Source organism: Dermacentor silvarum, chromosome 9 (genome assembly GCF_013339745.2).
Source record: "Dermacentor silvarum isolate Dsil-2018 chromosome 9, BIME_Dsil_1.4, whole genome shotgun sequence".
In the NCBI taxonomy this organism is placed as follows: Eukaryota; Metazoa; Arthropoda; class Arachnida; order Ixodida; family Ixodidae; genus Dermacentor; species Dermacentor silvarum.
Window position 1 is genome coordinate 161,599,922 of NC_051162.1, and position 72,089 is coordinate 161,672,010.

A 72,089-nucleotide genomic window follows, 5' to 3' on the forward strand; every position below is an offset into this window, starting at 1 on the left:
CACCTAGCAGATTTCCGCTGAACTATTACGTCATACACTTGCTTTTGCTTCGAGTTGTCGACAAATTCGACTTCGCCCTGCCATCTGCTAGCCGCCTGGTTAGCTCAGATGGTAGAGCGGCTGCCCCGGAAAGGCGGTGGTCCCGGGTTCGAGTCATGGACCAGGACGAATTTTTCTTCAACTACGAGGCTTTCTTTCAAGGAACCCGGTTGGGTTTCCATTGCAGCAAAGTGCTACATTTGGGTGGATGTCTCAGTTTCCCTTTAATTATCTCCACCTAGCGGATTTCCGCTGAACTATTACGTCATACACTTGCCTTTGCTTCGAGTTGTCGACAAATTCGACTTCGCCCTGCCATCTGCTAGCCGCCTGGTTAGCTCAGATGGTAGAGCGGCTGCCCCGGAAAGGCGGTGGTCCCGGTTCGAGTCCCGGACGAGGACGAATTTTTCTTCAACTGCGAGGCTTTCTTTCGAGGAACCCGGTTGGGTTTAAATTGTAGCAAATTGCTACATTTGGGTGGATGTCTCAGTTTCCTTTAGTAATTTGACACTTACGCGTAATTGTGCGTGGCGCGTTTCTTTTTCAGAGAGTTCACCGCTGTACGCCCTTGAAGACACTTTTTTTGTCACTACAATCACTCCCCGGCAAAAAAGGAGCCGTCCTTGTGACCTATCTGGAACAGGTAGCACTGGTGGGTCGTAGTGTGGCTTCAGTCGTTCGACATGAACAGTTTCGCGTCCGCGACGCCGTTGGTGCGTAGATGACTGAGTAGACTCAATGACGTAAGTGATCGGGGACGTCTGTCGTAGAACGGGGTAAGTGTTGTCATACTTTGAGCTGAACTTTGTGGAAAGGCTGGGAGTAGAGGAGGGAACTCGCCGCCATACCAGCGTTCCAGGTGATTATGATGGAAAAGACAAGCGGGCGTCACGACTATGTTTCTGGCTGGCATGGTCCTGTGCGGTAAGAGAGCGTGCGATCTGACGACATTCTTCGGCATAAGTGGTGGCTTCGAATAGAGTCATAGATTCTGAAGATTCGGGGTGATACAAAACAATCGTGGCCATAAACGAGGAAGGTTCGCGACCATAAAGAAAAAAGAAGGGAGATAATCCTGTGGCGCTATTGTAAGCATACGCAACAAAGGGAAGGAAGCGGTCCCACTTAATGTGGTCAGCGGTAACGTACATGGCGAGCATGTCGCCGACAGTGCATATAAATCGTTCAGTCGTACCATTCGTTTGCGCATGATAGGCGCTTGCAGTTCTATCGACAATGTTGTAATCGCGGAGGAGGGCTTCTACAGCTTTGGAGAAGAATGAACGACCACGGTCACTCAGCAGCTCGCGAGGCGCACCGTGTCGAAGAACAAGGTTGCGAAAGATGAACAAGCGGACTTCACGGGCTGTGGCTGCCGTAAGTGCGGGAGTTTCGGCGTAGCGCGTGAGGTGGTTCCCGGCGGCGATGACCCAGCAGTTGCCCTCTGGGGTGTACGGTACATGGCCGTACAAATCAATGCGGATATGGTCGAAAGGCCCGGAGGGTAATGGTTGGAGCGGTCCGGTTTCATTGCGAGGTGGGCTCTTGCGGCGTTGGCACTTGGAGTACGAGTGAACATACTGCCGCACGAAGTGGTACATTCCCCGCCAGTAGTATCGAAGCCGTAGGCGTGCAGGCGTCTTTAGTACACCGGCATGTCCGCATTGTGGACCCGCATGAAAAGAGGCACATATGCTGGAACGTGGATGGCAAAGGATCACTAGCAACCATTTACAGCCATCACATAGGTAGTTGCGGCGGTACAGGAGCCCTTAGTGGATGGCAAAGTGGCGAGGAGTGCGCCGAAGTAGGCGGTCGGTGGTGCGTGGTGACGGCTAGGATTAAATGCTCTATAAGAGAGGCTATCCAGGGATCTCGGTGTTGATCAGCAGGCATGTCGGCAAATGTAAGAGACGAAGAATCGTAGCTGGAGACAGACGCAGCACCATGCTCATCGGGCAGTGGTGAGCGCGAAAGAGCGTCGGCATCCGAATGCTTACGGCCTGACCGATAGACAACACGGATGCCATAGTCCTGTAGACGAAGCGCTCAACAAGCTATAGGCGACGAGATGGGTCTTTTATTGACGACAACCAGCACAAGGCGTGGTGATCAGTCATGACATCAAATGAACGGCCATACACGTAAGGTCGAAATTTGGTGATTGCCCAAAGGATTGCAAGACATTCTTTTTAGGTGACCGAATAGTTCGTTTCCGCTTTGGTGAGAGTGCGGCTGGCATAAGAGGTGGCGTACTCTTCGAAGCCAGACTTACGCTGGCAAGAATAGGTGGGAATATCGAAAGATGGCGTAATGTGGCGAAAGCGTCTTCACAAGCTGTAGACCATACCGAGATGACGAGATTAAGGGGGCGATTATGGACCCAAAATTACGCACGAATCGGCAAAAGTATGAACACAGGCCTGTAAAGCTGCGGAGTTCTTTCAGAGTAGACGGCCTGGGGAGCTCGGCGACGGCGCGAAGCTTTCCAAGGTTGGGAAGGACAATGTACTTGCTGACAACATGGCCTAAGATGGTAAGCCGGCTGGTGGAAAAGGGCCACTTCATCAAATTAAGTTGCAGCCCAGCGTCTGAGAAGCAAGTCAGGACGCTTGCGAGGCGGTTCAGATGGGAGTGAAAGTCCGTCGGAAAGACTGCGGCGTCGACCAGGTAGCAAAGACACGTGTGCCATTTGAGGCCTCTAAGAACGTTGTCCATGGGACGTTCGAAGCTGGCAGATGCATTACAAAGACAGAACGGCATCACGTTAAACTCACATCAACCTTCTGAGGTTACAAACGCAGTCTTGGGCCGGTATGTTTCATTCATAGGGACCTGAGAGTACCCAGATCGAAGGTCAAAAGAGGAAAAGAACTCCCTGCTTGGAAGCAGTCGAGAGCGTCGTTGATTCTGGGCAGCGGATAAAAATCTTTTCGCGTGATCTTGTTAAGGCACCTATAATCAACCCGAAATCAGATGCTACATATATGAACACTTATAAATGCTTATAAACCTATGGAAACGTTTGTAGTGACAACTCAAGTTCGGCACGCGCACAGTCAACAACGGCATGGTTAGCAGCAAGAAAGTCCCAACCCAAAATAACGTCGTGTGAACACGGTGAAAAAACGACGAATTCGACTACGTACAAAACGTCCTGAATGACAAGGCGAGCTGTGCATGCCACTGAAGGGTGAATGTGGTGCGCGGTTGCGGTACGCAGGGAGACATCGGAAAGCGGAATCGTAATTTTTTTGAGCTTGCGGCAGAGTTCTCCACTAAGAATAGACACAGCGGCTCCAGTATCGACAAGCGCTTGCACAGAAACACCTTCGATATTCACGGTGATTTCGTTCGCAGGTAGAAATCGAGGCCTTGAAGTTGTCGACACGAGCGCAGTTCTTGCCTCCGGAACTGCGAGGGCTAGTTTTCCGCTTGTACTGGTGGGGGGCGACGAACCATTGGGGAAAGTGAACGGCGACGTGGTGAGGGCGACCGACGTGGGCCGTAGTCACGTCGATTCGGTGAGCAGCTGTTCATCGTTGAGTGGGAGGAGATCGGGTGTGGTGGCTCAGAAGGAAAGTAGCCTTGATTTACTTCGCCCGCACTAGTACGGATGTCACGACGACGACAGAAACGTGCGACATGGCCAGGTAGACAACAGAAGTAGCAAATAGGCCTGTTGTCCTGGGTGCGCCAAGGAATAGTGGACGGCGGTGCGGGACGGCGAAGAGGAGGCGGGTTCGGGTGGACAGGCGCACTTTCAGCGTAGAAGGTATTTGCTGGTCGAACAGGATCCGTGCGGAGTGGCATTGCTGGTGACTGGCGGCGTGCGACCTCAGCATAGGTGAGTGGAGCGGAAACAGGCGGATGCTGGTAGGTGGTTGGGAGAGCCTCAGAAATTTGCTCCTCTATGGCCTGTCGTAGCGTCGGAGCAAGCACCTGCGCAGAGTCCGGGACGCAGGAAACAAGCGACAATTGTCGCGCCACTTCTTCTCGGACAAACTGCTGTATCTGCCGCATGAGCATTGTGGTGTCAGCAGAAACGGAGCCTACAGTTAACGCTGACATGTTGGCTGTGTCAGAGCTCGGGAGGCGTGTAGCAATGCGCTGTTTCCGCAACTCGTCGTAGCTCTGACAGTACTGAACCACGTCCGTGACAGTTTGGGGATTTTTGGTTATGAGCATGTGGAAGGCGTCGTCCTCGATCCCCTTCATGATGTGTCTGATTTTATCGGCTTCGGACATCGCAGGGTTGATGCGACGGCAGAGGTCCACAATATCCTCGATGTAGGACGTGAAGTTCTCGCCGGATTGTTGGGCGCGACCGCGTAAGCGCTGTTCTGCGCGGAGCTTGCGAACAGCGGGTCGGCCGAAGACTTCCGCGAAGCTAGCTTTAAAGGCGTACCAGTTGGCAATATCAGCTTCGTGGTTGTGGAACCACAGCTGTGCTACACCCGCCAGGTAGAAGTTGACGTAGCTGAGCTTGTCGCCGTCATTCCATTTATTGTGGGCGCTTACCCGCTCATATGAAGTCAGCCAGTCCTCGACGTCGTGCTCGTCGGTGCCGTTGAAAATTACAGGGTCTCGCTGTCGTGGTACGCCGGAGCAGGCGACCACCGGTGGTGCGGGAGCACCCTGCTGTGGCGCGTCGTCAGGCATTGCTGAGGCGGGGGGTAGAGTCCGGGTACGGAGTTCCAGGATGAAGAGGGAACCAGCACGCTCCACCAAATGATAAGACGCGTTCTAGGTTAGATGCGCTTGGCGTTTTTATGAAGGCCAGAAACGGGCAACGGCCAAGCGGAGCGAGAGCGAGCACCAACAACAAGAAACGTCTTCTTCTTCGTCCTCTGCTGGCGCCGGTATTTGTCACTACACGTTTATATATTCATAGAAGCGTCGAGCGCATCTAACCTTAAACGCGTACTATCAATTTGTGGTGGTTCTGGTTCCGTTTTTGATCCGGAACTCCGTACCCGTCATTTCTTCGTCTTCTGCTGGTGCCCTTTTTTGTCACTACAGTATATATATATATATATATATATATATATATATATATATATAGATATATAACGTGCCTGGTGTTCAATACCATGCGTGCCGCTTCATTGGCAAGAAGCTCAGCTTCAGTTAGCGGGGCTTGGCTAACGTAGTGTTTATGTTGAGCAAGCTTGCAGTATATCTTCTCACCTGACTCACACACACGCACGCAGACATTATAAAAATGGTTTGATAATGTTGCTTACGTGCCTTATTATTTTATTTTCAAGCTGCTCTTATTTTTATAAATATGACTAACACTCAACAAGATCGCATGTGTGTCAAGAGAACACGAACAGTAAACGTAGGGTGCACTCGCAGCTTCTGGAGGTTGACAAATGTATTGCACCGAATGTTGTAGGCTAAAGTTTTGTCCAAACTAGGTTTTAATTTAAAAGGATATTCGATCAGAAGAGGATGAGTATAAGGAATTCTGCATGTGCGCAGTGCGACACGTGGAAAAAATAGTAACTTTAACCAAAGCTTTGCGAGCTGGTGCTGAACAGCTGTGTGCAGTGTGCGGCCTGGAAAGTGAAAGCAGTCCGAGAGCGACGCAGCTCTACCGGTAGCGACCATATTTTTCTAGTAAAAACAAGCATTTATCAAAAAGTATTCCACATCCGATCGTGTGAATCAGGGTTCCTCCAACAACAGGCTGCTCAAGTGCCGCGAGTAATCAGTATTGCTGTTCAAAGTTGCCCGAGGGAGCCATCTATGCTGTGCTGTGAAAGGCCATTTCGTGAAGTGGAAAGATGACCAGTGTGCTACAGGTACGAAGCAATTTACCACCCTCTAAATACCATTTGTTCCGATCTCTTAGATATGCTAGACATCACTTGAGAAATTGCTGCTTCATTTGACTCATTTCGGTTGCCACAATCTCAAGTCAAGTGGCGGGAAGTGTCGCAAAGGCGGTATGAAATGCCATTGTTGCAAATCAGTACTACGGAAGACCCCAAGGTGGCGGGTGTACCTGAACCTGCTTTGCCTATTATGTGTTTCTGTGCTGGGAGTTGTTGAATACTTCGGCCTTGCTCTGGCGATCTGCGATGCGTGTGGTTAGCTGTGATGATAAAGAGACCGCCCCAGTAATGTGTTGGTTCAGGATTCGATGTGGTGCTATAACAAACTTGTCTTCGACTACGAAGCGCTTTAACAGCAGAGCTGTTTAAGCCGAGCGTTAGTCCGTAACGTCCAAACAGAAAATGTGGGCCGATCCTAGCGGTACTGAATAAAGGGTCCAAGCTCAATGGCACATACCCCTGTGAACTAGCGAAGCTGAGCCTACATACCCCTGTGAACTAGCGAAGCTGAGCCTACATAGTCAAGCTAAGCATGGTTGGGACTACTTAAGCTTGGTCAGTCATCGATAGCCAACCAATAGCCAATCAATAGTTAATCGATAATCGACCAATTTTCAATAAGTTCCAGAAAATGCTGTGGATGACTTGGTAGTGCTTAGCCTAGCCCAAATACGTGGCCAATACCTCGCGATAGCCAATAAATAGCTAATCGATAATCGATCAATTAACAAATAATTCTGGAAAATGCTAGGGATGACTTGGTCGTGCTTAGCCTAGCTCAAAAGCCAGGACTAGCTAGGTGCCCATCAGCTCCGCTGTCTCTTTAGCACTGAATGGTCGCCTCCAGTGCAAGCTACGCATTTTCTTGTGGGAAGCCATCATGGCTTTACGTTGTATATTTGTGCGACAGTCGGGTGTGCGGCAATTTTTCCTTTCAAAAGGCAATCTTGTTCTGTGCGTTGAGCTTGGGCGAGGGTAGGTACCGTTGAATTGAAAACATCACTTCTCAGAACAGCGTTGTTCTCCTTAATATCTTACGGATGGGGGCCACAAAACAACTCACTAAGAAGCAATGGCTTTGTTACAGGCACTGATGTCATAAACATCTCAAATTGTAAGGAAGTTTTGAGCTACCACGAAAGTTTTCGTGTCAGGAGACTTTCATGAGCATGATGACTCCAAGTAACAGAGGTAAGTTTCTTTTTTTTTAATCGCTTCCTGTGGGCGCTTTAATTGCTATCGATGCTGCGACTCTAAATCATGCGCGCACATGTTTCCAATAGCGTCTATAGGCACAGCTGCCATAGAACTCCTCGTCTGAATTGTGCAAGCCCGCTGCGGTTTTGTAGCGAGAGCTACATTATGCCAGGTTTTAGCCTCTTCGCCGTCACCGCACTATGAGCCGTGGCCGCACTGTGACGTCACACCATGGCCCTCGATTCTCCGGCAACTCGGCTCGTCGCGGTCGCCGCGCGGCCACCGCTTCTACAGGCGCGCGTCCACCGTTGCCTGGCAACCGCCACAGCTGGCGTGCTCACCGCGTACTCTCTCTGTGACGTCACACCATGGCCCTCGATTCTCCTGCAACTCGCCTCGTCGCGGTTGACGCGCGGCCACCGCTCAACTTGAGGTAAATAAGTTGGAGCCTATTACCACTACGCAGTAAGAGTTTGGACCTGGTTCTTCAGCGGAGCTTTGATGAGTCTAACTACGCCATTGACGATGTCACCACAAAAGCCCATTACCTTATGGATCATAGAAGCGTATTCATTGGTTTGAAAAAATAGTTTCACCCGTTGGTTGACCACAAAGTCTCTCCTTTGTTAGTCTAGTGGGAAACCGCTTAATAACAACATGTCTAACTAGAAGCTGAGCTTCTGTAGCTATCGCTACTCGACTAGGTTTAACCAGAGCTAAACCACAGGCAACTTTGTTGGTATATCGGTTTGGTAGATGAAATAATACAAGCATGACTCGAAACTGAAAAGGAAAAAGGACATTGGCCTCAGTACGGAAGAAGATACATTTTATTGGTAAATGTATGGCATAGTAGATAATAAAGAGAAGCTTGCTTTGCGAAACTTGCTGGACTTTTCGGACCGTAGTTGATTGGTGCGGATGGGTCTCTTGCCTAACAGCTCATACGAAGGATTGCACTACCATCTATACTCCCCTCACAGGTGTCCTGGCTGCTGGCCTTGCTTTTTTATGGAATTCCTCAGCCGAATAAGCAAATGATACCTAAACATTCTCATTGAAACAAGTATATTTCATCAGGAGCACAATGCATATAATGAATAAAAAATTTCAGAGCCTACTTTCTAAGGGTTATAAGTATGGCGCATCTTATCGGTTGTTCTTTCGCCGAGGAAAGTGTGGTTTCCTGTTGACCTATCTTGAGAATTGGCCTGCTCTTGTGGGACCACCGATTCTGAACCCAGTGTAATAGCCGAGGGGGCCAATCCAAGAGACAGCATAATGCGGGATCCCGTGGGTCACGTGGTGATGGTATCTGCGTGTCGCCGTATTGACTGCCGGAATGCAATCGTTACGGTGCAAAACGCTGTGCAGAATATAACACGTTGTATGGCATTTACTTAATGGGTCCAAGAAAGTTCCTGTTCTCAGACTCCGAAAAATGGCTTAGATCTACGTAAACATTTTTTTGTGAAGCTTTGTCTAGGGGGCACCCAGTAGCATTTTCTCTGCAATAAATGCCTCGCCCGTTTGCCATGGTGATATAGTTTCTCTAACTGGCCTGGTTTACGAATACAGTAGCCTCCATGCGGAGGGATCTTACACTACAGGAGCCAGGGAGTGCTCAGGATTCAGGAGGCCGTATATTTTTGGAATAAACGGTACATTAAAGGCTCCTTTATGTCACGACATCTTTAAAGTATTTTGTTAATTTTCCATGATCTTTCAAATACATTAGTGATGACAAAGTATATTGAAATTGTTTGGTTAGGATGACTTCATTATGAAAAACTGTGGAGCAGGAGAGTATTATAAAGCTATGTTTACTTCAATTTTGGCCTCGATAGTGACAAGTGTACTTGTTTATCTTTCACCGGCTAACAAATGTTAAACGTTATCGCTCAGCGCAGCACGCGCCTGCATGTACCTGAAGTTTCTCAAACGTTGTCTATCCTTCTATCCGTTGTCTGTTGTCACCGACGCTTATTTAATCTGATTGCATAAGTGACGCGAAGAGCCTAGTACTTTCTGGAACACACGCGGGAACCAGGAATTACCCTGAAACCTTCGATGACTCATGTATAAAAGCCGACGGGTTTCGCCATTGATCAGATTTAGACGATCGCTGACTGTGTTCGCCGCTATCGTTCTGCTTAGAGTGCAACTTGCTTTTGTGGGCACAGGTTCGCCCAATAAAAAGTCCGTTTTGTCATTCACACTTTTGCAGCTGTTTTCTTCACCGTCATTACTACGTGACAATAGAATAATAAAGAAGTTGTAAACGATACTGCCTTGACAATTCATAAGCGCGTCACGTAATACAAGCGCTATTAGGGGCGAAGCTCCTTATAGCGGCACCCGTTCCGTCCCCGTCGTAGTGGTAGTAGTAGTGTGTAACCAGTCTGAGAAAAATGAGAAAAAAATTCCGAAGTTGTGTCCGTAGCGCGGAATCGAACCAGGGACCCCTCGCTTCCGAGCGCGCGGCGTTAGCCCACTACGCCACGAAGCGGACATGGACAAACGCACCACGATGGCTATAAATACCCAACATTAACGAAAGGCCGCGTTTCTAGCGCGTTTCTAACGCGTTTGTGCTAGCGCGTTACGGCCCGTGTAAGAAGCTGGTGTAAGACGCTGTGGCCTCTCCACCTTACCTTCAACGCGTTTCGAACGCGCTGCCCAAGGCGGTGGCAAGTCAAGTTCAAGTCGAGGAGCGTTTATGAATACGGGGGGTATACTCTCTCAGCAGTCATGTGATGGCGTCGGCAAACGCGGTGCACGTTCCGGCATGTGTAAATGGCTGCGTAAGACGCTGTGGCCGCTCCTCCTTACTAGAGAGTACTGCACGTTTCTAACGCGTTTGTGCTAGCGTCCCCTTAAGCGGGAGATCCGATGATTCCCTCCGGAGCTTCGCCCACTCATCATCATTCACCTCGTGGATCTGCTGTCATTTTTTTTAGTTTATGAGAGTATTCGCATGATATCTCAAGTTATTAGGGCAATTATGTGCAGGTTTTTTGGGTGGAGTGATAGGTGAGAGAGAAAGTGAACTTACTTGTCTCACCTATTTTATAGGGCACCGCCGGTCTTCTCGCACAAGAAAATGTCCACCAGAATTGAATGAGAGCTCATCAGGAACCTCCTCTGATGACACCGTTGTCGTCGGCACCACACTCAAAAGAAAAGTGGGGCTCTTTAGCGCCACCGCAGTGGTAATTGGCAGCATTATTGGTAAGTCTTTTAGACTGTAATGGTGCTTGCCAAAATATATTGCTTCTGGGAACTTTAGAAGACTTTAGGGGAAACGTTGGCAAGATCTACATGGTCAGGATTTTTCCATCATCAAATGGTTTAGGAAAGTGAGAATCTCTTTCAAATCACAGTGTAATCTGTACGCAAAGTCTAATTTGGATAAAAGTGTAAATTTTTGGGGGGTATGGGGAGAGTTTTACTAGCAGGCCAAAAATTTCCCGAATAGATACATTACGACCTATTCCTTGCTACGAAACATTTTATTGGCCCAAACATTATGTTCCATTAACTCAATAACCTCATTTATTCCCGATGGCAGCTTAAGCATACAGAAATGTTGACGCTTCCGACAGGTTTGCCATTCAAGGTATTTTAAAGGCGGAATTTTTTATTTCTTGAATTTTCATTGCTTATTCTACGAACGCTAATTGTCGATGTCGAGGATTAGCTTTTTCCAAACTCTCATCAAATTTTTCTCCAAGCAACACTCAGCACCGGACATTCTGTTTTGCGCACAGGATCTGGCATATTCGTGTCACCAAGCTTGGTCTTCAGAAACTCAGGATCGACTGGTGCCAGTCTCCTCATGTGGCTCGGCGCTGGATTCATCACCCTAATCTGTGAGCAGCGCTAATACACAAATACATCAGCATGGGAGGATTGACAATGCATAAAAACACTGCCGTAGCAAAATACCTAATAGAAGCAAAGAAATTTTCTTGTTCTTGCCCAATAATCAGGGTCACGTGCTTTTTGAACGACCGAGTGATCAATGCAGTACTGCATTACGATGTGGGCTGAAAAGAATGCAAGAGAAGCTATGTTCTATCGTGTATTCAAAGTACTTGTTAATGCTTCCCGCAGATGCTTTCTGTATGGCAGAGCTGGGAGCGTTGCTGCCGACATCTGGCGGCGAGTACGCGTACATTTGCGCAGCCTGTTACACACTGGGCAGGCCGGGCGACTACGTAGTCTTCATGTACTCCTGGACTCGGATCCTTCTGGGGGACTCTCTGGGTGCTGCTCTGCACGCCCTCACGTTCACCAGTTATGCATTGCGGCTTGTCTACCCGACATGCGAGGCACCGTACGCAGTTACTGTGCTGGTAGCAGCGAGTTTCTCTAGTGAGTCATTTCCGTATCGACATCAATGTCGTACATGTTCTTTGTAACAAAGTTTTGAAGAAACAAACAGATGCGAAAAACAAAATGGTGAGCCAAATAGTGCAATGGCCTGAAATGAGTGACATCAAATTGGAGGCCTGTCTTACTTTCCGAGAAACTAGCCCAACCTTTAATATCACTGACAGGAGGATTTTGTGACATTTGCACTGCAATAGGCGGCAGAGGCGGCCTTGAAAACCGTGTCGCAAATTTCAAAAATAAGCCCCTGCGTTATTTCTCGGTTTGTTTTGGCTGAGGACTCCTGCTCTACGGCATAAAGGTATTTTTTTCTAGGAAAAAGTGGAAAAAGGAAGTTATAGATGAGGAAATCTTTTTTTGTGCTGCCTTTGTAAGTGTAATATTACTCTGAATGACAATGTCAACTCACACAAACACCACGAAACGAGCAAGACAAGCAGGCTGGCAATTGTCTTAGAAAAGGGAAACCATGCCCGCCAGCTTAAAGGGGTGAGATATTAAAAGCAAACAGGAATGAAGGAGAGAAATAACGCGGAAACAGAAGCGGAACGCTTTCCACGACAGGTGACAGGAAGAGAGGAGTACCGTCCTGTGATTGACAAGAATTGTAACACAAGTTTGTCAACCTGATATTTAGTTGGAGCAGTAACTTCTGAAAACAACAAATATTGCAGGGGAAAGATTTGAGAAAAATTTAAGACAGCACTTCAGGAAGAAGTGCACTTCACGAGGAAAAGCTTTATGGGAGCAAATTGCGTCAAAACTGCTCCGTGGCCACAGTTCAGCGTGTACTCTAAGTGGCTAGGGTTGATATAAGAAGCCGTACCTACAGGCCAGCCAGAGGTTGGCAGCTACACCATCTTAGCCTTTGCTCGAAGTTGATTCGGTAAACATCGTATTTGTGTTTCAGCATATAGAATACTTATTGTATTAATGATAGCCTTTGATGTATGTTGGTTGGTTCGCAACGTTTGCGCAAGAATGCATCAAGCCGATAACAGCAGTGCTTGTTCCATCGCAGCGTTGGCAACTGTTCTCAATGCCATCTCAATCGGCGTGTCCACGAAGTTGCAGAACATTCTTGCCGTAACCAAAATCCTGATGCTGGTTTGTATCATTGGCACAGGAATTGTGAGCGCCGCAAATGGTAAGTGTAACGTACTCAATGTTAATATTAAATAGAAGCGTTTTGATCAAGTAGCCGCTTTAATTTGTGGTCATCTAAGCAAGGTGAAGCAAAGTAGAAAGATACCTATCAAGAAAGGGGTCAGGCAAGGAGACACAATCTCTCCAATGCTATTCACTGCATGCTTAGAAGAAGTATTCATGCTCTTAGACTGGGAAGGATTAGGAGTGAAGATCGACGGCGAATATCTCAGCAACCGTCGGTTTGCAGATGACATTATCCTATTGAGGAACAATGGAGAGGAATTACAACAAATGATTGAGGACCTTCATCGAGAAAGTGCAAGAATTGGGTTGAAGATGAATATGCAGAAGACAAAGATAATGTTCAATAGCCTGGCAAGGGAACAAGAATTCAGGATCGCCAGTCAGCCTCTAGAGTCTGTAAAGGAATATGTTTATCTAGGTCAATTACTCACAGGGGACCCTGATCATGAGAAAGAAATTTACAGAAGAATAAAATTGGGCTGGAGTGCATACGGCAGGCATTGCGAAATCCTGACTGGGAGCTTACCACTGTCGTTGAAAAGAAAAGTGTACAATCATTGCATACTACCGGTGCTAACATATGGGGCAGTAACTTGGAGGTTAACAAAGAAGCTCGAGAACAAGTTAAGGACCGCACAAAGAGCGATGGAACGAAAAATCCTAGGAGTAACGTTAAGAGACAGGAAGAGAGCGGTGTGGATCAGAGAACAAACGGGGGTAGACGATATTCTAGTTGACATTAAGCGGAAGAAATGAGCTGGGCAGGTCCATGTAATGCGTAGGATGGATAACCGGTGGACCATTAGGGTTACAGAATGGATACCAAGAGAAGGGAAGCGCAGTCGAGGACGGCAGAAAGTCAGGTGGGATGATGAGGTTAGGAAATTCGCAGGAGCAAGTTGGAATACGCTAGCGCAAGACAGGGGTAATTGGAGATCGCAGGGAGAGGTCATCGTCCTGCAGTGGACATAAATATAGGCTGATGATGATGATGATGATGATGATGAAGCAAGGTGAGCAGAAAGAATGTATTGCTCCAAGTGATAACTGTTTGAAACAACTGCCTTCTTAATTATCTCAACATTAGAAGCAAGTAGGCAAACTTCTGTATTTAGTGATGACTACCAAGGACTGTGTTGGGCAATTCATTGCGAGCGCCAGAAACACGATATTGCCGGCACTTTGATTAAACCGCTAACTGAAAAAAAACTTAATTTCGTTTATGACTGGCAGCTTTAGAGTTACGTAACCTCATCCTATATCGTGATAGAACGGGGAGAATTCTTGAAGATAAGTTTGCTTGATGCTGTTTCGAATGATGTGATGGTAAGCGCCATGATTCGTCAGGGTTTTCTGTGGCTATGGTGCGGAAAATGTGACTGTGATTTGTGGCGGCAACAGCAGCATATCGGTGGCGACGGCTTGCGAAAATGCTATTTAGCAATTTTACGTGAACGTTTAGCAACCACAGATGTTCGTGATTATTCCAGAGGTTCCACTGTAACGGCACTTTCCATTCCCTGCTTATTGCTTTTGAACGTTAACGTTCACGATTTAATTTAAATTTGATAAGGGTAGGTCCTCTAGAAGAACGACTCTGTTGGTTGTTAGGATCTGAGCAGTTGATTCTGATACACGTTTTTGAAGGAGCCAAGCCATTCTCCGAAGAAGGGACTGTTTCGAGTAAATAGTTCTCAATACATCGCTTTCTTTTTTTCAGGATGGTAGCTCCTGTGAATATATAAAGGCTACAGCGTGAGATTTACACGAAAAAATTTTTTTAAAGGTACGAATCACCTGAGAGAGCCCTTCTTCAGTGCTGATGTTACCGCCGGTGGCCTTACGGAAGCCTACTTCGCGGCCTTCATGACCATGGACGGAGGGTTTGTTGCCATCTGATTGGAAGTAGATCTGAACGAGTGTTTTGAACTGCAATGAGCATGGAGGTCATGCATCCACGTGCGGCGAGCTCTAGGATGATATTGTCGGGAGCTCTTCACTGTGGCGAAAGCAGGTGACATAGAACTGCGGGGAACTTATCCAGTGAAATAATGTCTTAATCATGACAAGTATTTGTTAGTTAAGCAATAATATGCGAAGTTTTATAGTGCTCAGTCTCTATTATGTCAATATGGCTATCGTACAAAAATCGGCTTTTCAAACCGGTAGATTTAATTGACCTCGCAGTGGGGCAATATGCCCTCATAATATCGCTTTCAGATGCATGGAAAATGTTGGATGTCCTAGTGCTTGAAAAATTCTCTAAATAAAAAAAGCGTGTAAACAAAAGTTGACGCAAACTGAAGAGGATGCCGACGTGCATGGTATATCTATTCACATGTACCTAAAATTAGTTATTACAGATGGTGCAATGTGGCATAATTGCATGATGTGTTTGCAATAATTGCACTGTTTTGTGAGGCCTTATATTTTTTCGGGACTCTCTATTTTTTTACCTTCAGATCGAGTTCTTTCATTCGCTTTTTTTATGGGCATGACGTGCGTCGACGATGTCTTCTTGCACTTAGACTTTGGTTTACACGCAGTTTTCTATACCAACGGCCATGGATAGGCGGATCCCGAATGTTGTGTAGTCTATGGCGGAAGCGCGGTTAATGTTTTACTATACTGGTGCTAATTACGACCATGCCATTATTTCACCTGCTCCGCGATTAATTATCGCATTTCGTCACGTTGAGACCTACATTTTGGTAGTTTTTATGAGTAGCTAGGACACTCTCGAGACGGGAAGAGATGTTTTTTTGACCATGACGCCAGACATTTACCCAGATCCCACATCCTTCAAACACATGTGAAGCCGCCAAAAAAAGGACCTGGGGACGTAATCTGAGACGTTCTATTTCGGCGATAGTTCGCCTAGGCGACAATTTCGTCGTCCGGCGCGCGCTGATTGGCTGGTTGAGCCCGACGTCATTCAATTTTTCCTCAACCAGCCAACCAGCACGCGCTTGAAGGCGAAATGGTCGCCTGTACGAACTATCGCAGATATGGAACATTTTAGATTACGTCTCCTTGTCTTCAAAACCACGAACTGGAATCACAGCTTTCATAACGCCTCCAACTTAGACAATGTGTTTTGCGATAGCGGTAATAATTTGCCCACAAAACTAACCCAGAGCAACTGTGTTACTTCTATTTTATCAAGAGTATGGTCTCTTCAAAGAGATACGGTAATTCGGCTGTAGAGAAAAGATAAACCTGTTTTGCTTATGAGTTTACGTGTTTCTCAGAGAAGATACGGAAGAACAAATTACCATTTGTTTCTGCGTCACTGACGACCACGCATATAATTGTATTTGGTGACTCTCATATGACAAGTTTTACGAGTTCTGCATTTAATTTACACGTACCCATGAATATGTAACATCAGTTTCAGTCCATGTGTACCACTCCTACGTCTTACTTGAATGTGTTTTATTGGGTGGATGATTGTTCTTCATTAATTGCATGCTAGTGAAAATGCTCAACCCACCCTGAGGGATCGGCCATGAATCGGGTGATGCAATGGTTAAAAATATGCTTGTAATAATATTTTGTACAAAAAATTGCAACAAAATTAGTAACTGAAAATTCTGAAATTAAACGTTAACCTTTACATACTCGTATAAGAAGTCTGCAAACTATCCGCTATGGAGACTGTTTTGTTCTTCATTTCATAATATTCCTGAAAACTCACCCCCTCCACTGCTTAGGATGTGTTTGGTCTATTTTCGCACAGTCATCTAAAATAATCAGATAAAGTGACTTCTTTTATTTCAGCTTAAAATTTGTCTAGGGAGAAATTACCAGATTACAAAGCAGCGCACCAGGACTGCTACAGAAGGGCTGTTTAAAACTTTACAAATTTAATGCAAATATATGAGCTACTACTGCACGGATAAGTACAACCAAATTTTAAGCTGTGTCCATGCTTTCAAAACTTTACAATTTACAGAGCACCGGCGCAACTGAGATCACTGAGTAATAGAGCATTAAGCTGAACCAAAAAGTCTAAAGACAAGTTTGCATCTTTCAGGAGACAGGCCGACACATACACTTTTAAAACGTTTATCGTTCAATGTAACAACTCTGAGACAGCATTTATTCAACAACAAAAAATAATGTAGGCCCATCACAGAATAGGGAAATAAACATACGTGCAAAAAATTAGCAATTATGTATTTCCGGGAAAAATAGTAAACCTTTTATCCACATTAGCTGCACTTTTGAATCCGCGGGGAGACAATACCACACGTTTCTCCAACCCCTATTTGATCTTTCTCTGTTGTATGCGCAGGTACAGCATCTGCAACCTCGGTGAAGAAATACGAAATCCGTCACAGGTCATTCCTCGAGCACTGATCCTAGGCTCCGTCATGGTCATGCTGTTGTTCATCGCAACCAATGTCGCTTACTTCGTCGTTCTCGAACCCACTGCCATCACATCCTCTGAGACCACAGCCCTAACATTCGCCGCGAAGAGCTGGGGTCCGGCCGGAGCTGCCATTATTCTCCTGTTGGCATCACTCAGCATGTTCGGAACGCTATCGGCTGGATTCTTCAGCCAAAGCAGGCTTGGCTTCGCAGCCGCTAGGAGAGGCCACCTGCCATCCGCTCTGCGTCTTGTTTCCATGAAGTCGTCAGTTCCCGTTATCTCTCTAGTTGTTCGAGGCGCATTTACCGCCGCCTTCACCGTCATTGGCTCTCTAGAGTCTGTAGTGAACAGCGTAATGCTGTTGTGTGTCGTATTCAACCTCCTGACAACGTTCACCCTTCTGAGGCTTCGTCGCACAATGAGGGATGTGCCGAGACCAGTGAAAGTGCCGTACTTCTTCATATTTGTTAACTTCGCTGTAAATTTTGCGAGTGTGGTTGTGAACGTCTGGAAAGCTGCGGACCTTTACATGCTCGTCATAATGATCTTGGTACTGTTTGCTGGGAGCGTCGCGTACTTAGTATTCCTGGTCTGCGGATATGCAATGCCAGGCACTTTACGCTTGTCGATGTTTCTACAGAAACTTTTCCTTTCCGTGCCATGTCGCGACAGCTGCATATATTGAAACTTAGGGCTCTTAAGTTACTGTGAGAGTCAGGCGCCATCGAAAGCGATAAATGAATGAATTGAAGGACTTGCTGACACAACTATCGTGCATGATAAGAGACGAGCAATTGAATTAAATCCTTTACTTTAAAACTCAAAAGTTTTCACATACTTTAGAAATTTCTCTACGAGCAGCGAAAATTGGTCCCGCTACCTAGTGAAGCATTCACGGTGGGTAAAGTGTTCCATTGCCATTAGGAATATATTAATGGTAATGATAGCACATAAATCGCCTCTGATTGCTAGATATTGCTATATACAGAATGTATCTTGACAGCGGAATTTGAAAATTGCGCTTTGAAGTGTCAAAGAGCTGTTGCTCGTACAAGTCTAAGCGCCCGATAATGACACGTTTCTGCAACACACCTAATCCTGGTGTACGCTAGAGCACTGCACGGGCTCGGGCTTACCCGAAAGCCCGGGCCCGGCGCGGCCCGTGGGCCGGGTCGGGCCTGGTAGGCAGTTTTTTCACGGACTCGGGCCGGGCTTGGGCACGGCATGGGCTTTTTGGCCCGGGCCCGGGCCGGGCTCGGACTTTCTGGTGGTGCATGTTGCAGCGAGTTATCCTCACGAGTCTCGACTCTGAAAAACATGTTGCCCCGGCGCAGCTGGAAGCTAGCACTGCTATTCCTGCGTAGTTCCCTTTTCTTCTTCCATCATATTTTGCACTGTTTCAACAGAATTTAAAAGTCCAGAGACTGAAGTCGCCTCAAACTAAAGGATGCCATTGTATTCCTTACCTAAATCAATGTAATTAATGCTTTCAGCGTGGTGTAAGCACATTCGCGATTTGCTGATTCTTCAAAGGCGAATTGGTAAAACGAGGACTGGTAAGATAAGATAATTCGTCACGCGGCTGAAATATGGCACTGCGGGCATCCATGATTGCACGCATGTTCTCAACCAGCCGCCTAGCAGCAGCTCATTACGCTGCACCATGGAGGAACGAGAAGCTTTCTTTCTCCATTTACTCCATCCATGCGCTGCGCTCACGACCTGTCGTGGCTGCGTTTCGGCTAGAGTGAACTAGAATACAGTTGAGTGGAACGAGTGGCTGGGGCGTCGCATGCTTTGCACTGAGGCACCCGACGTCGAAAAAATACTGTGGCGGCGTGGCGATAGAAGTGGATTGGGCGGTATCAAAGTCGCGCCGTTGGAAACAGCTGGCGATACTGCCCGGCAGGGTCATTCGTACTAGTTCGCACGCTGGTATCAGCGTTCAGACCGCTCAAATTGTGTTCATAATTGCATATTACATGTATTTATGCCTTAAGAATAAATTCCTTTCATTCTCTTCTTTATTTTATTTTTTTAATGCCACTCGGTGGTCTTTTTCGGTCTCGGGCCGGGTTCGGGTCTAAGGTAAAGGGGCGGCGGGCCGGGCCGCGCGATTAACGTAGATTATTTCCGGGCCCGGGCCGGGCCCGGGTCACGCCATAAAACTTTTGGTCGGGCTCGGGCGGGCCGCCCGATGTAAAATCGGGCCCGGGTCGGGCCCGGGCTGAAAAAATCGGCCCGTGCAGTGCTTTACTTTACGCACAGAAATCAGGTTGTGAATATTGTCCTCTAGGTGCTATCTTCTTCTGACAAACGATATCTTTGATTTACTAAGAGCAGAGGAGATAAAACGCAAAATTTTAAGTAAAAAAGCAATGTGCTCGTATAGTATCTATGATTTTTATCCATGCTTAAGGTGTCCCAGTTAAAGTTTACAGTACAAGGTACCACTGAAGCTGACAGAAAGGTGTCCTTGTTGTTTTTGTTGTGCTCTCTCCAATAATATTTTAGGGGAATAGGTGAAACAGGAATGTCCTCAATAAACTTAACGTCATCTTCGGGCGGTGTACAAAATAGGCATAAACGATAACATTCATTCCAATAAGACGATTGTCATAACGTTACTATATCGTCATCATTATCTTACGCCTATCTTTATGTCCACTGCAGGACGAAGGCCTCTCCCTGCGATCTCCAATTACCCCTGCCTTGCGCTAGCTGATTCCAACTTGGGCCTCCATATTTCCTAACTTCATCAACCCACCTAGTTTTCTGCGGTCCTCGACTGCGCTTCCCTTCTCTTGGGACCCATTCTGTAACTCTAATGGTCCATCAGTTATCTACCCTACGCATTACATGGCCTGCCCAGCTCCATTTCTTGTAATAAATTTTATTTTGTTTGCTGTACTGTACTTCTGTACTTGTTTTGTTTTATACGGGTATCATACCTAGATACTAGTGATCTATTGCCTTTGTTTACCTGCTTGTAAAGCCTTGTTTCGCTTGTGTGACACTGTGTTTAATGTTTGCATCCACAAATGTATAAATATGTCTATATCCCCCCCCCCCCCCCGCTGTAATGCTCTTGGAGCGAATGCGGGTTTTTGTAATAAATAAATAAATAATCAATAAATAAATAAATGAATAAATAAATAAATAAATGGCAGCTAGAATATTGGCTCTCCCTGTTTGCTCTCTGATCTACACCGCTCTCTTCATGTCTCTTCACGTTAGGCCTTAAGTTAGGCCTAACGTTACTATTTATAAACTTGCAATAAAGTGACCTTCTATATAACACTGGGGACCAAAAGTGTGTCTAAATCTGTTCACGATGATGGTTCATGTTTCACGTATTTTAGGGCTAATTTATTCACGCTTACGGGCGCTAGGTCCATCGTCGGTTTTTGGTTCTGGCATTGTAATTCTGTTTTTTTATCGATGCAAAATAAGCAGTGTTCTCCGCTTTCAAACGTGCTTTCACATTTTGCAACAATGGAATAAATGCGTTTTTTAGGGATATATTTGATGTCGAATTAAACTTTTTGGGCTTTTTCTAGAAACAGCAAAATAAAAGTGTAGTCGTACCCTTCAAATCTTGCTTCATAGTTCCTAATCGCGCTTGATTGATCTAGATTGGTAATAACTGAGTAAACTAGCCTTACAACTAAAGATATTGGGACAAAGCGGCACGCTGGTAATTGCTTAAATTTAATATGAGCAGTTTCTAAACAGAGCCTAAGCAGACGACGTGTGGACCTGGTGGTTAGCGGCCGTCGCGGCACAGCAGTCCCAGCAGCAGTGACAGTAGGTCGCATCCGATATTTTTTCAGGGAGCCACAGGGGTTGCCTAATCTCAGAGGTCACGCCAAGGAGTCGTGCCGTCTATGTCATGCACCACTTTCGGCGAGTGGTAATGGCGGAACTCCCTTTATTTTTTTTGCGTTTTTTTCTTCAAAACCTACTTCTCTTGCGAGCCACTCGTGAAGAATTGACTAGTTTTACAAATGGAAAATTTTGCAGGGTGGCTACTTGCAAGTCCGAAAATTTAGGGGTTGTTCTCGAACACATATTATTGCGATAGCAATTATATGGACACTTCAACCGGATTTCTGCCGTCGCCGTCGCCGTGAGGTTTCGTATAGATTCCAAGGGCGATAAAATCGTCGCCGCGCGCCGTATGCGCGACCGAAAGCGCGCGGGGGACGGGCGCTATCACGGAGGGCGAACGCACGGCGGAAAGCAAACGCGACCGTCCCGCGAAAGGCCGTTGGGGTATGGGAGGGAGGGAGACGGGGCGGCGCTGTGCTCCGGCGCCAAAGGCGTATCTTACCGCTCAATCTCCCACGCGAAAGCAAGAAACGGGAAGAGGGGGGGAGGGGGGGGGGCAGCTTCTCCTCTGCCAACAACATCTCTGCCCGGCGGTCGCCCGCACCGTCTCTTATCTCCACACGGCTCTGACCTTTGTATGGGCTGTGCATTTGCAGCTCAGTTTCCGTTGAAGCGATAGACCGCGCGAACTTGCGCTTGCTGCCAGCGTTTTGACAGTCGTTGGCTGCGGTCATTCAGTGTGATCTATTCATGTTTGCTTGTGCGCGCTGACACCACGACTGTTAATTTAGTTAGTAAGCCAATGTGGCCAAGTTTATGCAGCCGATAAAACTACTATCTCTGCTCCGAATAGCACCCTACTAATTTGCTATCGCAATCGATGCTTCGCCTTTCGGGCGAAACTGCGACATTTTTTTGCTCATGACAAGCTAACGCGCGAGAACGTCAGAGCCTCACGTCTACTATTCAACCAGTGACTAAAAGACCAATATTTGACGAGATTGTAATAGGTCCTTGGCCTGACGCCAACAGCGCAGCTGTCGTCATCGAAGCGCCTATAGCCTTCCTTCAAGCCACTGGATTCAATGCACGACTCTAGTATGATATACACGTGATGGACATGTATATACGCACCTCCTAATCTTATCATCGTCATTCATCGCTCTTTTTATCCCCCCCCCCCTTCCCCAGTGTAGAGTAGCAGGCCAGAGCAAACTAACGCTCAAGCCGACCTCCCTGCTTTTCTGCAAATAAACCTCTCTCTCTCTCTCTCTAGTGGTTGTTGCCTCTAAGTGGAGGAGTTATTGCCGTGATTTAGCGACGCGGATGATGAATAAGAGTGTCATATATAATTCGTACACTCTAAAGGATACCCAGGCAAATTTAAGCATTCCAAAGCAATACATAAAAATAATTATGGGGTTTTACGTGCAAAACCCACCATCTGATTATGAGGCACTCCGTAGTGGGGGACTCCAGGAAATTTCGACAACCTGGGGTTCTTTAACGTGCACCTAAATCTATGTACACGGGTGTTTTCCCATTTCGCCGCCATTGAAATGCGGCCGCCATAGCCGGGATTCGATCCCGCGACCTTGTGCTCAGCAGCCCAACACAATAGCCACTGAGCAACCCCGCCGGTCGTGTTATTAACTGAAAGAATGATGCATAGCGCGTACTCGAGTATGCTCTGCTTGAAATAATCATCAACAGTCATGGCCTCAGGGCCGCCTTTTTCGCATGAATCCAGCAGTACTTTCAGAAGTGGAGTTTCCGTGGCATCCGGATAGATGCAGTTCAAACTGACGCCCGTTCTCTTGAGGGGCTGATCACTCTAAAATAAATATCACGGGTCAGTTTTCTTCAGAACTCTTCTTTCCGCAAAATGATTATTGACATATAAAAAAGCTTTAATCAACGGCAAGTGTTTAACAGCCAAACACCATAGCAACTAAGCAACTACGGCGGGTGGCGAAACATAAGACTTGGCATTTCGCGTATGCTATGCGGGGAGAGTCTAACGTTGCGTGTACATGCAACCATAAGCAAATGCAAAAAGAAAGCTGCCCGATTATTCTTAGGATGATTTAAACTGAGACATTACGGTGATGGACGTGTAGCGAGCGCAAACGGCGCAAGCAAGACGACAGGGAGGGCTAACTTCTCTGTCGCTTCGCGTAGCCCACTTGAGCTACACATAACTTCAGTTAAGTGTGTAATCTCCTTGGAACGGAAGCAACTTAGGTACTATTGGCAAAGAAAATCTGGCAGTGCATCAATGACTTGCGCGTGTAATGTGTATCGTCTAATTATGGTGTACACGAAGTGCATGGCTCTTCATATTACACCTTCTAAATTTAGCGCAATTTATCACGAAGAGCCAATGTGCTGCTCTGAATGTTAAATAGACAGTGCACGAAGTTCGAACGATTCACGATTTATAGAAAATACCGTTTTAGCCACATCACACCACGACACGGACGAAAACAGCAGAGTGCATGGGGAGTAAGTGTTTCCGTTCGTCCTCCCGTTGCTCTCTTTCGGACCAGCGACTAAACACTTACTCTTCGAAATTTGCCCACGGCACGCACACTCCTTCAGTTGGTCCCCTGAGGGACGAAAGCGTCCTTTTTAGGACGAACTGTGCAGTTACACCAGTTTTCCCCGGCATATTTCATAGAGTGTATTTTCAGGCAAATACTTTATTTGTAAAAACCAAAGTTTTGTCGAAGAACTGGTGTTCGTGAGGAACCACAGGGCGCTTTTGTTTTAATAACCAATGCGGCAGTCAGTGTCGAGTGCCAAATGGCGTTGTAGCCGACGAAATGTTCCTGATGGCGTTAGAGAAAGACAGCTGCTGCTTGCAGGATTAAGTCAAAAGTGCAGGGTAGCAGAGAACTGGTGAAAACATTCTTTAAAGAAATACACATAATCATCAGGATTTCCTGCGTCAGCGACTACGCGTCTATATCGTAGGAGTGTGCTCTTTGCTTGAGGATATGTGGCGCCTGGAGAGGTACTGGCAAACAAATTTGTCTCGTTTTAGCAGAGCGGATGAAGTTCAACTGCCGAAACTCTTGCAAGATGTCACTGTTCAAGAATGTGCGCGCAGCTATCATAGCCTGCATTTCTCTGATGCAAATGCGAGTATGATATCATCCGACGCCCGGCCCTGACTATGGCAAAGCTGGCAAAGCTCTCAAGTCATGGTCTTTCTATTAAGCCTGAAAAATAAGCAAATTATGGGCATGCATGTCTTGCTATTTGTTCTGAAACTCAACACCTGTTATATTCATAGACATCTGGTGCAGCTTTTTTAAAAAAACGCATGCGCGCCTTATTGAATGGCACCACGGTGGTTATCGCGATTCTCACAGGAACTAGAGAAACGGTTGCTTATTAGCTCTGTGCATCTTTTGGCAGACACCACCATGGTGTACACAAAACATAAATGAATTATTTTGTTGTTCTACTGTTTAACGTCCCGTAACTGCACAGCGCATTATGAGGTATGCTGTACTGGAGGGCTTCGGATTAGTTTTGATCACCTAGGGTTTATTAACGTGCACCTAATTTACGTACACGAGCGATCTTGCGTTTCACCTTGATCTGAATGCGGCGCCGTGGCGGCTGCGAATCGAACCCCCAACCTTGTGCTCATCCGTTAACTTTCAACGAGATAGACGGTGCACCCATTGAAGCACTCAAGCTGAAGTGTGTTGTCTTTCTTTTGCACATGCTTAACGTGTAAACACTCCTAAGGAATTGGTCGAACGGAGCATGTTTGATAGTCAGCGTCAAAGAGTTTCAATATCAAAGTGCAAATGTTTAAGTTGACGCCAAAGTGTTTAATTGAACAAGGGTGCTTCCCCAATCCCGCCTCCAGATTGACCCATACTGGTGTGAAAGAGTTTCGTTAAAGACGGGCCAATATGTACAGCCTCCCGCATTTTTAACTACGAGTATATCGCAGGGGCGTCCATCCCGCGTCATTTTAGCGCCTTTAAGCGGCGATAATCAGCGAGACCGGCAGAAGTAGTATCAAGTGCACTAAGCAATTTCCTGTGCACGAGTCGTCTAATGTGATGCGCCTTTCAGGACAATGTACGACCATATTATAGTGCTCTCGCGCGATATAGTTAAAAATGCAGGGAGCTGTACGCATTGCCACATGCTCTAGCACCCCCAAGTTGCTTTCCTAACTTCATCATCCCACCTAGTTTTCTGCCATCCTCGACAGCGCTTCCCTTCTCTTTAAACCCGTTCTGTAACTCTAATGGTCCAACGGTTTTCTACACTCCGCAATACATGGCCTTCCCAGCTCCATTTCTTTCTCTTAATGTGAGCTGCAATATCAGCTATAAAGTTTGCTCTCTGATCAACACAGCTCTCTTCCTGTCTCTTAACGTTAGGCCTAACATTTTTAGTTCCATCGCTCTTCGTCCGGTCCTTAAGCTCCTCCGAGCTTCTTTGTTAATCTCCAAGTTTTTGCCCCGTATGTTAGCACCGGTGGAATACAGTGATTGTACACTTTTATTTTAAACGACAGTGGTAAGCTCCCAGTCAGGATTTGGCAATGCCTGCTATATGCACTCAGCCCCAATTTCATTCTTCTGTAAATTTCCTTATCATGATCAGGGTCCCCTGTGAGTCATTGGCCTCGATAAGCGTACTCATTTACAGAAACTAGAGGGTGACTGCCGACAAGAAATTCTTGTTCCCTTGCCAGGCTATTGAACATTACCTTTGTTTTCTGCATATTAATCTTCAATCCCACTTTCACACGTTCTCGGTTAAGGTCCTCAATCATTTGTTGCAATTCCTCCCCAGTGTTGCTGAGCAGGAGAATGTCATCTGCAAACCGAAGGTTGCTGAGATATTCGCCGTTGATCCTCACTCCTAAGCCTTTCCAGTCTGATAGCTTGAATACTCCTTCTAAGCATGCAGTGAAGGGCATTGGAGAGATTGTCTCTCCTTTCCTGACCCCTTTGTTGATAGGTAACTTTCTACTTTTCTTGTGGAGAACCACGGATAGATACATAGATACAAACCTAGATAGAGAGCCGACAGAATGTGCGTGACGCACCCTAAGAATGCTAACGCAGTTATGAAGAAGCCCGTCTGCCCGCCCACCCACCCGTCCGTCCGTGCGTCCGTGCTCTTACACCGACTCAGTCCCTCGTGTTTTCTTCCAGGTTGGGCCACTAGTTATGTGCTCGTCACGCCGTCTTGGCCGATCCATCCTCGTCATTTCAACTTCGTGATATGATTTCGCCATAGCGTCAAACCTTCTACGCCAATCCAGTAGACCAAGCTGTCTAGTAGCTTGCGCCACTGGGTATTTGCTCGTTGTCGTAATGAAGTTATGGTCGTTACATCGTTGATCCAGTTTTATCGTGCTCCTTTCGTGAGGCCGTCGCTGTCCCTCCATAGCCGTCATGCAGTAATTGTTTGTTCTCACACCACCGTCATGATGTCGCCATGGCCGTTCCACCGTCGTAACTACAGCTTCATCATCCGACTCTTGTTACGCCGTCGTCCTCACACAGGCTTCGTGATCATCATTCAGCCATTGTCATCGTCATACAACTGTCTTCACACGGTTGTCATGTCATCGTCGTCATTATGTCGTCGTCATGTTGGGTCACTATAACGCTGCGCATCGGGGTTATTCGGAGCAGGCGCAAAATAAAAAAATATTTCTGTTCCGCCCGTAACGCGAAGCAGGGACGTGATACTTGGCGAGATGTAGTGCACACCATAAGCCTTCCTTCGTGTAGTGTTTGTTAGAAAGATCATTCGCAGATGGGAGGGAAAAGTCATGTTTCGAGAAAAAACAGTGAGTCGTAGTCATGACTATGTTGATTATTTATATGCATCTCCTTTGAAACGGGGCGGTGTCGAATAGTCACCTAGCATGCTTGAGTTGATTAGGTATCTTATACATGCGTCTTTTCAAACATTGTCGTATACATCAGCTTAATCAGTTTTATCTTCCTCAAACTTTTCTATCTACCTCGTACCGCTACCTATGCCTGTAACGGATCCAATCATATCAATCTCATCTTACGTTTTTTCCCACCAATACTTTAACACGTCTCCTGCTTATCTCGACTGCTGACCGGTTGCTGCTTCCATACACCTTAAACCCAAGCGTTTCTGGAAGGTGTACGTTACCTACGGGTTTCGTTGGGTTAATCCTTTCGCATTCCAAGAGGATGTGCTCATTGGTCTCTGGTTTTTTGCTGCAGCAGACACATGCCTCATCTGGTTGATGAGACATGTTTTATTCGTTTGTGGAAATTCCACCACTCGCTGGTGAAGTGGAAATATTTGACTGTTCTTCCTCCATCTTACCTATATGGACTTAGCAGACGGTCTCTACGAAATAGCCATTTAGCTTCTTATTGCTGGATTAGTTTGGCTTTTCTTCTATTTATATTTCGGCTACTCTATTATACGCCTTACGCTATACTTGAACAAACCAAGACGACCCCAATGCCATTCACTAAACACAAGGAGAAGCTGAGCGCCATACAAGAAGACTAATGTTTGATGTTATAGTTCAGCGGAAATCCGCTAGGTGGAGATAAGTAATTAAAGGGAAACTGAGACATCCATCCAAATGTAGCAATTTGCTACAATAGAAACCCAACCTGGTTCCTCGAAAGGTAGGTAGGTACAACTTTATTCGACAATAGGTGTCATTCAAGGGGGGAGGTAGTCTGTCAGGTCGTGTCTGACAGCCACCTCCCCGGCTCTGTCCACGGCCCGGAGCTGATACTGCAGGCTGGTCCCGGCGAGGATATTATTCCATGCCCGGGATGAGGGAGTGGCCATGAGAGAGTGGGGGGGGGGGAGGGTCGGGTTCCTCGAAAGAAAGCCTCGCAGTTGAAGAAAAATTCGTCCTGGTCCGAGACTCGAACCCGGGACCACCGCCTTTCCGGGGCAGCCGCTCTACCATCTGAGCTAACCAGGCGGCTAGCAGATGGCAGGGCGAAGTCGAATTTGTCGACAACTCGAAGCAAAGGCAAGTGTTTGATGTTATAGTTCAGTGGAAACCCGCTAGGTGGAGATAAGTAATTAAAGGGAAACTCAGACATCCACCCAAATGTAGCAATTTGCAACAATGGAAACCCAACCGGGTTCCTCGAAAGAAAGCCTCGCAGTTGAAGGAAAATTCGTCCTGGTCCGGGACTCGAACCCGGGACCACCGCCTTTCCAGGGCAGCCGCTCTACCATCTGAGCTAACCAAGCGGCTAGCAGATGGCAGGGCGAAGTCGAATTTGTCGACAACTCGAAGCAAAGGCAAGTGTTTGATGTTATAGTTCAGCGGAAATCCGCTAGGTGGAGATAAGTAATTAAAGGGTAACTGAGACATCCACCCAAATGTAGCAATTTGCTACAATGGAAACCCAACCGGGTTCAACTGCGAGGCTTTCTTTCGAGGAACCCGGTTGGGTTTCCATTGTAGGAAATTGCTACATTTTAGTGGATGTCTCAGTTTCCCTTCAATTACTTATCTCCACCTAGCGGATTTCCGAGATATCGAGATACTCGAGATATCGAACGCATGCGGCAACGGCGAGCCGAGGAGCCGGCATTGTGGGCAGAGCATGTACGACGCAGAGAACGATGTCACTGATGGCGCTGCCAATGGCGCGCGCGCTTTTGTACGACGTGGAGAACGACGTAACTGACGGCGCCGTTAGTGACGTCGTAACGTCGTTAGCACAGCGTAACCCACCACATTGTAACACGTGGTCCACCCGTCGCAGGTCGTCCGCGCTGCCTCTTCGGTGAGTGTATGGCCTTTGCTAAACGTCAATTTGATCACATGCTCCCGCTGGGTATTATTCGTCCTTCGTCCAGCACTTGGGCATCCCGAGTCCATCTGGTGCCCAAGAACGAAACGGGTGACGGTTGCCCCTGCGGCGACTACCGGGCGCTCAACGCCCGATTGCTACCCCTTCCACAGATCCAAGATTTCACCGGGCCACTTGGAAGAATGGAAGATCTTTAGCAAAGTGGACCTCGTGAAAGCGTATCCCCAAATCGCTGTCGAGCCTGCCGATATGCCGAAGAAGGCCATTACTTTTACCATTACCACTACAGCCATGTCCTTTTGGCAGCGCACATGCTGGAACGTGCTCGATGCTCGTGCTTGATGCGCGATACATAGGTGAGTGTGCTCGATGCGCATGCACGGCATGGGCAGTTCTCTTATAGAAGCTTGTAACGCGGGCCCTATTGTTCTGGCGCTCCGCTGCGGCCCCTCGGTTGCCGCCACCCTTATCAAGAACAGAAACTGCGAGGGGTCTTCGTTTACTTGCTCAAAAAAGAAGAAGCAGTTTAATGATTTGAAAATGCTCAAACCATGACTGAAACTTCGTGGAACACCCCGATTTTATGGAACTGTCGTCTGCAGCACCTGGAACCTACATTGAAGCTGCTAAATTGTGCATGTGGACAGTGGAGCACTTGTGAAAAGCGGTAACGTTTGCTAAAGCTTTGCGAGCTCGTAATGAACAGCTGTGTGCCGTGTGCCGTGTCGAAAATGGAAGCAGTTGGAGAGCGGTGTGGCTTTACCGTCGGCGACCACATTTTGCTGATGTATGGCCATTTATCAAAAATAATTCGACAGGCGAACGCGTGCAGCAGGTTTTCTGCTAAAATAGGCTGCTCAAGTGCAGCGAGTAATCAGTATCGCTGTTGAAAGTTGCCCGAGAGAGCCATTTATGTTGTGTCGTGAAACGCCATTTGGTGGCATTCATGGATGACCAGTGTGCTGTAGGTACGAAGGATTTTACTGCTCTCTAAGTACCACCTTTTCTGCTATCTTAGACATCTTCGACATCACTTGAGAGATTGCTGCTGCATTTGACGAATTTAGTTTGCCGCAATCTCAAGTCAAGTGGCGGGAAGTGTCACAATGATGGTATGAAATGCCATTTTTGCAAATGAGTACTACGGAAAACTGCAAGGTGGCGGGTGTACGTGGAACTGATTTGCCATGTTATGTGTTTCTGTGCTTGGAGTTGTTGGAGAGTTCGGCTTTGCTCGAGCACTCCGCTAGTCCTGTGGTTAGCTAAGATGATAAAGTGACCGCACCGGAAAGGTGTTGGTCTAGGATTCGAGCCCCTGCCATGACGAAATTTTCTTCGACTGCGAAACTTCTTTTTCTGGGAAACCCGTATTGCTTTCCTTTGTAGCCTTGTGTGACAGTCGGGTGTACGGCAATTTTTCCTTTCAAAAGACCTTTGTTCTTTGAGTTGAGCTTGAGCGAGGGTAGATACCGTTGAATGAAAACATCACTTCTCAGAAGAGCGTTGTTTTCCTTAGTATCTTATGAATGGAGACAATAAAGCATGTCACTAAGAAACGATGGCTTTGTTTTCAGTTGCGGGCGCTGATGTCATATGCATCTAAAATGGTAAGAGAGTTTTGAGCTAGCACAGACATTTTCAGATCAGGAAACTTTCAGGAACATCATGAACAGAGGTAAGTTTCTTTTTTAACTCGCTTCCTGTGGGCGCTCTAATTGCTATTCATGCTGCGACTCTGAATCATGCGCGCACAAGTTTCAAATAGCGTCTGTAGGCACAGCTGCCAGAGAACTCCCCATCTGAATTTTGCAAGCCCACTGCGGTTTTAGTACATCGGTGTATTACTCGAAACTGGAAAGGGAAAAGGACATTGGCCTGAGTACGGAAGAAGAGACATTGTATTGGTAAATGCAGGCACAGTAGTATTATTAAAGTGAAGCTTGCTTTGCGAAACCTCGCGGACTTTACTGACCATAGCTGCTTAGTGCTGCTGCGTTTCTTGCCGACATCTGATACGAAGGACTGCACTGGTATCTTTACTCCCGTTAGAGGTGTGCTGGCTTCTGGCCTTGTTTGCTATGAAATTAGCAAATATTCCTCACATGCGTGAGGAAAAGAAGTTGCGCTACCTTATGCATGGCGTAAAAGAAGAACTATTCGCCGGACTTGTGCGCAATCCATCTAAGAGGCAGGCAGTACGATCGCTTGCCCACTAGCACTCCTATCAACTCCGCCGCAATGACCGTTACCAGTCAGAACTCCCTCCGTGATCTAATTCGGGAGATTCTTCGCTAAGAACTTCAGAAGCTCTGGACACCGGCAGTATGTCCACCCATGGCATCAGTCACTGAAATCGTCCGTGATGAAGTTAGGCAAGCGTTTTCGGCAGGCGATCCTGTTCACGAGCAGCGCCCCCTAAGTTACGCCGACGTTGTCCGACGTCAACCAGCTATGACGCCCATATGATCGCACCATCAGCCACCAAGGGCCACACCATGGTCATCACCAACAGAGGGACCTTTGAGACATCCGCCCGTTGTGCCGATGCCGTCCTATCGCCAGCCGCCGTCAGCTGCATTTTGGTCACCGCCACAAGACGAGCCTTCGAGGCTGCCGCAAATTCGAAGAACGGACGTATGGCGCACTGTCACTAGGCACCCCCTCTGCTATCACTGCGGAGGCATCGGCCATGTCTCCCGCCATTGCTGGTACCGATGCCTCATTTCGACCTTATGAATCCTGGCCTGACGGTCGATGCACCAGTAACGACCACATGCTACGCCGCGACGACGCTGCTTTTCAAGGTGCTCCCGCAACGCGCACTCTGAACGACGACTCTCAGCCCAACCACCAGACTGATTTTGGCCAGCGGTCACGCTCTCCGTCCCCTGCTCATTCATCTGCGCCGAGTGGACGTACTTTTGCTGACCTCCGGGGAAGAAGGTCGCCCAGTCCACGCCGGGGAAACTAACGGCGGCGACCTTTGGGGTATGGTTGCGGGCCAACAAGACGATGAAAAACCCCCAATAATCTCGCCGCAGACGCCCTGAAGCCGACAAACTCTAACACCGGCGAAATTGTGAGTGCCGATATTATTGTTTCAGTTGACGGACTGCAAGCAACAGCGCTAGTCGACACTGGTGCCGATTATTCGATAATGAGTCAAGCTCTAGCCGTTCGCCTTAAGAAAGTAAAAACGCCCTGGACCGGACCTCATATAAGGACTGCGGGCGGCCAACTGCTCACGCCTGCTGGAAGCTGTACGACGAGAGTCACAATAGGAGGTTCGTCCTTCGTGGCAACTTTCGTCGTTCTTGGAACATGCTGTAAAGATTTATTCATAGGCATGGATTTTCTACGGAAATACGACGCCATAATCAACATCCCGGACTGCTTGGTTACGTTTCACAGGACTCCGGATATAATTCTCTGCTTATCGCCGAAACGCAACGCCTGTCGTCTAATTGAAAACAACGTGGTCGTCCTACCTCGGTCATGTATCCTTGTTTCGGTCGCATGTGACGTACCGGTTGATTGTGAAGGAGTTGCAGACCAAGTAATCCCTTGTTATTTACTCACGGTATCGCCGTTGCACGATGCGTCGTAAATGTCACCGATGGGCACACGAACCTGTTGTTGACCTATGTTAGCACAGAGCGATGGCACCTACCAAAAGGCACGGCTGTCGCCTATTTTGACGATGTCGCTGATGTTCGTGGGTGCTTTTCAGTGCTAGAAGAAGCGCATGCGCAAGAGCCAGCACCTGTGCTTGATGTAAACCACGGTGGAAGAACATTTAGGTGTTGACACTGCGCGCGAGCGAGCGTCCAGATTATGTACAGTCAACCACAAAAGTTTGCGGACCACGCGAGCGCGTGCCAGACTGCCTATCCGCGCCACCTAGCGGTACGCCACCTAGCGGCGACAGGGGCGCTCTCCCGGATATGAGCCCTCTTGGTACTCGCCTGCCTGTTAATTTTTTATTCCCGTGCATGACATTGTTAGTTCGTTGTGTTGACGCAGAGCGCTGTCTGCGATAACACCGCCACATATCTGGCTTGATAGCAGTATTGGAGCAATCACTGCAACCTTTGTCGACTGGTGTGCCAGTGGGTAGATAAGTTTCACGAAGCGCTGCAACGATTTTTTTCCGCGACGTTTACTGGCGCACTTTGGTTGGCAGCATCTTGGTCCAATGAGTGTTGCTGCTTCTGCGTCTTGAGAGAAAGGGTAGGGAGGTGTTTCACTGTCATCAAAAATAAAGAAAAAGCGGATGCATAGAAAATTTTCTTTCACACATAGGCGCATCTTCGCATCAGTCGCTGAAAACGTAGTAGACTTGCTTCAGGCCACGTGGTGATTGCCTATTTGGAAAGATGCCGCTGCGTGTTCCACTTGACGAAAGAAGGCACATTGTGCGTTTATTTATAGAGGGAATACCTCAGCGCGAAATCTGCCGCCGAACCAACAGGAGCCGGACTGCCGTGAATAGGATTATTTAAGCTTTCCGCGACGATGACAGATTCACAGATATGGAGCGCAGTGGGCGTCCAAGGGCCACGACTGAGGAAGAGGACTGCCTGATTACGGCCGCCATCGTGGCTGATCCTTTTCAAAGTGCAGAGGATATCCGAGAAGCGCTCTCGCTCACGGTATCGTCTGAGACTGTAAGAAGAAGGCTGAGTGAGCTTGGCCTGCAGTCTTTCGTAGCAGCACAGAAGCCCTGCCTCTCAGACAGCCAGCTACAAGAACGACTCATGTTCGCTACAGCAATGAAAGATTGGACAACAGAGAAATGGGGCGATGTCATCTTTAGCGACGAGTCAACTTTTTCCACGCGCTGGGACCAACGGAAGCGGGTTTGGCGTCCACTAAACTGCAGGTGTGTTTACAGTGTATTGGCAGTTAATTCACGAAGCTAATTCTGCATCACAACATGTTTCACGTAAGATGAGCTTTTGGACATTACGAGATTTTTCTGTAGTGGTATTATGTTGAAAACATAATACCACTACTCATAGTACTACTACATAATCATAGTACTACATAATCATAGTACTACTTACTCTGAAGCTAATTAAAAGCTGCCAGTGGGTCTTTCAGTACTATCTAATGATGTTTGCACGTTTTCTATTGCAACTCTATAACAGCATTATAAAGTTCATACGCAAGAGGAATCACAACATTTTTAGACGCGCCGCTGGAACCCAATTGTATGCTATTTCTTGCAGATATCTGCCTAATTACACACAGAGTGTTCTATCCAGTGGACGGTGTTCCGTGAGCGTGTGGGGAGCAATCAGCAAAGATGGCCTTGGTCCCCTAGTGCGTCTGGAAGGGCCCTTCACTGCGTCACGGTACTGCGACGTCATCACTAGACACCTCGTTCCGTATGCGCTGGACGGTCCCTTCAGCGACGGCTGCTATTTTTTTCAACACGACCGCAGCCCGATCCATAAAGCACGTATCGTCCAGTCATTGCTAGAAGAACATGCTGTTTGCCAGCTTGAGTGGCCTCCATGTGGCGCCGACTTGAATCCCATAGAAAATGTCTGGGGCATGTTGAAGAAACGGCTGTCCACACGAGCCAACCGCGGCCGCACGGCCGATACGCTGTGGCAAGCGATCGCACAAGAATGGGAAAGCCTGCGCGGTCGACCGGAGATTACTGAATCTTTGTACGAGTCGATGCCCACACGCATCAATAAGGTGCTAGAAAACGGCGGACATTTCACTTCCTACTAGATCATTGAGAGACCTATGTTTCATGACACTTCTGTCTTGTGAATAAATTCATCCCCTTCAGACATGAATTATGATGCACTGTCTGCAAATGCGTCAAATGCGCATGGCATCATTTCAAGACGCTCACTATTACATTCCAAGAAAGAAGACGAAGCAATGTGCTGTTTTGTGCGAGTTTCAGTAAAAAAATTAATTAGCGTATAACTCATTATCTAATTATTCTGAAATACGTCAGCTTCAATGCTTGCATAAAAAGAATCAACTATTAGGCCCGAAACGCATGCACACTTGCTTTTTCGGTTGTATTCGTGTCGACCGGAGAAAAAAAATACTCTTGACGTTGGTCTTGGAACGCGGCACGTCGAACGATTGTCTAACATGGTAGTGTCTCCAGCAAAGTGATCATCTGCAGCAATACGCAGGACAATGAAGTTATCTGACCGCTAGTTGTCCCATCAGGAAGCGGACACGAATGTGCACACTGAGTTTTAGGTCATTTGAAGAAACACGTGGCGTGGGACGCGCCTCCGAAGTTCGAGTCCCCAAACGAGGACGCCGTGTCGCAAAGGGTTATAAAAAGAGTCATCGCACCCGATTATTTCTTATTTTTCTAAATGTAACCACTATAGCAGCGCGGTGGTTCGGGCTTTGCGCAGCAAAACCTGGGCGCAGGCGATCAAATCCCGGCCGCTACTGTCACTTAGCGATGGGGGAGGAACGGAAAAATTCTGCCTACTGACTAAGCATCTGTGTCCCATGGCTGCCTCACCGCTCACTCACGCACTCACGAAAAAAAAACAGCGTGGCTACGCGAAAATAGAACTGATAGCAGCCGAAGAATACGCTGTCTGTTTACTTGTACTGATATTCTGCTCTCAAAATATAAGCAAGTAGCCCTGGCTAACAAAGAGCGCGTCACGTTGAAAGAGATAGGTAGAAAATATTTGCGCACAGTGCGAAAATAGACAGGCCATAGATTTAAGGAGGGATGCGTCTTCAACGTAGCGCTGCTGTCGATCGCTGGTGACGTAGCGGAAGTGTCGCGAAGAGGCTCTTGGCCACGCGCTCGCGTGGTCCGCAAACTTTTGTGGTTGACTGTACGGCCGTGCGCGGGCGCACCGAGTAGCTCTGCTGCGAGCAGATAGAGGGCGCCGTGGCCAGCGGTCCCAGCTTAGCGGTGCCGGCGGCTTGGCATTCCTCTGCCTCCGCAAAATTTTCGTTCGTAGTGGAGTGAGTAAATCTCAAAGCGCGAAAAAAATCGTTATTTCACATTAAAGTGATAAGTGTACCAGGCTTCGCTAACATGAAGGTTCCTTGTGCAGGGCGTGGATGACGTGAACACGGATCAATCGGGCAGCACTCAAAGCCCACTGAAGTTACCCTCGCGCGCGAAATTTGTTTCGTCCGGTCCAGCCGTTTATCCAAGCATAAAAAAATGAATGTGTTAGCCCACGTGCTACCCCTCGATCAAAAGAAAATAGTGACTGCACCAGAAAATGTATTTCATGCTTATCGCTGCTTCCATTCACACTCAGAAAACCGTTCAATCATCGTTGCGCGAATTCAATGTGGCCGCGATATAAATTAAGAAATGAAACGGCGCAAGCTTCCGATATGCAATGCACTAGAGCAAAGTGGCTGTTCATGGCTAGAACATAAGATGAGAATGCACATCAGCTATGTAAAAACTCTTTCAAATGGGAATTTATTAGGCGGGACGAAGGCAGGCGTCTATCTTGAATTAGAGCATCACTACCACAGTTTACTGATGCAAATCTGAGCAAATGCCTTTTTTATTCCAATTCCACTTAACATAGACCATGTATATTATTCATTGGGCTTTCGTCCATTGAGGACTGAGTGACTCTTGCAGGATCTAAAAAGGAAGAGGTAACTTTCTTTTTTCTTAAAGTGCATATGAGAATGTGCCAATGTAAGCGAGTTTGACAATGCATGCTACAGCCTGTCCACAAATACACTTACACCCACCACACAATAATCCTATAGACCTTTTTTTTGCATAGACACAATACGGAAAAACTTGTGCATGAAGCAGCTCGATAATTTTAATAGGTGATAACCATCCCAGAAGCTTGCGGTCTCATACACTCCCACAATGGAAAAATGTATAAAATCATGCAAGCGTGTAATATACACCGCACGCGCATTGTAAAAAAAAATCCAGTAGCCAGGATGGAACAAATTTGAAAATCAGGCACACATCTGCACAGAAAACATCACTATTTTACAGGGTGCACAAATATTTCAAAATGTGCAAATGTCACGTAGCTGGACAGAACCATAGTAATGTTGTTGCCGTCCCTTGGAGATACTCGGTTATTTTTTACGTTTCGCCTAACTAGATAATTAGTCGTATTTATTGATCAACTTCTCAATTATTATAATTAGATTAAAAGTGTCAATGAGAAAATGCTAGAGCAACATCAAAGACTCCCGATACAGCTTTGTATTGCTCAATACGCGCTACGTAGAAGTATTTTTCCGAGCATGAAAGAAGCTCACGAATACACCCAAAGTGCCTCGAGCGGCCAGTCGCGCGGCAATATTGCTGTATTCGCGGGTTTCGTTCACGCTCGGAAAATACTTTTATGTATCACGTATTGAGCAACAGAAAGTTATACTGGGAGTTTTCCACGCTGCTGTACAATTCTCTTGTTCATACTGTTTATCCAATTATAGCATTAAAAGAGTTGATTAATCAATTATGAAAATAATGATGTAATTAAGCGGAATAAAAAAATAATCTGAGTATCTCCAAGCGACGGCAGACAACATTACCTTGGTTCTGTCCAGATACGTGACATTTACATATTTTCCAATCTTGGTACATGAAAGTAAACCACCCAGTATATATCTTTTACATGCAGCAAAATTTGCACAAACTACTGCGGCACACAGGAGGTTCTCTCTTCCGCAGCGGCTTTCGAGGTTTATTTGACCGTGTGAGGTTCTTTGGACAGTTTGGAAATAAGATGGGAATCCTTCTATCGAGCGCTCCGCGTAATATTGCCACGTGTCTAGCGCGGTGATGACGACGGCATAAGACACATCGGCACTTATGAAAAACATAGCAAGAAGAAGAAGCAGCAGTGACTAGCGCGCGCTATTTTAAAACCGTCCGTTCTTGTTACTGCCTCTGCCGACAAATGCGTTTCGTTTGTCCCTCGAGCTTTCGACGTCGTGACAATATGCCATCGATATCGTATCCTCTGAAAAATGGCTGTGCAGACATGGTCGGTAGGCGCGTTAGTCTGCCCTCAGATTTGCACGACGCCACTGCTCTAGACGACCGCTGTCGGACGGCGCTTTGAATAATGGCACACGCCCCGCACAAGTCCGGTATCCAGAATTGCAGTTCGGAACGAAGCACTTTCTAGCCATTTCAAACGCCCCTCAGAAGGCCGCTGCCACCTTCGTCGAGGGCCCCTGGCGAGAATACCCAAGCACAAGCTCATGAAACGAACGCGAAGAAAAATCGTGCTTCAAAACAGCGCAACCGCACATGCAAGCAGGAAGACGAAGCAGCGGCAGCACGCGCCTTGCCGCCGAGGCTGGGACCGCATAGCGCAGCGCCCTCTACGACGGCGCCGAACCAGCTGCAACCAAGCCGAACATAATCTGGACGCGAGCGAGCGGCGCTTCCGCGCGCGTTGGGGGGAGAGTGTCAGCACCTCTCCTTATTCTTACACCGTGATGTAAACACTACCGCAACGCGAGCGAGAAGGACTTGCGCTACTGGCCGAGTTCCACGACTGCCTTGCGACGACGTCAAGAGTCGGTCGAACGGCCCTAACCAAGCACCGCATAATCACAAAGGACGAAGCGAGACTGATTCACCAAAACCCGTGGCCCCAAAAGAACGCGAAGCGATACAGCAGCAGATAAACCAAATGCTTGAAGACGATTTGATTCAGCCTTCCAAGAGCCCCTGAGCATCACCTGTAGTTTTGATAAAGAAGAAGGACGGCAGCCTGCGTTTTTGTGTGGAATATCAAAAGCTAAATCAGGTGACAAAAAAAGACGTGTATCCGCTTCCCCGCATAGACGGTTCACTTGATAGGCTTCGAAACGCTCGTTATTTCTCTTCAATGGACTTAAAAAGCGGGTATTGGCAAATTTAAGTAGACCCGAGAGACCGTGAGAAAACTGCTTTTGTCACGCCAGATGGACTATACGAATTTAAAGTCTTGCCTTTCGGCTTGTGCTCTGCACCTGCTACTTTTCAACGGCTTATGGATACCGTGCTTTCGGGGATAAAGTGGAAAACCTGCTTAGTCTATCTCGACGACGTCATAGTGTTTTCCGCAACGTTTAAAGAGCACCTCGAACGGCTCGAAGCAGTTCTGCAGTCTATACGGTCCGCCGGCCTCAACCTAAAGCCTGAGAAATGCCACTTTTGCTTTCAGGAGCTAGAGTTCCTTGGCCATGTCGTCAGCTACGCGGGAATCCGCCCGGATCCTAAAAAAAGTGTCGCTGTCGCAGAGTTCCCTGTTCCTTCAGATAAAAAGGCTGTCAGGTGCTTTCTCCGCCTCTGTGCATATTTTCGGCGGTTTATTGAAGACTTTGCTCGCATTGAGTCGCCGTTAACTCGCCTCACGAAAGATGACGTTGCGTTTGTAGGGGGCGACGAACAGCAAGCTGCATTTCATGATTTGCGGAACCGGTTACAAACGCCCCCTGTGCTTGCCCACTTTGACGAGAAAACTCCGACAATGCTTCACACTCATGCCAGCAATGTTGTTCTCGTAGCTGTACTTGTGCAGTGCCAGGAGGACACAGAAAGAGTGATCGCTTATGCAAGCAGAACGTTCTCACGCGCAGAAGCAAATTACTCTACAACTGAGAAAGAGTGTCTCGCCGTGGTATGGGGGGTTACAAAATTTCGCCCTAATTTGTACGGTTGCCACTTCAACGTTATCAGCGACCATCATTCGCTTTGCTGGCTCACAAATCTGAAAGATCCTTCCGGGCGATTGCAGCCTGAGACTGCAAGAGTTTGGTATGACGGTCCTGCATAATTCGGGGAAAGGGCATACCGACGCTGACTGCCTGTCTCGGTCACCAATTGAGTGAGCTCCTTCAACCGATGAAGAGGAAACAGCATTCCTCGGTCTTCTCGACACGTCTACTATTGCACAACAACAACGTGACGCCTGATTTGCTGAGTTGCTTGGCCTGATTAATTTCTTGGACGGACGAACTCGGACAGCACCTAAAGCTTTCGCAAGAGGATTATCATCGTTTTGCTTAAGGAACAAAGCCTTATACAAAATGAACTTCTCATCGAGCGGATCAAGCTATTTGCTCGTCGTTCCTACGGCTCTTCGTAGTGAAGTACAGGAAGCATGCCACAAGGTCACTTCTGGGCATCTTGGATATACGCGGACACTGAACAGAGTGTGACAAAAATATTATTGGCCAGGACTGCCCGTTGCCGTGAAACATCATGTTCGGACCTTCCTAGATTGTCAGCGGCGCAAGTCACCTCCAACAAAACCAGCCGGTTTGCTACAACCCGTTCAAGTACCGCAAACGCCATTTGCCCAGATCGGAATGGACCTCTTGGGTCCGCTTCCTACCTCTACTAGTGGTAACCGCTGGGTTATTGTAGCGACTGACTATCTTACTCGCTACGCCGAAACAAAAGCTATCCAGAGAGGCACAGCAGCAGAGGTGGCCCAATTTTTTATAGAGAATGTTGTGCTGAGACATGGCCCACCAACCATCGTCATAACAGACCGAGGCACCGCATTCACAGCCGCGCTTTTAGATCACGTCCTGATGCTCAGTGGCACAAGTCACCGAAAGACAACAGTCTACCATCCACAAACAAGCGGACTAACAGAGCGCCTGAACAAAACACTCGAAGACATGCTTTCCATGTACGTGAATATAGAGCACAACGATTGGGACGAGATTCTGCCTTATATCACGTTTGCTTATAACACGGCTAAACAAGAAACTACACGGATGACTCCATTCAGCCTTGTAGGCGGACGTGAAGTAAGGACGATGATCGACGCCGTGCTACCACACTAACCTGACCACATTGACATGGATGTCAATGCGTTTACGCAACGTGCAGAAGAAGCCGGGCAGCTCGCACGCGTGCGAATACACCAGCAGCAAAGCATACGATGCAGGTCGCTATAATGCCCATCATATGCCTGCAACTTACGAAACCGGTGACAGAGTATGGGTCTGGACGCCTATACGAAAACGGGGACTATCTGAGAAGCTGCTGAGGCGATATTTCGGACCCTATAAAGTGCTGCGTCGGCTAAGTGACGTCACATACGAGGTCGTTCCAGATAGCCCTTACTGCACAAGGCGCCGCCAACACCGTTCTGAACTTGTGCACGTAGTGCGCATGAAGCCCTACGTCATCGAGTGACTGTGCGAGCGACTTTAATTTTCACCAAGCGAACTTTATTGTCTAGCATCGAGGCGATGCTCTTTTAGAGAGAGAGAGCAAATGACGCGTACTCTATCTAGACGGTTAAACGACGATGACAGTATGTGCATTAACTGACTCTGAATAGTGGGACAGGGTAATTCGAAGACGAAGAAGATTCCTTTGTGCTGGTGATTCTTAAGCTGTTCCGCCGTCTTGTTCAATCAACGTGTTGTCTCTTGTTCGCGTTGACTCGTGACAATATATATATATATATATATATATATATATATATATATATAGTTAGTGACGTCACTACTCTTTCATATATGAAAGGGTGGCCCGTTTAGCAACTCATTCAGTTCATTCTAAGACTGCCATGGGTAGACCACAAGAATTAAACACACCAGAAAAACAGCGTGAATGCAATGCTGGACCATGTGTGGTGTTTGCTATAGCTTCGCTGTTTGCTAAGCCTTGTCTCGGGGGCACACAGTAGCATGTTCGCTGCTATAAATTATTCGCCCATTTGGCGTGGCGATATGGTTTCTGTCACTGGCCTGGCTTGAGAGTACAGGAACCTCCATGCGTAGAGATCTTACGCTACAAGGGCCAGAGAGTGCCCAGGATTCATGTCTGTTGAAGGTAATGTTGCAGCAGGCTATTTTCACAATAAACGGTAGTTTAAAGGCTCTGCCGTGACATCTTTAAAATATTTTGTTAATATTTCATGATCTTTGAAGTATTTTAATGATGAAAAGTACTTTGATATTGTATTATGAGGATTACTTCATTATAAAAAACTGTGCAGCAGGATAGCATTATAAAGGCATGTTTACTCAATTTTGGTCTTGATTCAATAAAAAGTAAGTTGTTAATGAAATTGCATTGACAATACTGTTGGGACTCGGGGTAGCACTTAGGCCGGGAATCCTTTCAGCCACAGGGATGGTTACGTCTGGGAGTAAGAGCAATGAAAAAATCCCCGCATATCCACGAAGTGAATGATGATGAGTGGGCGAAGCACCGGGGAATCATTCGGGTAACCGTGATTCCCTCGTATATATATACGTGACGCTCAGCTTGCCATGGCCGGTGACGGGCACTGTTGCCGTGTGGACTGCTCTGATGAAAAGGACTGCCTCGGAGGCAACACCCAAATTATGCGCGTTGCGGTCTTGAGACGTAACAATACCTAAGTGCACCCCATAATACCAGCGCTATTTTAGTTCATGAGCATAATCGTATAATATCTGAAGTTATTAGTGTGATTATGCACTGGTTTGCGTGTAGCGATAGGTGAGAGAGAAACTGAACACACTTGTCTCACCTATTTTATAGGGCACAGCAGGTCCGTTCGCACAAAACAATGTCCATCAGAATTGAATGAGAGCACATCAGGGACGTCATCTGATGACACTACTGTCGCGGCCACCACACTCAAAAGAAAAGTGGGGCTCTTCAGCGCCACCGCAGTGGTAATTTGCAGCATTATTGGTAAGTCCTATAGACTGTAATGATGCTTGCAAAATAGATGGCTTCTGGGATCTTTATAAGACTTAAGGGGAAACGTTGGCACAATTTCTATGGTGAGGATTTTGCCATCACCAACTGGTTTAGGAATGTGCAAATGTCTTGCAAAACACAGTGTAATCTGCACAGAAAGCCTAATTTGGATAAAGGTGCACTATTTTTGGGGTTGCGGGGAGAGTTTACTAGTAGGCTGAACGTTTCCCGGATACAAACATTACGACCTATTTCTTGGTACGAAACATTTTTAATGGCCCACAGATTACGTTCCATGAGCTCTATAAGCTCGTTTATTCACGCTGGACGCTTAACCATACACAAATGTTGAAGCTTCCAACAGGTTTGCCATTCACATAACGTATTATAAAAGCCGAATTTCTCATTTTCCTGAAATTCCAATGCTTATTTTACGAATGCCAATTGTCGATGTCAAGGACTAGCTTTTTCCATTACCTCATCAGATTTTTCTCCAAGCAACACCCAGCACCGGACATTTTGTTTTGCGCACAGGATCTGGCATATTCGTGTCACCAAGCTTGGTCTTCAGAAACTCTGGATCCACTGGTGCCAGTCTCCTCATGTGGCTCGGCGCTGGATTCATGGCCATTATCTGTGAGCAGGCTAATATACGAATACACCAACATGGGAGCATTGATAATTAACGAAGCACTGACGTAGCAAAATACCTAAGAGAAGCAAAGAAAGAAATGTTATTGTTCTCTTGCCTCATAATCAGGACCATGTGATTTCGCGCGAGAAACTCTCCAGGCCGCAGGCAGCCTCGCTCCGAATGTTGCAGACCATGTCATATCCTAGTCTATCCACTCTCAGATCTCACACGAACACTTTTGAACAGGACTGCCCCGAATGTGGCGAACGTAGCACTTTAGAGCACATGCTCTGGTGGTGTCCCTCATTACGTGGCCTCACCGAGGAAGAGTGGAGCTCCGAGCTAGGGAGCCCCGATCTACTGCACCAGCTAAGGGCTGTCCAGAGGGCTCACGACGCGGCGGTGAGTCTCGGCCTCCCCGTCCCCATGCACATGGGAGCGGCCCGCTGCGTTGTACTCCTCCGGACCTTTATTACAGTTCATTGTCTGTCTGTAATTTTAAATGTGAAGCATTTCTTGGCGAACATTTGCCACTTTGACAGTATCTATCTATCTATCTATCTATCTATCTATCTATCTATCTATCTATCTATCTATCTATCTATCTATCTATCTATCTATCTATCTATCTATCTATCTATCTATCTATCTATCTATCTGGCCGCCTACGCATTGTTGCTCTCATGGTCGTATCGTTAACTTGATATTTACCAAAATTGGCATACTATGACAAGAGTGTATGACAAACAAATGATAGGTCATGAGATGAATATCATGACGGTGTGTCATGTAGGTCATGAAATAGCTGCCTACGTCTTGGTAGCCTCGTGGTCGTTCTGTTAACTTGGTAGGTACCAAAATTGGCATAGTATGACAACAGTGTATGACGACCATAAATGATAGGCCATGACATGATTGTCAAGACATGCGTGTCATGCAGGTCATGAAACAGCCGCGGAAATTGACAATGACCCAGCGAAAAAACATTAACGCTAAAAAAACCACTGAAATGGGTTCGCACGTGGGGACTAAGTGCAATCAACAGTAAAGGGTGATACTAGAAGTCATAGTCATGAGCATGACTCCACAAAAATGACAACGACTCAGCGAAAAAAGATCAACACTCAGAAACCACTGAAATGGGTTCTGACGAGGGCACTAAGTGAAGATGATGCTAGAAGACATAGTAATGAGCATGACCCAGCAAAAATGACAATGGCTCAGCGAAAAAACATTAACACTCAGAAACCACCGAAATGGGTTCTGACGTGGGTACTAAGGTTGATGGTCGAAGTGACAGTCTTGAGCATGACTAAGGCTTTCAGCCTTAAGGACTATTAGGTGTAGCTAAAGGGACTCCTGAGGAATCATGACGTGAATGTCATGAGATGCACGTCATGTAGGTCATGAAAAAGTCGTCTACGATCGGTGTTCTCAAGGTCGTTTCGTTAACATGGAGGCTCCCCTCACACTGCTTCGCATAACATCAATTCCCATAGGGCGTAGGATCTGCCGGCTTTTTTTTAAACGACCGAATGATCAATCCAGTGCTGTATTATGCTGTGGACTGAAAAGGATGCTATGTTCCATCGTGCATACATAGTACTTAATGCTTCCCGCAGATGCCTTCTGTATGGCAGAGCTGGGGGCATTGCTGCCGACATCTGGCGGCGAGTACGCGTACATATGCGCGGCCTGCTGCACGCTAGGCAGGCCGGGTGACTACGTAGTCTTCATGTACTCCTGGACTCGGATCGTTCTGGGGGACTCTCTGTGTGCTGCTCTGCACGCGCTCACGTTCACCAGTTATGCATTGCGGCTTGTCTACCCGACATGCGAGGCACCGTACGCAGTTACTGTGCTGGTAGCAGCGAGTTTCTCTAGTGAGTCGTTTCAGTATCGACATCAGTGTGGTACATGTTCTTTGTAACAAAGTTTTGAGGAAACAAACAGATGCGAAAAACAAACTGGCGAGCCAAATAGTGCAATGGCCTGAGAAGAGTGACATCAAAATGGAGGCCTGTCTTACTTTCCGAGAAACTAGCCCGAGCTTCAATATCACTGACAGGAGGATTTTGTGACATTTGTACCAATAAGTGGCAGAGGCGGCCTTGAAAACAGTGTTGCAAATTTCGTGTTCTGCACAAAAATCCCCTGAGTCATTTCTCGATTTCTTTTGGCTGAGTACTTCTGCTCTGCAGCATAAAGGTTTTTTTTCTAGGAAAAAGTGGAAAAAGGAAGTTATAGATGATAAAATATTTTTTGTGCTGCCTTTGTAAGTGTAATATTACTCTGAATGATAATGTAAAGTCACACAAACACCACGAAACGAGCAAGACAAGCGGGCTGGCAATTGTCTTCGAAAAGGGAAACCATGCCCGCCAGCTTAAAGGGATGAGATATTAAAAGGAAACAGGAAAGAAGGAGAGAAATGAAGCGGAAAAAGATGCGGAACGCTTCGAACGACAGATTACAGGAAGAGAGCAGTACAGTCCTGTGATTCACAAGAATTGCAGCACAAGTTTGTCAACCTCATATTCAGTTGAAGCAGTATGTGTAAGAAGCATATAGAAAGTATGCAGTCTGGAGACGGCTTTCGTCGTCAGTTCATATTATGCATGAAAAATAATCCCTTCCACTGATTAGGTTGTGTTTGGTCTATTTTTGCACAGTCATCTAAAATTGGCACAGGGATAAATTACTGGAATGCAAAGCAGTGCACCAGAACTGGTACAGAAGGGTTGTTTAAAACGTTACAACTTTGATGCAAATATATGAGCCACTACTACACAGATAAGCTCAACCAAATTTTAAACTGTGTCTATGCTTTCATAACTTTACAAGATTTATAGCGCCGGCGTAGCAGGGATCACTGTGTAATACAGCATTAGATAAACACTAAAGCCTAAAGACAAGTTTGTATATTTCATGAGAGAGCACGACACATACACTTTAAAAACGTTTTTTGAGTGAATATGACAACTATTAGACAGCATTTCAACAACAAAAACAATGTAGGCCCACTACAGAATGGGGGAATAAACGTGTGTCCAACAAATATTGCACAGGAAAGATTTGAGAAAAATTTAAGACAGCACTTGAGGAAGACAGACTCACGAGGAAAAGCTTTATGGGAGCCAATTGCATAAAACAGCTCCGTGGCCACAGTTGAGCGAGTACTCTAAGTGGCTAGGGTTGACATAAGAAGCCATACCTACAGGCCGAACAGAGGTTGGCTGCTACGCCATGTTATCCTTTGCTCGAAGTTGATTAGGGAAACTAATAATGATAGGCTTTGATGTATGTTGGTTGGTTCGCATCTATCGGGCCAAAATGCATCAAGCCGATAACAGCAGTGCTTGTTCCATCGCAGCGTTGGCAACTGTTCTCAATGCCATCTCAATCGGCGTGTCCACGAAGTTGCAGAACATTCTTGCCGTAACCAAAATCCTGATGCTGGTTTGTATCATTGGCACAGGAATTGTGGCCGCCGCAAATGGTAAGTGTAACGTGCTCAGCATTTCAATAAATAAAAGCGTTTTGATCGAGTAGTGGCTTTCATTTACGGTCATCTAAGCAAGGGGAGCAGACAGAATGTATTGCTCCGAGAAGTGATAACTGTTTGAAACAACTGCCTTCTTAATTATCTCAACATTAGAAACAAGTTGGCAAACTTCGGTATTTAGTGACGACTACTAAGGACTGTGTTAGGCAATCCATTGGAAGCGCCAGAAACACAATATTGCCGACACTTTCTTTAAAGCTCTAACTGCGAAAAACTTCATTTTGTTTGTCAATGGCAGCTTTGAAGTTACGCAACCTCATCTTATAGAGGTATAGAACGGGCAAATAAAGTTAAGTTTGCTTGATGCTGTTTCAAATGATTTGCTGATAGGGCCAATATTCGACAGAGTTGTTCTGTGGCTATGACATTGGGTTGCTGAAAACGAGGATGTAGCCTTGATTTGTGGCGGCAATGGCAGCATTTCGATGATGATTGATTGCAAAAACGGTATTTAGCAACTTTACGTGCACGTTAGCAACCCCAAATGTGCGCAATTGATCCGGAGCTTCCACTGTAACGACACTTCATTTACCCTGCTTATTGCTTTTGAACGTTAACCTTAACGATTTGATTTCGATTTGATAAAGGTAGGTCCTCTAGAAGAGGGACTCTGGGTTATTAGGAGCCAAGCAGTTCATTCAGATACATGTTTTGAAGGAGCCGAGTCATTCTCCCAAGAAGTGACTGTTTTCCAGGAAATAGTTATCAACATATCGCTTTCATTTTTCAGGGTGGTAGCTCCTGTGAATATATAAAGGCTACAGCTTGAGATTTACATGCAGAATCTTTTTTTAAAGGAACCAATCACCTGAGAGGGCCCTTCTTTGGTGGTAATGTCTCTGCCAGTGGCCTTACTGCAGCCTACTTCGCGGCCTTCATGACCATGGACGGAGGGTCTGTTGCTTTCTGATTAGAAGTAGATCTGAATGAGTGATTTTTTTGAAGAGCAATACTCATGGAGGTCATGATGCTTCGTATGGCGAGCTCTAGTGTGATATTGTAGGGAGCTCTTCACTTTGGCGAAAACAGGGGACATAGAACTGGGGGGAACTTATGCAGTGAAATAATGTCTTAATCATCACATATATTTGTTTATTAGGCAAATATATGCAAAGTTTTACAGTGTTTAGGCTCTGTTATCCTATGTCAATATGGCTGTCGCCAAAAAATCGGCTTTTGAAACTGGTAGTTTGAATTGATCTCGCTATGGGGCAGAATGTCCTCGTAATATCGCTTTATATGCACGGAAAATAGATGATGCAATGTGGCAGAATTGCATGATATGTTTGCATTGTTTGCTTTATTTGTTTCGCTCATTTGTGAGGCCTTATTTTTTTCTGGACTCAATATTTTCTTTCTTCAGGTCGAGTTCTTTCATTAGCTTTTTTATTCGCATGATGTGCGTCGATGTATTCTTGCACGTCGACTTTGGTTTACACGCGTTTTCTTTACCAACGGCCATGGTAGGCTGATTCCGAATGTTGTGTAGTTTATGGTGGAACGCGGTTATTTTTTACTATACTGGTGCTAATTACTCCTATGCCATTATTTCACCTACTCCCTGATTAATTATCGCATATCGTCACGTTGAGACCTACATTTTGGTAGTTTTTATTCGTAGCTAGGAGATTCTGGAGACGGGAAGGGCTATTTTTTTACCATGACGCCAGATATTTACCCAGATTCGAAGTCTTTCAAACACATTTGAAGCCTCCAAAAAAGGACCTTGTCTTCAAAGACCGCGAACGAAATCACGACAGCTTTCATAACGCCTCCAACTTACACAATGTGTTTTGCGATAGCGGTAACAATCTGCCCACAAAAGTAACGCATATGAGCGTCTGTTTTACTTGCACTTTATCAAAAGTACGGTCTCTTCAAATAGATACTGTAATTCAGGTGTAGAGAAAAGATAAACCTGTTTTCTTTATGAATTTACGTGTTTCTGAGGGAAGATACGGAAGTACAAATTACCATTTGTTTCTGCATTGCTGAGGACTATGCGTATATTTGTATTTGGCGAGTCTCATATGACATATATATGACGAGTCCTCTATGCATATTTGACGTACCCATAAATATGGCAGATCAGTTTTACTCAATCTGTACCTCTCCTACGAGTTGAGTGAATGTGTTTTGTTGGGTGCTTAATGTTTCCTGGTTAATTTTATAGTGAAAGAGCTCAGTCCACTGAGAGGGATCGGCCATGAATTGGGCGATGCAATGGTTAAAAATATCCTTGCAATAATATTTTGAAAAAACATAATTTACAACAAAATTAGTAACTAGAAATTGTGAAATTAAACGTTGACGTTTATGAGTAAGAAGTCTATAGAAAGTATGCATTATGAAGACTGATTTCTTCTTCGTTTCATATTATGGCTGAAAAATAATCCCTTTCACTGTTTGATATGTGTTTGGTCTATTTTCGCACAGTCATCTAAAATTGGTCACCATAAAATGATTTCTTTTACTTCAGCTTAATATTTGTACAGGGAGAAATTACTAGACTGCAAAGCAGTGTACCAGGACTGGTCCAGTAGGGTTGTATATGTGTTTACAAATTTATTCCAAATGTATGAGCCACTACTGCACAGATCAGTACAGTGAAATTTTAAGCTGTGTCGACGCTTTCATAACTTTACAAGCTCTAGAGGGCCGGCGTTGCTGGGATCACTGTGTAATACAGCATTTAGTGAAGACTAAAGCCGAAAGACAAGTTTGCATCTTTCATGAGAGAACACGACACATACACTTTAACACCGTTTATCGAGTCAATATGACAACTATGAGACAGCATTTTTTCAACAACAACAAAAATAAGTTAGGCCCACTACAGAATAGGGACATAAACGTGTGTACAAAAAAATAGCAATTCTGTCTTTCTGGGCAAAAATCGTAATCGTTTCATCCATAGTAGTTGATCTTTTGTTGAATCCGCGATGAGACAATACCACACGTTTCTTAAACCCCTATTTGATCTTTCTCTGTTGTATGCGCAGGTACAGCATCTGCAACCTCGGTGAAGAAATACGAAATCCGTCTCAGGTCATTCCTCGAGCCCTGATCCTAGGCTCCGTCATGGTCATGCTGTTGTTCATCGCAACCAATGTCGCTTACTTCGTCGTTCTCGAACCCATTGCCATCGCATCCTCTGAAACCACAGCCCTAACATTTGCCGAGAGAAGCTGGGGTTCGGCCGGAGCCGCCATCATACTCCTGTTAGCGTCACTGAGCACGTTCGGAACGCTATCGGCAGGATTCTTCAGCCAAAGCAGGCTTGGCTTCGCAGCCGCTAGGAGAGGCCACCTGCCATCCGTCCTGCGTCTCGTTTCCATGAAGTCGTCAGTTCCCGTTATCTCTCTAGTAGTTCGAGGGGCATTTACCGCCGCCTTCACCGTCATTGGCTCTCTAGAGTCTGTAGTGAACAGTGTAATGTTGTTGGGTGTCGTCTTCAACCTTCTGACAACGTTCACCCTTCTGAGGCTTCGTCGCACAATGAGGGATGTGCCGAGACCAGTGAAAGTGCCGTACTTCTTCGTATTTGTTAACTTCGCTGTAAATTTTGCGAGTGTGGTTGTGAACGTCTGGAAAGCTACGGACCTTTACATGCTCGTCATAGTGATCTTGGTACTGTTTGCTGGGAGCGTCGCGTACTTAGTATTCCGGGTCGGTGGATATGCAATGCCAGGCACTTCACGCTTGTCGATGTTTCTACAGAAACTTTTCCTTTCCGTGCCATGTCGCGACAGCTGCATATATTGAAACTTGGGGCTCTTAAGTTACTGTGAGAGTCAGGCGCCATCGAAAGCGATAAATGAATGAAGGAATTCCTGCCACAACCATCGTGCATGATAGGAGACGAGCAATAGAATAAAATATTCTTCTTTATAACTGAAAAGTGTTCACTTACTTTAGAAATTTCTTTGCGAGGGGTGGACATTGGTCTCGCTAACTAGTGAGACACTGAAGGTCGCTAAAGTGTTCCATTGCTATTAGGAGCACGGTGATGGTAATGATAGTACCCAATTCGCTTCTGATACTAGATACATAATGTTTCTTGGCAGCAGAAATGAAAAATTCCGCTTTGATGTGTTAAAGAGCAGGTCGTCGTATAAATCTAAGATCTTGATAAGGACGCGTTTCTGCTACACACGAAATCCTAGTTTAAGGAAAGAAATCAGGCTTTGAATGTTGACCTCCTAGTACTATCTTCTTCTGACAAGTGGTCTGTTTTATTTACAAGAGCAGAGAAGATAAAATATTAAATTTCAAGCAATAAAGCAATGTGCTCGTGTAGTCTCAGTGATTTTCGTCTTTGCTGAACGTGTTCCAGTAAAGTTTTCTGCTACAACGTAGCTATGAAGCTGACACAATGTCTGCGCTGTTTGTGTTTTGCTCCCTCCAATAATATTTTAGTGGATTGGTCAAACAGGCATGTGCTCATTAAACTTGATGTCATCTTTGGCAACATATGAAATATCCATAAACGATCATATTATTTCCGATTTGACGAACGTCATTACGTTACTATTATATAAGAGGAGGAGGAGACGAAGAAAGGAAAGGCAGAGAGGTCGCCCAGACGCGCGTCCGGTTTGCTACTCTACACGGGGAAGGGGCTTGATGGAAGAAAAGAAAGAGGAGAGGGAGGAAAGAATGTACTCTCAGTGTGAACACGCGTGATTGTCCCAACACTTCACGTTTGCGATCGATAACTGAGGCCAGTCGATTTCATGAATCGTAGCAATTCTTCCTCAACTGTCCAACTGTTTGCAGACGACTGTGTAGTTTAACAGAAAATTACTAACCATGCGGATTCTGTCAATCTGCAACACGATCTACATAGGGTATTTGAATGGTGCAATCAATGGCTCATGTAAAAGCATGCGAGTTGCCCGCCACACTACTACTCATCCATGTACTTACTCCCTCAATAATATTCAATTACCATCTGTTGACAGTTATAAATACCTTAGTGTTGACATTTCTTCTTATCTTTCGTGGAATACGCATGTCGAATATGCAGCTAACAACGCAAATCGCATGCTTGGCTATCTGCGTCGAAATTGTTTTGATGCCCAATCGGCCCTGAAGTTAACACGTTACAAACATTGGTACGTTCTAAATTAGAGTTTGCATGCGCCGTAGGAGTTCCCACTCAGACCACGCTCAGACTCTTGAAGTCATTCAGAATCACGCCCCATGTTTCATCTTATCGAATTATTCACGAAATTCCAGTGCCACGTCTATAAAGAAAACCCGAAACTTGCCTGAGCTTTCGTTGCGTCAAAAGTCATCTCGCCTTAATATTTTTCATAAAATTATTATTATAACCACGATTTGAAAGACATCCTGTTTCATCCACCTTATTACATATCTTGAAAGACCGATCATTGTTTCAAGGTTGGTCTATCGTCTTGTCACACAAAACTGTGTGATGATGCTTTTGTTCCTATAGCGTCACATAGAACCAGCTTCGCTCCACAATCGCAAGCATAACTGATGATAACAAGTTAAAGATGGCTTCACAAGAGACCTTGTAATATTTTTGTTGTCAGTTGCACGTCTTTCCATTTTTCCCACTTCTTTCTCTAGTGTCTTTGGGCCCTATTAGTATTTAAATAAACAAATAAGTAAATAAATAAATAAGTGCGTCGCTTTGTAAGACTGCAACGCGTGGGGCCATGGTCCTAGAATCATTGTCTTCTAAAATGGTCAGGGGTGTCTAATTGGTTTAACGCACTGCGAAGAATGGCGCGTTCGATGTGATAAAGCTTACAAAACACAACAAGTGCTCAATCGTCTCATTACAAGTCGCATGAGCCACAGATCGGTGTGTTGGACAATGCAATAAGGATTGAGTAGGCTTTCGTAATAGCCACCCCTAACCAGAGGCGGCAAAGTAAAGTTGCATCATGGTGGGTGAGGTTCGATGGAATCTGCAGCTTCAGTGTAGGATTCAGTGTAGGATCCAGGGTGTTCCATGAAGTTTCAGTCTTGCTTCAAGCAAGTTAACGAAGACCCCTCACAGCGTCGGTCATGGATAAGCATATAGAAACTGTCAGGGTTTCTTTATGGGCATACTGGGTGACATCATCAGCCAGGACAATGCCGATGATGCCACAGTGACCCGGAAGCCATTGAAAGATGATGTCATGTGCGTTTATGAGGGCTTGATGGAGAACTTCTCTGGTCTCAAACACCAGTCGTTCATGCGTCTTGCGTCGTAACGCTGACTGCAGACTCAGAAGGGCTGCCTCGGAGTCACAAAAAAATGACCTACTTTCGAGGTCTTGCTTGTGCGATATAATTAGCCGTGGCACTTAGGGCGGCAAGTTCTGTTGCCGTAGATGTCGTTAGGCGGCATACTTTGAACTTCATTGTGACTTGTAAGTCCGGGAAGATAACAGCGCCTGTGGAGATGAGTGAGACCCATCAGTGTAAATGTGCGTTCTTTGTTCATATGCATCATTCAGTAATGACAATGTCAACCGTCGTAAAGCTACTGTGGAACAATGGGTCATCTCCGTAATTCCCGGAATCCTGAGGTGTACTTGTGGCTGTCGTAGGCACCACAGGGGTAACAGTGGTCTTGCTGCTGATGTAAAGCCCGACGGAGGACAGCCGTGATGTGTCGCAACAAGTATGGAAAATGTGGCATCAGGTCTTTGTGCCGGCAAAGCAGCAATGTAGTGACTGGGCACATGGCACAGGAGTCGAATGTGTGCTCTGAGGTTGTCAACCGTGATGCACGTTGGAACCAAGTAGTCTCTAGCAATCATGATCGTTGCATGAGTTGAGGAGCATCGTGGTAGCCCAAGACATGTCCGTAGAGTCTGGCCTTGCAAACTTTGGAGGGTGCGAATATTTGCTTTGCATCTGTTCGGCAAAACCGGCAAGTTGTACCGTAAAAAACCCAGAAACAGTGTTATGTACAGCTGCAGCATGGACCATACCGACGTGCCCCAGGTTTTTCCGGACAGGAACTTCATTATATGTACAACCCAAATTAGCCTGGGCTTCTGGTAGATGCAGTGGGGACTCCAATTAAGGTCCCCGTCAATAATCACACCTAATAAGCAGTGAGACTTCTGGGGATAACCTGGTCACGGAAAGAAACAGGGTACGGTGTCATGGGTTTGCGCCTGAACGCCATTATCGCGCATTTTCGATCGACATACTCAGGCCTTCTTTTCGTAGATACGAAGAAGTTAGGGGGGCTGCCCACTGAATTCTTGCACGCACTTGAAGACGAGTCACCACAGAAGACCAAAGACGAATATAGTCAGCGTTCATTGATGGATGAATTGCCTTAGGTGATATTTCAGCAAGACCAATCATAGTTACGTTAAAGAGAATAGGGCTCAATATCATTCTATGTGTTACGCCACTGTACGTATAATAGTTGACAGTCGGTCTGTACAACGCAGGACCTTCTGTTCAAATAGTCTCGGATACACTGAAAAATTCGGCCACCGATTCCAACAGCTACCAATGACCCGAGGATCGCTTCACGTGTGGCATTATCGCATGCCACTTTCACATCAAGAAAGAGCGCCACTGATGTGCGCTTGAAGCATTTTTGTTTTTGTATGAACGTTGTAAGGTCAGTAACATTATCTATTGATGATCTGCATCGCCGAAAGTCTGTCATGGACTGAGGGTACACATTGTGGCATTCGAGATACCATTCTAGGCGTGTAAGTAACAAAAATATATACTCGTACTTGCAATTAAGTAACCCTTTATATAACCGTAGTTGCGAAAAGTGCGTCTAAATGTGTTAACGATGATCTTTCATGTTTCACGTATTTTAGGGCGAATTTATTCCCGTTTACGGGCGCTCAGTTTCCCGGTGGTTTTTGGTTCCGGCCTCATATTTTTGTTTTGCAGTTTTTGTAGTGCTGGCGCGTTCGGCTTCTCCAATTTCAAACGTGCGTTTATATTTTGCAACAATGAAACAAATGCGTTTTAGGGTGTATATTTGATATCGAACTAAACCTTTAGGCCTGTTTCTAGAAACAGCACAATACAAGAATAGCTATAACCTTCAAATCTTGGTTTTTGAGTCGTACTTTTGGGCTAAATTGGTAATAAATTAGTAAAATAGCATTACAACTGTAGCAATCGTGGCAAAGTGGCAGGCTGGTAGTTCTCCACATTTCGTATTTACAGTTTCTAAATAGCACCACCTGTGTCCTTGAAACGACCTATGCTGGAACGTATGACGTTGCGCGCAGGCGCGCGTGTGTTATAGGGGGAGAGATAGGTGAATTTACGGTCTCATTTTTGCTCCGCCGTCGCCATGGGACGGCCGAGAGTGGTTCGTACGCCTGAAGAACACCAAATTTACGAGGAGCGACGTCGAAAGCAGCGTCGGGAATGTGACCATCGTCTTCCACAGCTGGCTTGTTGGCGCCCGTCGGCGCAAACGCGCGAACGCGCTCGTGCCACTGCTCTCACGCGTTCGTCATCGTCTTCTTCTTCTTCTACATTGGCTCCGTTGCCGGTCATCATTCAAGCGTAGAATTTCGCTTCTCTTCCGTCAGCGTAATGGGAAGGCCGCGTTGTCGGGGGTATGAGCCATTGCTTAAAGGGGTATGAGCCATTCATTGTGTTACGTGACGGGCAGATTTACAAACGAAGGTGGTATGCCAATGTATATGCGTACCTATTGTCACGATAACCACCAATAAGGATAATATGTTCATACCTTTATTCAAATTCTGTGTCACCTCTGTATCGTGCGCTAAACAGTTTCGCTGGTAATGCACTTTCACAGAGCCGAAGAGCTCATGAATTTTTTCCAGAAAAAAAAGACGTTTTACAAAACAACTTGTATTCGTGAGTAACCCGAGGTCATTTGAAGGCTTTTGTTTTAATAACCAATGGTGGAATCAGGGGTAAATGTGAAATGAAGTTGTAGCAGACAAAATTATTGTGATTCGTTACAGAGAGAGAATAAAACATTTACTGGTGAAAAATTAATAGTCATTTTGTGGTTGGTCATTTTCGGCCGACGGGCTTGACGCCTGACGATAGGACCAGCCCTCTTCACTGAAAGCTTTCGTTGGCCTCCAAAGAAAGTATGTTCTTCATAATGTATGTTCCTCATAAAGTATGTGCCTCATAATGAGAACTGGTTTTGTCACGTAAAACCACAGAAATGAGAAAGTATGTTCTGTGCAGCGGTGCAATTTCGAAACCCGTATGGCTGATCTTTTCATGGATCGCTTTTTGCGCTGAAAGCTCCAAACGCCCATTAAGTTGAATGGTGGGGCAATTTAATATACAGCTCTAATGGCAGGCAACCAAAACAAGTTTCCCGCCTTTGAGAACAAAATGACGTCACTTCTGCTTTTAATGGATATGGCTTCACATTATTTTTTCTTCTGCCGGAAGTGTTCCCTCCTCACACAGATGTCGCTAAGCACCACGAACCGCCGATCAACCGCCATGTTTTGAGCGTATGGGCTTCTATGGCAGCTTCGCTACCAGGCATATTTACCTTGCAGAGGGCACTTCCAGTGATTTCCCACTGCGGTTTTTAAGGCCTTACGTAATGGAAAACGCATTTTATTGTGTCTGCTCCTGAGAAAGGTTGCCGCTTGTGCAACGCAGGTCACATTTCTGGAATCGGGTAGTACGTGACTTCATCATCATCATCATCATCAACCTATATTTATGTCCACTGCAGGACGAAGGCCTCTCCTTGCGATCTCCAATTACCCCTGTCTTGCGCTAGCGTATTCCAACTTGCGCCTGCAGTACGTCACTTATACGAGTGCAAATTTCACTGCAAGTGCACCCCGCAAACCGCTGCAAGGTCAGACATGGAACTCCCGCAGTTATATTATCGATGTCATTTTGAGCTACACGTTTACATTGTCGCGTATTTATTTATGTAAATAGGCTAAGCAGCGCACAAATTACTGACAGTGAAGAGAGAAGTACCTCTCCCTTTCCTGGTTCTTGCGCTGCTTCGCTGATGCAGATGTGCCGGTAAGTTCCCGTTCTCTCTTCGTTGTAATTATTTTAGCAGCGAAGCTGTTTAAGCTGGAGGTAGTACGGTGGTGCACACCCGAAATGTGGGCCGATCCTAGAAGTAGTGCACAAAGGGTCCAAGCGCAATAGCACATACCCTGTGAACTAGCGAAGCTGTTTAAGCTCAAGGATGGTCCGTCAAGTGTACGCCGGAAAACCTCTGCCTGGCGATGACGTCCCCATGCGTCGCCTAGCGACGCTTCGCCCCAGCTGCGCTGACCGCGCTGAGTCTCGCCACAGCTGCGTGAGCCGTGACGTCATTTCACGCGTCGCATCGCTTCGCCTTAGCTTTGCCGAGCCATGACGTCACTACGCCGTGCGGAATGGTCGCCGCGGCTGCGCAGAGGCGGAGCTAAGACGTGACATCACTGCGCCAACCCACGGGCTATACAGCTCCGCGCTGCCGCCGTGGCGACACAGAAGCCCCGCCGTCTCCGCGCCGAGCACAATGCCGCGAAGATGGGGTGGCCGAAGAGGAACGCCACTCCCAAAGAAGAGCGCCGCTACTCGAGAGCGAGTGAGCGAGCCAGATGCGGAAGACGACGACGCTCCAGCGTCTACTTCTTCATGCATATAGTACGGGCCATGTTTTCAGGCAACAACAACAACAGCATACCCCTCTTTAAAGGGCGCATACGATGAACCGACAGTTGCTGAATCGGTTAGCGGGGTGGTGTCGCAACCCGGAGGTCGGTTGTTCGAACGCGCATCCCAACGAGGAATTTTAAAGCGAAGTTTCCTATGTCTCACTGATTCGTCCGGGAGCGCCGAAAACGAACTGCAGGAAAACCAACTTACACAATAGAAATATATGCGCATCTGCGCACACAATAGAACAATGGCGCATGATATAGATTTCATAGAACATTACAGTTTACATTCGCAGTTGTACCGATACAATGGGAACTGCAACGGCACGCTACCCAGATGAACTTTATATATCTGCATTGCAGTATGCGCGTCACGCAATACATTCCCGGCTGTCACCATGGGTATATAGCCACAGGTGCAGCGCATGGCAGAAGAAGCTGCCGTACGCGAGTGCGAGTGTGCCCGTAAGGATTATCCCGTGTATCGGCAACGGCAGAGCCTCTGACCGTCTACCACTGCGATCACAAGGCAATACTGTGCAAGTGTAGAGTCGTCCGCGAAAGTGTGACTTGGTGCGCGTAATCAAAGGCTACATGATCTAAAATAAAGGCTATGCAACTTAACGAAATGTGTTTTCATTCAACTTCAACGTTCTAAAAATACAATTCTAAACATGAATTCAAATCGCATGCATCGCATCGGGTCGCTAAGCATTTCTTGGGTTCGTTGCGTTGTCGTTGGCTTTCGACTTTAACTTTGATTCAGTTTGCATGGAGAAAGCTTCGCGTTCAACCATCTTTATTTCAGAAAGGGGATTTGATGTTTTTATTTTTCGCGCGGCTTGGATTTTTTCGTACGCCAATGCCAACAAGTTTTGCTTGAAAAATTAGGGGCAGCTTCACACTAGTGGTGCGAAGACTGGGCAAACTGCGAAGCTGGCTACCCCACCTAGCATTATCTCGGTTCGGCCAAGTTTTTGCGAGGTTATGCTTCAAAACTCGGCCACGTTTTGGCCAAGACCTCCCCGGAAGCATCGACAGCCCAACGAGCAACGAACACTCGGACATTAAAGTATCTGGACTGCTTCTGTACATTCAAACGCTTTTGCTCGGTTTCGCGGGCTCGTAACTCCAGATTTAAGCTTTCTTAAATGCGTAAGCGTTTCTATACGTATTTAGCTAGGAAGCCTGTCCGTCCGTCACGCAAGACGAATCGCTATCCCGAAGTTGTTGTATACAAAAAAGTCACACAGGAACTCCTCTGGGAGTTGCGTAAGTATACGTAAGAACTGTGCCACTTGCTCATCTCCACGCAGCTCGGTCTCATTATGAACGTTGCGAAACTTGATCCCACCAGTATAAGCGACAGCGATGCGACAGGGCTAGTGTGTGTTCTCGCGCCCATATGCTCCCGTTTGGCTGTGTTACGTGGTGCCGACCGGCTTTGTCCAGCACTAGCTTGACCGACGGGCAGTGGCCACGTCCAACTTGCGAGGTTTGAAGCGCTATCAATAGCTCATTGCGAAGCGAAGTCTGCCAAGGCGTCTGACCAGCAGTGGCCAGGAGCGACCGCGCGCTGGCAAGTGTGCGTGTGGTCTGACCATACGTTTAGCGTGGTACGCGAGGTTAGTCGAGTTCTCCAAACCAGCCGAAATTAGTGGAGACCCGATGGCTACGAGACAGATAAGCAGCGTGGCCAAAGCGTGAGCTGATGATAGTCGGCTTGTTCAGGAAGTACGTATATTATTGCAATTCGAAAGGCATATTTTCGCTTACATCATCCTGTTTGATAAACTGCGTCAATAAATATAATCTGCCTTCATTACACCCTGTGAAATTGGACGTACAGCGAAGCTGTTGTCGACGTGAGATGACGCTGCACAAGCACCACCACCACAGGCGACTTACTTCCTCCTAGTCTACTTCCTCATTCTTCCAAGCCCACCGCCAAGTGCAAGCGTTATACTGAACAAAATGGATGTTTAAAAGTTAACTGAATCGAAAAATGCTTGAAGTGCAACTTACACACCAGCTGCCGACATGATAGCTTCGGATTGTATTTCTAATATACAAGGAAACACAATTTTGTTATAGAATGTAAAACTGGGCGAGTCGGTCAATTTTCATGCGAAAAGCTGCGCTGAAAAATAACGGCAAGTGCTGAACTAACAACTGACTGGTTTATTGCACACAGGAAGGAATAAATACAAACAGACCGTCTGCGCGTGCACCTAGCAGATGTGGCAAATACCAGGAGCGTGAGGCTGCGGAAACTAAAAAAAAAAAACCCTTTCCCAGCTGCCGTTTGTTTTTGCGTGAGCACAGACCTAAAAATCTCGACAAACTAGAGCTAGGCTAACAGCTTCGCTGTAATGCACAGTAGCAGTAGGAAGAAGCGCATTGATCCAAACACCCTTCTTGATTGATGTCAGCTATATTGGCCAACAGCGACCGCGTATGGGAATCTGCTATATTACGAAATAAAGCGTCCAGAAAAGAGTGAGGAGCAGGCTTCCGTTGAAAGGAGAGTTTTTGAAAGAAACTTGACTTCGCGCTCCCCTTGCAAGATCTACGCGTCGGGCACGACTGCACAATTAGGCTGAGATTGTAGAAAAGCCTGTAGTAAACAGTTGACACAGATGACCTCGTCAGACATTGAAGTATAATTTGCTTCTGTTTAACGTTCGTGAGAATTTACACCCGGAAGTAATAGATACCGAAAGAATATTTGGAACCAAGTTCTAAGTCATGATCAGACCGCACTTGCCCAAGTGAAGTTCTCGAGCTTTCAAAGAGACGTCATGAGTGGTTTATAAATTATTACAAAGTGACCGCCTAGTTCCTCTAATTAAGCTGCCACAACATCTCGAATTTGCTACCTAAACTCGCTTGTGAGATAAGAACTGGCTATGTTTAATAAGAAATTTGGTTCTGGCGAGGGGTTTATGTGCTATGAATACCTAAATAATTGTCTTCAACTAAATAGGGAGGACTGTCAAGCAGTTATGAGGAATGTTTTATGTACTTGCATAAAAGAGTATGCTTATTTCATCACTACGGCTCGCGGCCTGACAACACTGACGGGGTGGCCATTATAGCAGGGCACCTGGTACTTGTGATGCGAGTGCCTGCAGGCTGAACGGATGAAATCAGTATCTACGGTCAAATGTTGAAGCTGGCAGCGCTATACTCTGAGAGCATTTGAGATGGTAGTGATGCGTAGGACGTCTGTTATTTTCATTTGCGTTCGTCCGGAATGAGAAAGCATAAAAATCATAACTAATCTAGCTGACATCATTTCATTCAAATCTCTGCGAACGACTTGAAAAGCATGGAGGTCTCGTTACACGATAATTCTAATTCCTTATGTCTCGACCAATAATGTATAAATGCACAAATAATAACACGAATCAAGGATCCCAACACATAATGAAAAGCATGCAAAATCGTAGGAAGATGCAAGAATTAAATTTATTATTCGGAGTCGACAAACATCTGGTTCAACATTCTGAGACATACCAATTCGAGCACCGCACTGACAACTACAATATAATTTTTGCTGAAAATGCAACACAAGAAAAGCCGGTATAAATTCAGGACAGCCATGTTCAAAGAATTATTCTTGATATATATGGGGTTCATTGGCGTTTAATCCCGTTAGGTCCAGCACAAAGAGCCCCCGAGCAGTTCCAGCCAAACGCCAGCTCGAGGCAAAACCAGCGACACCGATCCTGTGTCTTTCTTTCCCTCACTTCAGGAGCCATGCGACCACAGCGACACTTGTGGTAACTTCGTCATTACACTCTGTATATTTGTATGCTTTCGATCATCATCAGCAACAGCATCATCATTGTCACCATCACGAGCCTATTTTTATGTCCACTGCGAGACGAAGACCTCCCCCCACGATCTCGAATAACGCTTGCCGTGCGCTAGATGATTACAAATTGAACGTGAAAATTTTCAAATTTCATCACCTCATCTAGTTTCCTGCCGTCCTCGACTGCCCTTCCCGTCACACTGCACCGACTCTGTTTCCATGATACATTCTTAACACATTTAATAAACCACTGTAGCGCAATTAGGACAAGGACCAAGAACAGGGAACCAGACACCACGTGCGCCAGACACCAGACACCTGATGTCCGCCAACTTGCCTACCGACGCATCTATGTTAAGCAGGAAAGCCACTCCTCTTGAATACAGGAAACGACGCAGCTGAGGGGCCTAGTGTGCTTGCTCGTTCAATCCGGGTGGTTGGCGGCAAGAAGGCTTTCACATGAAAGAAAAATGGAAACTCGAAGAAAGAACGAATTTACATAACATTGATGCTATAAATTGTTCGTTGTGAGTCACTATCAGCAGAAACAGTTTTTGTTTCTTTTTAAATATAAGAAAACTCCAACAAACACTATTCTAAATAATTCTAAATATTCTACAAATCGCTCGTTCTGCGTCGTTTTTGACACAGTGCTTTGAAAGATAAAATAGGTAACTTGAGGAAACAACGATTGCGGATAAAGCAAGTGCTGCAAACTATCTGTGCTGCGTGCTTTATAAATCACGCAAGCTAAGTAGAATTTTGCGCAGAAGCACCGTATAGTTATCTTGACGCTGCGCCACAGGCAACAAACAGAATGTTCATCCAAACTGCACTAAACAACACACCAACATGACACATTATACGCTGGCGTGGCAGAGCCCACAGAGGCTCGCGAAGACGGTGGCGCGGCGGGCGGCTGTGAAGGCGCAACCGTGACGTTGGCTTTCCCTCAAAAGGCTGCTTTTTGCCCATGTGACCACATTTGGCGAATAGGGGCGCGAGCGACGCGTTCAATCAGCCGCGCAGCTCTACTCTCCAAGGGGAGCATATGCAGTAACTCTACTCGGAACGTTTTTTCCTTGGGTAACACAATAAATCAAGTGTGAGAGTGGCACCCGTGGTGTCTGGTCCTCTGTTCTTTGTCCTTGTTTTAATTGCGCTACAATGGCTTCATCAAATGTTAACTCGCCAAAGAACGAGTCATACTGATTCTTAACACAAGTTATATAGCTTTAAGCCTAAAAATATGTATTTTTCTGGGAGTACAGTTGTATGCAGTGTTTGCTGTGTTTAATTAACAGTTTATTATTCAAGAGTTGCATCGTTCATCTGCGTCCGAAGTCTTTCGGATTCTTGTCACCGCCTTGGCACAGTTGGAAGCAGTGGTACTTGGATTCGGAGTATAGTTATAGCGGGATATAGTTAGGCAAGAAAGGAACATTTTTCAGAGGGACATTTTTTCACCGTAATGGCTGTCACATTTTCAGTGTATAACCGCCGGGATTGCTTAGTGGCTATGGTGTTCGGATGCTAAGCAGTAGGTTGCGGGATCGCATCCCGGCCATGGCGGCCGCATTTCGAGGGGGGCGAAATGCGAAAACACCCGTGTACATAGATTTAGGTGCACGTCAAAGAACCCCAGGTGGTCCAAATTTTCCGGAGTCCCCCACTGCGGCGTGCCTCATAATCACATCCTGGTTTTCGCATGTAAAACCCCATAACTTAACAATTTCAGTGCAGTGGTAGATGCAAATGGATATTGTCGCTTTATTTGCTGCATCGACATCCGTAAATACCATCATTGTGGAAGTGCCAACGCAACAAAGGTAGTCATGTGCTTTATTAATATAAACATGCTGGTTGAAGGCCATTTAGTCAAGCTAGAACAGCTATAGCAGGTCTCGTGCATCTAAACTCTTCCCTGCCCCTTTTTTACTTTTTGTTGGCATAACAGCCATAAAATATATACATCAATATTAACTTAAAGGTGGGTAATAAAGTACAATGACGGTAAAGCATTGGGAGGGACCTCAAAAAACTTGAACAGAGAAACACAAACAGATGTACCAAACATATTCGTAAAAATATTGGAAACGTGCTTTCCCCTACACAGCCATGGGACTGCGCCACTCACAAAAAAACACCAAAAGCAATTTAAAAATTATTCAGACAAATGGCGCAACACTCGATAACAAATACAAGAGATGCAATGCACAAGGGAAGAATAATGTGTTTCTCATTATGCTTTTCTACGTGTTTATTACCGCAACCAACGTAGCCATTTGCTATGGTGACAGATTTTGTCGAAAAGGCCGATGCTGAATATTTTCCTGTAGACAGCAAGTGGTGGGATGTAAGGGTGGTCCGTTTTGCGCCTTTACCTTTGTCTTTTACCTTTGTCTTGGATGTCATCGTCGTTGCTGTTGCTGCCGCATTGCCATCAGCCTTGTGTTCTATTCATTATCCCCACAAGTATAGCATCATCAATGCCGCAGATTTTAGTATCATCGCGAACTACCGTTATCATTATCGTAATCGCTGGCCTCATTGTCGTCGTCATCGTCTACACAGCAACCGTTATCTTGGGTCTCACTTAAGGCTTTCTTTCCAACGCAATTCTTAAATAAAATAATGTCCTCTTATCGCGCACCCATCCTGCAGTCATCTCCCTGTTTCCCTGTCCAGCCAATATAACACCTGATACAATAAAAACATTGCTTAGCGTTGTAAATTGGCCAGCGAAATGACTGAGGGTTGGCCCGGTATTGAAGGCTCAGCGATTTGACCATGCACCTTGGGAGGATGCTCTGGATAGCTGCCACACTGGGTGGCAATTATGCGTAGGTGTATACAAGAGGCGTGAGATATATGTACGCCGCATTGTGCTTTCGTGCTTGTACATGTAACGGAGGAAGCAGCAGACTAGTGAAATATAGCAAGACACTTGCTCTAGAAATTCAACGGCTCGCGTTGGGAATTTCTTCTACGCGTATCGTGTTTACATGACAATAAACTACTGGCGTTTGTTACGCGCCCATGTAACGTGTTGTTTACTGCTGCACAGAATGGTACATAGTTGCATAGCATCTACTGTCTCTGTTGATGTGCGTCATTTGTGAGTGTAGCTTGAAGAGAGGTGTAGCATTTTTGAGAAGGAAATCGAAGCATACCAAAACGCTTCATTGAGAACAAAGGGCACAGAGACAGATCCTGATGGTGCGGTACTAAAGGCGAGTACAGCCGGCGTGGCACATTGTGCACAAAAAAAAATAATAATAACGAGGCGGGAGCGATAACATGGATGCTGCCGAAACAGCTGCGATGGCAGCTGGAGGCTCCCATTTATGGCGACGATGCCGAACCGTGGCCGTACAAAAACAAGGAGAGTCTTTATAACGCTGTTGAACCCTTAATTAGAACTTTTACGTTGGTTTCTCTGTGCTTTATTACTCCAAAAAGAACTTCGAGCCGAGCTTTATAACTATTGTGCCGTATGAAAAACAATGTATGATTTTATAATGTATGCAGCCTAAACAGCAGGGGGGGGGGGGGGGTGGAGGTACCTTGGGCGGCTGGCGTCCGTATCGGGGACACGACACGTGGACAGGAATGGAGACGGGTAGTGGAGAGGGGGAAGCAGGGTGGCTACGGCGCTCCAGCATTGGAGGCGGGTAGTGGGAGAGGGGGAAAGAATGTGGCGATGGCCCCTGTGCATGTGGCCTGCGCTTGTTTTGGCGCTGAGCCGTGCTCCCTCAAGGGCTGCAGAAGATAGCGCCAACCTTTCCCTTTCCCTCAAGAACCACTTATCATCTGCGCTTGTGCGGTTATAACGTCACGCGCGTCGAAGGTGACGGCGCGGCAGCAGCAGTGGTTGTGGAGGATGCATGGGAGGTGCGATGACCGCGGCGACGCTTGTGTCATATGTGTGGTGCCATATGAAAGAATAGTATGATTTCATAATGTATGCAGCCCATGTATGCCGCCTAAACAGCTTCGCTGGTAAACCGTCCACATCTTAATGTTGCGGCCGCACGAATTCTGAAAGGCAGGTCCGATAGCAGTGCTCGTAAGATTCTTATTCATAATATGTAGAGCTAATTCTGATATTTTGATTGCTTCGACGATATGCGACATGCGCAGTCTCCTGGAGGGGCCCACTTAGCGATGAGACACGCCAGAGTAGGTCTTGCCCATGAGGTCATGAAGACGATGAAATAACGAAGAAGGAACGACGTCGATGGGCACAGCGACAAGGGCATGAGGACAATGAGATGATTCTAAGATGACGACGACGGTATAATGATGACTACGGGAAAGCGATGATGGCATGAGAACAATGGGAGGACGACGAGTATATGACGACGACGATGACATGACGAGGACAACATGTGGATAGTTGGGTGGGGAAGCTGGAAAAATGACAATGAAACGGCCACCATGGATTGATGACGATGGTATGACAAGAAATGCATGACGATCACAGTATGATGATGACACATTGGTAACAATGGTGTGCAAAGGTGGCATGGTCAGGGTGCCGTGATAACGACGGCAAGCAATAACACTCTTTTTTATTTAATTGAAGAGCGGCGTAAACAGGTTAGACAGATAGATAGTTAGATACACCGTGGCTGAATTGGGCAATGAATGTCACCGCATTAGAGCAATAAATGAATGCTGCTATGCTTTCCGTGTCGTCATGAACTGTTGCTGCATGTTGTGACTTACGAAAATCTGGTCTCTTCTCATTCAATTTGTATATATATATATATATATATATATATATATATATATAATTTAGAATTAAAAATTATCTGGTTATGATATGATATGATTAATAAAAATCGGGCCCCTCGGTTCCCTTTCTTCTCGTTCATTACATAACGAGGGCAACATTGATGCATTGCATCCGGCAACATGCATCCGGCAACATTGGTGCCTTCATGTAGCATATGTGGGTTTATTGACCAGTTGCCTTCACCCAAAAAGATCAGGTACTCGTGACGCCTGCGACAGAAAGGATGTTCCACATCCGCTGCCTAGGTTTGTGAGTGCTGGCGCTGGCTAACACTCCCAGGGTTAATTCTAGTTGTAAGTCATAAAAACCCAGAAAGTGGATGGGAAAACGGTTCCGCGGTAGCTCAATGGTGAGAGCATCGCACGCGTAATGCGAAGACATGGGTTCGTTCCCCCACCTGCGGCCAGTTATTTTTCATCAATTTTCATTAATGTATCATTGCTTTAATTCAATTAAGTACATTTAATTTCCCGTATGTTGTCCTTGGTGTCACTGTTTATTGGCTTCTTATGATATGATTAATAAAAGTCGGGCTCCCCGGTTTCCTTTCTTCGCTTTCATATATATATATATATATATATATATATATATATACCTCCTTTATAATGAAATGGTCGAAACACCGGAACGAAAGCCTGATATAAATAAATATCTATGGTACCTACGGCCATGTTAGGAATTCTGCAGTATCAGCGATCTTGTTTACGTGTAAAAAATCGTTTGCGGGTTAAATTTTTTTGGTCGTCCTCAATACTACCATAAATATGTCTCACTGGTTTCCATGTTTCGTAATGTGCATGAAAGAGAACTTCGTTTGGGGCCGAGCGCTCTCCTCAAGGGCTTGTGTAAAACAAAGTTGTTCTATGATTGCATTGTTTGCTCTTGTAATGCGTACCTACAGCTATGTAATCTTGAACGTGTTTTTTAAACGGGTTTCTCTGCTTTAAGTGTGCCTTCACCCAAAACTATTCTTTTTTAACACGAAAGTGTTTTATGCCGGGGTCCACCAAGACTTCACTGACGTATTTCCGTCACGGAAATACGTCATAGAACATAATACAAAGAAAGAAACCAGAAGAAAAAGTTCCACAAACATGCAAAATTTGGAAATCGAACCCACGACCTCTCGGTCCGCGACGATAGATCGCCGAGCGTTTAACCCATTGCGCCACAAACGCATTTGCAGAGAGCTACACAGACGCGCCTTATATATCTAACACTCCTCCGTGTACCCGCGCTCTTGCTCGGGGCGGTGCCGCCGCCTACGAGCAGAAAAGAGAAGTACTGCATTATGACACTAGACAGTTTTAGCAGAGCGTTGCTTACGCTCCGCTCCGCTAACGTTTCACGCACACCGCTGGCTGCATGAACTGCGGTGATTTGGCTTGTTTGACAAGCGCGTCTGCCAGAGACGCCGGCCACGCGCACTCAGCGCGGCTGTAAAACGGCAAAGCGACCAGTAGACGCACCCTAACGCTCCGCTCAAATGGCTTCCTAGCGGACCGTGGGCAGCGTTCTTCGTTCCGCTGCCTATATGAGCGTTGTGCGCACGCGCATTAGCGCTCTCGCTAGCGTTCCGCTGAGCGGCTCTGTGAGAATCGTTCGGACACGACGGTCTGAGCGGAGCGGACCGTGAACGCTCTGCTAAAACTGTCTATTAACGCGCACCGACAGTGAACGCTTCGGTGGTCTCAGCACTACGACGCCTCGATGCCAGCATTCGAAGGGACGCTGGCATCAAGAAGCACTACCAACGCCACCTAGGTGGCGCTCACCGTACTCAGCACAGCGGAGCGTGGCCTCCGCAATTAGCTCTGAAAATGTTTCTGAAGTTGATCGCGGAGGCTGCAATTACGACGCGCTGTAGGCGCTGATTTGACTCGGTGACGATTCAGTTACGTGCTTTGTCTTGCGCGTTGTATTAGTGTGTCAGTTACGTGCTTCGTCTTTCGCGTTGTGCTAGCGTGTGCAGCGTAGTGCAGCTTCCATATGCACGACGGTTGCTCATGGTCATCGACGTTGGTAGTCGTGATGGAGGAGACGTGCCACCAGGCGTCAGCGTGGGTGCATCAACGCCTAAGGGCGCTTTAGCCACAAAACACCAATAGACATTATATATCAATGTGCAATAAACATTACACTACTTCTGTGAAGACACGTTTCACTTTCGTGTTCTATACCGATTCCTATATAAGAGGGATCAACCACATTTTTTAATTTCTATTGTCCCTCGGTGTTTGCTCCTATCCTGTCGGAAGCGTTAAATGTGCTGCTTTTAGGGGCGAAGCTCCTTATAGCGGCACCCGTTCGTCCCGGTCATCGTAGTAGTAGTGTGTAACCAGTCTGAGAAAAATGAGAAAAAAAAATTCCGAAGTTGTGTCCGTAGCGCGGAATCGAACCAGGGACCCCTCGCATCCGAGCGCGCGGCGTTAGCCCACTACGCCCCGAAGCGGACATGGACACACGCACCACGATGGCAATAAATACCCAACATTAACGAAAGGCCGCGTTTCTAGCGCGTTTCTAACGCGTTTGTGCTAGCGCGTTACGGCCCGTGTAAGAAGCTGGTGTAAGACGCTGTGGCCTCTCCGCCTTACCTTCAACGCGTTTCGAACGCGCTGCCCAAAGCGGTGGCAAGTCAAGTTCAAGTCGAGGAGCGTTTATGAATACGGGGGGTATACTCTCTCAGCAGTCATGTGATGGCGTCGGCAAACGCAGTGCACGTTCCGGCATGTGTAAATGGCTGCGTAAGACGCTGTGGCCGCTCCCCCTTACTAGAGAGTACTGCACGTTTCTAACGCGTTTGTGCTAGCGTCCCCTTAAGCGGGAGATCCGATGATTCCCTCCGGAGCTTCGCCCACTCGTCATCAATCACCCCGTGGATATGCTGTGATTTTTTTGATGCTGTGGTCACGATGCTAGCTAGCCTTGCCTGCGGCTGCGTTCTCTTCAATTGGTGTCTGGAGTACATCCTGTTCACCAATATGTGTCTGCCGTGCATCCTGTTCACCAACAACTTATATTTAGAAAGAAAAGAATGGGCCCCGACCGTAAGTGAAAATAACAAAATATTGCTGGCTCTGCCGTAATCGAGAGATGTAAGCATTAAATGGCTACCGGCTGGAAATGATAATAGCCACAATCTTAAAATGGGTGTAGTACACATTCGCAGCGGCACACCCTACCACACCACACCGCGCAGCACGCCATACTGTGCACTGGTCCATATGGACGCTGCCCAGCTAGAGAGGAAAACCGGATGAAGGTGGCACGACAGGCCGTGAAAGACTCACGGAAGACGGAGCGAACTGCTAAGCTAGAAGACGAAAAACGCCTCAAGGAGGTGCCGCGCCGCTATCTCTCGAGGCGACCCAAAACTCGTGCCGCGGAACTCACAGACCGCTGGGGTTCAAAAGAGCACACGCAACACTATCTCAGCGCCAAAAGATGACAATCAAGTGTATGGTGCACTGTATCTGCCTTTTGAACGTTGTTATTGGAAAATACAAGTAAAGTTTCAGCGTACTAGAAGTTACAGCTTGAGTGAAGTTGTGAACAAACATTAGGAAGATCTCGGAAGCAATATTAACAGCGAAACTGTTTAATCCAGCCGTAATTTGTGGTGTGTAGCCGAGATAACCATGACAACCCAAAGGACGAGGATGAGACCGCGCGCATGCGCACGCGGTCTCCTTCTCGGCAGCTCCCGGCCTTCCCGACCACTGCCTCTCTTCTCTCCGCGGCGCACTGAGCCAGGAGAAAAAAAAAATTGCAGTGGCTTAGCTCGGCTATGCCAGGATATACGTAGCGTTGGGCCACATCGTTCAGAACCAGTAGACCTGGTGGCGTGGGCGGGTAACGATACCCATTGGTAACGCCAAAAAAATGGAATCTTCTGCTTAACGAGAAAGTTCTTGCACGTTGTACAAACCCGCGCCACGGTTTCACCTCACTCAGGCGGCGCCGCTAAACTCAATGTTTCACGAATGGCACTACTTACCGGCGTCAAGTCTTTCATGTGCCACAGTCTTTCCCACACGTCGTACACATATCCATACGGATTGTTTACGAAGTCCGTCTCCAAGTTTCACCGGATATTCAGTCAATCGGCGAGCCTTGACGACATCGGCGGCGTCACCGACGACGTCATCGAGCCACACAAAACTGCTCAACCTCGGCCAGTGTAGCTCACGCTACAAAAAGGCGAAAGCTTGCACTAGGCCCCGCAAAGCTCAAGACACAGCGAAGCTGGCCGATTGATATCGAGCGGCTAGACTCCAACGCGTTCGGCGTCGGCAAGCAGCAGCGTTGTTGGCACTGTGCCAACCTTGGTTGGGCACTGTGCCAACCTAACGCATTTTTAACGTCGCCTTCGCAGCTAAACAAAATGTGCGTCTGCGTACGTGGCAAAGTGTATGGCTGAGTGGAGAGCGGCCATCGTTGGTCCATTTTCAATTATGACGAAGCAGTCAAGAAGAGAGCTTCGACACTACAGCATCAAAGTGAAAAAATGTCGCAGTTTCACCCAAAAGGCGAAGTATCAATTGCGACAGCAAATTAGTAGAGAGCTATACGGAATATACGGATAGTAGTTTTATCAGCTGTGTAAACTTGGACATGCAGCAGCACCAGGAACACGTAGAACTGTTGTCGACGCCATCGGCGTTTTGCCCGCGTTCGCACCGAACGCGCGCAGCATTGGTGACTGTTGCCGGTGCCTCTGGGGGGGGGGGGGGGGGGGCGGCTCGGAGGTATTCGGCGAGGTCAGAACAGGACACTCGTCGAACAGCGTCGGAAGTATTTAGCACCATCTCGCCTCGCAACGTTTTTATATAAATGCGCATTTGGTGCCGCAGCTAAACGTCGCCTCCCCTCCCTCCCTCTCATCCCACCACGGCCTTAAAATCCGTCAGAAAAATCGTAAAGTACGACTTAACCAAAATCTACAGGAGTGAGAGCGTCGGATTGCAATTTTAATATACGAGAAAAAAGTCTGATAAGCAGCCAGGGACCTTTGAATGCTATCACGTTCCACTCTTAAAGGCGAAGCTTAAGCGTCCTCCTATTCGGACGGTGTTTCCCTGTGCTTTGGTTCAAGGCGACATTAAGGGGAATGTTGAATACCGAGCCTTTCTAAATTTTCCACACGTACCCTAGACTTCCACACGCACCCTAGACTGTGCGTGTGCGTGCCCGCTCTCCGACTGCGGCGCATGTGCGCCTCCCTGCCTAGGGAGCCTACATGCAAGCACTGTTTTAAAACAGCGCTTGCATGTAGGCACCCTAGTCCTGCCGGCCTCTGCCGCCTGGTGCGCCGACTCTCTCTGGGCTCTCGTCCGCCTCTCCCCTAAAAGTGTTGACAACGGCGTTTAGCCGTTCCGTGACGTAGCCAGTGTTTTGACAGTGGTTGTGTGCGGTCACACAAACAACGCACACAGCTGTTGTCGACAGCGGCGGCGTTTTGCCCGCGTTCGGACCGAACGCGCGCGGCGTTGGTGACGTGTTTATAAAGAACGTGCCAACCTTTGCCGTGCACCCTATGGCGGTGTACTGTAGCGATCATAAGGCCATGGTCCCGGTTGTCCCTAAATAAATAAAAACACCTGATCATGTATATTTCTCATTCTTTAATAGTTCAAATAACCAATTACTCCATCACATCCTAAGAGTGATAATTAAAAATACATAATTCCCACCATAGTACAGCTTCGCTGGTCTTCCATCTCCACCCCAGTGGAAGGGCTGACAGTTTTCTTTTTATTTTGTTAGCTATGTTTTCTAGTCAGCTTTTTTGAGGCGCTCTGTTTGCAGTTAGGCGGAAAAGTGGTTCACAAGCGTTGCAAAAGCGCCCAAAAAGTGCCCACAGTCGATCGGCGATACGTTAGGCACGCAGCCTGCAAAAATGAAGTGCGGCTTCGCCGCATAGGTGCCTTTGCTTGACAGGCAAGATGGCGGACCTACGCGCAACTCTGCTACCTTCGGTAGGATATAGAGTAACTCTAAGTTGGAACGGGATGACATTCCATCGATTGTTGCGTTTACTTCGTGCTGGTAAACAGCTGCTCCACGTACTGGAATTTAACTTGCTCTGAATGTAGACCTGTCGGGCTTAACGTATATTTGTACAGATAGCTGGTGACATTTTCTACGCGCATAATAGAATGCGAACCGTTACAAGTGTACACAATGCGCCGAACCGTTGTCTGAGCGGAAATGAGTTGCCTTTCGCTAGCGCGCTCGCATCACACTGCACAGCTGTTTAAAGTATGTGAAAAGGTACTGGCGCA

The 72,089-nt window shown here is 46.6% G+C and overlaps 2 protein-coding genes across 4 annotated transcripts in view; both read left to right on the forward strand.

Annotated features, from left to right (window-relative positions):
• Window positions 1-5,707: 5,707 nt before the first annotated feature.
• Window positions 5,708-50,358, forward strand: LOC125940196 (b(0,+)-type amino acid transporter 1-like). Of its 3 annotated transcripts, none has more exons than XM_049656004.1 (8): window positions 5,708-5,849; window positions 6,970-7,073; window positions 10,155-10,310; window positions 10,850-10,951; window positions 11,196-11,456; window positions 12,496-12,621; window positions 14,434-14,530; window positions 49,547-50,358. In XM_049656004.1, exons 2-8 carry the CDS (start codon window positions 7,046-7,048, stop codon window positions 50,307-50,309), a joined length of 1,533 nt encoding a protein of 510 aa, XP_049511961.1. In that variant the 5' UTR covers window positions 5,708-5,849; window positions 6,970-7,045; the 3' UTR covers window positions 50,310-50,358. The 3 variants fall into 3 exon arrangements, with proteins under 3 accessions (XP_049511961.1, XP_049511962.1, XP_049511960.1); XM_049656005.1 differs by lacking the exons at window positions 12,496-12,621; window positions 14,434-14,530 and adding exons at window positions 46,353-46,478; window positions 47,342-47,438; XM_049656003.1 differs by lacking the exon at window positions 49,547-50,358 and adding an exon at window positions 16,945-18,125.
• A 21,724-nt stretch (window positions 50,359-72,082) lies between these two features.
• The window catches only part of LOC125940004 (b(0,+)-type amino acid transporter 1-like), a 14,822-nt gene continuing 14,815 nt past the window's right edge, over window positions 72,083-72,089 (forward strand). Inside the window, exon 1 of the mRNA XM_049655655.1 lies at window positions 72,083-72,089. This exon is cut by the window's right edge and continues 339 nt beyond it. The gene's annotated coding sequence lies outside the window, so the exon portion shown is untranslated.

Coding starts and splice junctions, on each gene's coding strand:
- LOC125940196 (XM_049656004.1), top strand. CDS start 7,046: ATGAGCATGATGACTCCAAGTAACAGAG. Junction 7,074..10,154: donor GATGACTCCAAGTAACAGAG/GTAAGTTTCTTT, acceptor CCTATTTTATAG/GGCACCGCCGGTCTTCTCGC. Junction 11,457..12,495: donor GGTAGCAGCGAGTTTCTCTA/GTGAGTCATTTC, acceptor GTTCCATCGCAG/CGTTGGCAACTGTTCTCAAT.